The sequence below is a fragment of the Podarcis vaucheri genome (genome assembly GCF_965113315.1).
Source record: "Podarcis vaucheri genome assembly, chromosome: 13".
Lineage (NCBI taxonomy): Eukaryota > Metazoa > Chordata > Lepidosauria > Squamata > Lacertidae > Podarcis > Podarcis vaucheri.
This window is the reverse complement of record NC_138751.1, coordinates 26,619,142-26,689,996: the sequence shown is the minus strand read 5'-3', so window position 1 is coordinate 26,689,996 and position 70,855 is coordinate 26,619,142. Positions and strand designations below refer to the sequence as shown.

Below are 70,855 nucleotides of genomic sequence, written 5' to 3'. Positions count from 1 at the left end.
TTGCTCCCTCATCCTTCACCTCCATCTTTACCCCACACATGATATTTCATTTTCATTTTACTTTTACTTTTACTTTGAGTTTGTTTTCTTCTAAGGGTAGCAGTTTCACTGCAGACTTGAACACAAACAGATGACAAATGAAGAATACAAATGTGTTTTTATTGCTTTTGCCACTGTTGTTTTATTAAATAGCTGTAACCTACATTACAGTTCAGTGCCCAAGAACTACCAGCACATCCTGGCCTTGGCCTTTGCTGTAAAAGAGATAAATGAGAACCCCAACATCTTACCAAACATTTCTCTGGGATTCCACATTCTCAATAGCTACTACTCTGCTAGGATGACCTGTAAGGCCACTCTAAGCCTGCTTTCAAAACAGCAAAGATTTTCTCCTAACTTCAGTTGTCAAAATCAGAACAAACTGATAGCTATTGTTGGAGGATGCCTCTCTGGAATCTCTGCCAATGTGGCCACCATTTCAGCAATTTACAAGACTCCACAGGTAATCTATGTGCATAGGGGTATGAAAATTAGATATATGTGAGCTTTGTGATGTGCCTGTAAACAGATAAATTAAAGTTTAGGCTGAATTGAAAGAACCAAGGAGCCTGATTTAATACTAATATTCTTAAAATGCATTCAGTCAAATTATTCAACACAAATAACTGGATGTACATTTAACTGGATACAACCCATTGTTTTCAAATCTCCAAAAATTTCACTTATGCTTCCTTTTGCACTAGTAAGGCCACATGTTGAATACTGTTTCCCGTCCCAATTGGCACACTTAAATAAGAATGCATTAATTTCAAAATGGGTTAATAGGAGGCCAGTAAATATGGCCAGAATATGGAAAGCATATCATATAGGAAAGGGTGAAAGAAATGTGTCTCTTGAAAATGAGTTCAAGGTGAAACATTGCAAAACACTTCAAAGACTTAAACAGTTGCCACACAGAAGAGGTCAAAGATTCATTTTGTGCTGCCCCAAATGTGGTACTTGTTTAAGATTCAACAACTGAAGTAAAATTACTTCAATGATAGGACAAATCAAACAGCCATTTGTTGCAGAAACTGTGATTCTGGCTTTCAAAAGGATATTGAACTAGATTGCTTACAGGACCAACTGAAACATATTGATTTACTATTCTCTTGTAATCCACCAGAGAAATATTCATGGATTTTATTACAGCTCACTTATGGATCTTTTTTACCAGTACAAAGTACAAGAATGCTATTCCCATTCTTGTACCAGATGGTCCCCAATGAAGCCCAACAGCACAAAGGAATTGTCCAGTTACTTCAGCATTTCAGATGGACCTGGGTTGGGCTTTTTGCAGTGGATGATGACAAAGGGAATAGGTTTTTACAGACAATAGTGCCAATGCTTACCCAGAATGGCATCTGTTATGACTTCATAGTAAACATACCAAAATGGAGTTATATGGATGAGATGCTAGACTGGTTTTTAAAGAACATGGATACCTATCTCATTATGTTTGAAACAAAAGCCAATGTATTCTTTGTATATGGGGAACCTCCATCCTTTCAAGTTCTAAGAACACTAGTTTTTGTAATACCCTTGGTGAACTTGCCCCCTCTGGGTAAAGTGTGGATTATTACATCCCATTGGGATTTTGCATCACACTCTATTCAAAAGATTTGGGATTTACAAACCTTCCATGGTTCCATATCCTTCACACTTCACTCAGATCAGCCATTGGGATTCCAAAATTTCCTTCAGATGCTAAGACCTTCATGGGCCCAAGGAGATGGTTTTATCCAGGACTTTTGGGAACAGGCATTCAACTGTTCATTACAAATGGCTAATGGGCATCATCAGGAAAGGAAATACTGCTCTGGAGGAGAGAAGGTGGAGAGTCTTCCTGGTACCTTGTTTGAAATGGAAATGACTGGCCACAGCTACAATGTCTACAATGCTGTCTATGCTGTGGCTCATGCTTTGCAAGCCGTTTACAAATCCAGTTCCAAAGATAGGAAGCTGGGAGAATGACAGGAACAGTTTTTTCAGAATGTGCAATCATGGCAGGTAATTACAACCAAACATATATTTTTTTAAAAAAAACTATGTTTTCTTCAGGAAACACAATGAATTCTAAGTTTGCGTGATACCATTTGTGTGCCTGTGGTGATTTTCATTTCCTTTCAGGTTTTTCCCCCTTTTGGAAATCCATTATGATAAGTAGTAGTGATCCCATGATAAAATATTGTTATTTCAGTTCATAGTCACCCACCAACTTGGTGCATATGGAAAGTAATGATCGTTATAAATATCAAATAATCATTTAAGGTTTACAGTTCAATAATAAGACATGAGTGCCCAATAGATGAAGTGGCCACATACATTGTTGAAGTATTTTGAAACAATCGTTGCTTTGTTGATACTTTCTTTCTATCTAGGTCCATCATTTTTTAAGGACCATGTTGTTCAACAATAGTGCTGGGGCTTTAGTGTGTTTTGATTATAATGGAGAATTAGTTACAGGTTTTGATGTAACAAACTGGATTATTTCTCCGAATGGTTCGTTGTTTAGGATCAAAGTTGGAAAATTGGATCCTCGTGCACCTTTAGGAAAAGAGTTAAGCATAAATAATGATCAAATTGTGTGGCATAAAGTTTTTAATCAGGTGAGACACAGTTCTGTGGCATGTTTTCGCTTAAAAAATTCAAAGCATTTGAAGGCATCTAACTACATTCCAACTTTAATTTTTGTGAAATCCCACAGGATGTTTTATTATTTCATTAACCTTTGTGAAAAAATTATTATACTCTAGTTCAAATTTTCATGAATTCCTATTATATGCTCTTTTTACATCTCCCCTAATAAATAAATTGTTTATTTCATGAATAGATTTCGGGTTAAGGGGCTACATACAGTGGTACCTCAGGTTAAGTACTTAATTCATCCGTTTTTACCTGAAACTGTTCTTAACCTGAAACACCACTTTAGCTAACGGGGCCTCCTGCTGCTGCCATGCCGCCGGAGCCCTATTTCTGTTCTTATCCTGAAGCAAAGTTCTTAACCTGAAGCACTATTTCTGGGTTAGCGGAGTGTGTAACCTGAAGCGTATGTAACCTGAATCGTATGTAACCCGAGGTATCACTGTATTAACTTTAATGGACGCTTTTCATTTTAATAGATATTTCCATATTTTAGGGAGGTATATCCACCTATTTCAAAACTATAGGTTCTATGTACACTACCAAACATACATCTCTCTGTAGCTGCAGTGAGGTGGCAATATAAAAGTTCAAGGACACAATCTAGCCAATGAAAACAAAAACAAAAAACTGGAACGGAAAATGAAACATACAAAGTCCTCTCCACACGTAAATCTTAACTAGACAACACCAGAGAGGTGAACCCTCCCTGCTCTAAGTTGGGAGTTGTCCTTTCTTCTCCAAACCTGCTTTTGTGTGTGATCTCTTATGCTCTCATTACTAATCTCTCTTTAGTGTTTCCGTACAGGTGCTTCCGCTTTCTGTGTGCAATGACTACTGCTATCCTGGGTACAGTAGGAAAAAGAAGGAAGGAGAGAAATTTTGCTGCTATGATTGTACTCCATGTCCAGAAGGGATGATATCTAAGTATAAAGGTGGGAGTTACACCATTAAGTGTAACTTCTTGAATGCATATGGAGGTATCTTGCAATGCAAAATTTTAAACAAAAATTAAAAACATAACTATTAATTTTTAAGAGTTTCAAAGAGTGTGGGACGGAGTAAATTTGTGTTCATCACTATCTCTCAGTCTAAGCAACCTCAAAGGGTTGGTGTAAGGATGCCTGTGGCGATCACAAAGGGTCCCCAGACGTTTAACCATCTATTGATCCCTGTGCCACCACTGTGCTCACTTTCCTGCTGCCACCAATCCCTTACTATTGGGTAAAACACTGAGTCCAGACAGTTGTGAAAATGTGAACCAAAAAAACAAGTTTATTTTATAAACATTAACAAGTTTATGATTTCTCAGATAATATTCCTGTCAGTATCTTAACTCTAGTTTCTTTACCGGACTATACCTTTCTAATACCTTCTGACTGATTATCTCAACTGATTGACTGACGCCTCTTAACAAAATCTCTCACTCTCTCACATCAGACTAGCCCAACCCACAGACTTATCCTCTCTGTCTCTTCTAACTCCAGACTGTCTTCTCAACAACTCTAACTGTAACTCTTAACTCCAAACTTGGGTTCCCATTGGTTAGTCATTTTACAATTAGTTAACTCTTTCCTTATGAACCCAGTATGATGTCACACACCTAGGAGGGCAAACGCCACAATGCCTTTCCAGGTAGTTCTATAGTCACTGACCGTCATTCCAAGAACTTTCCATTTCCGATATCCAAAATAACCTTTTCCTAGTGCACCTTCTGGCATTTTAAAAAGATACTGTGCTTTTAATATTGTTTTATTTAATAGATTTTTATAATATTTCTGCATATCCAATATCAGATGTGAGCACTCATTGTGGAACATTTGTTCCTCAGAAACACTGAAAAGCCTGCACTCATGGAAACTTGGAGTTTATTTTACACAAACTGATGATAATATCACCTACATTTTGAGGATAATTTCACCAATATGTTTTCTCCAATTTGATAACCTGCAATACAGCTTCTATGATCCTTAAGGAGGTCTATAACCCTGAAAAGGTTAAGAACCAATGCTTTAGCTATATATTGATCAATGTCTGCAATATTTAAACAGCTCTTCCTTTATTTCAGATATGGATATCTGTGTGAAATGTCCAGAAGATGAGTATCCCAACCATGACCAAACCCAATGCATTCCCAAGGTCCCAAGCTACCTCTCTGATAAAGAAGATTTAGGACTCGTCTTAGTTTTCTTGACCATTATCTTCTCTCTGATCACAGCATTCGTGCTTGGGACTTTTATAAAGCACAATAACACTCCCATAGTCAAAGCCAACAATCGGACTCTCACCTACATCCTTCTCATCTCCCTCCTGCTTTGTTTCCTCTGTTCCTTTCTCTTCATTGGACAGCCTGGAAAGGTGACCTGCCTTCTCCGACAAATCACTTTTAGCATCATCTTTTCTGTGGCCCTTTCTAGTGTTTTGGCAAAAACCATTACTGTGCTCCTGGCATTCATGGCAACCAAACCGGGATCCAGGATGAGCAAATGGATAGGGAAAAGGCTGGCAAATTCTATTGTCCTTTTCTGCTCCTTTATTCAGGCTTGCATAGGTACTCTTTGGTTAAGTACATCCCCTCCATTCCCAGATACAGATATGCACTCGCTGCATGGGGAAATCATACTTGAATGTAATGAGGGTTCAGTGGCCATGTTTTATGGTGTCTTAGTCTACATGGGTTTGCTGGCCATTGTCAGCTTCATCTTAGCTTTCCTTGCCAGGAAGCTACCTGACAGTTTCAATGAGACCAAATTTATCACTTTCAGCCTGCTGGTGTTTTGTAGTGTTTGGTTGTCCTTTGTTTCCACTTATCTGAGCACCAAAGGAAAATATATGGTAGCTGTGGAGATCTTTTCCATCTTGTCCTCTGGTGCTGGATTACTGGGTTGCATCTTTTCCCCTAAATGCTACATTATTATATTCAGACCTGAGTTGAACACCAGGGAACAACTAATCAGCAGAAAAAAGTAAAAGAACATGAGTGCATATTTTGTTTTGTTTTTCTGCTTGTGTATGTGGTTCATTTGAAATGCTGGTGGGAGGGATTTTATAAGAAATTGGTGATGTCTACTTGCTTGAGCAAACATCTGTCCTTAAACTCTTATATGCATTCCATTTCAATTTGGTTCTCACTTTGGTCAGTTAAAACAATTCCTGTGGAATCCTAACTTGAATGAGGGCACAGTTATCAACTCTGATTATTCCTCCTTGTGCGGGTCCCAAGCATTTAAATGGTTTAGAACAAATATCTATAAAAATGTGTTTGTATGTGTATCCACATACACATGATCAGTGCTGGCATTATTCGCCCAAATGACTTAAGTACAAAACCAATGATACGATATAAAGGCAAAGGTAAAGGTACCCCTGCCCGTACGGGCCAGTCTTGACAGACTCTAGGGTTGTGCGCTCATCTCACTCTAGAGGCCGGGAGCCAGCGCTGTCCGCAGACACTTCCGGGTCATGTAGCCAGCGTGACAAAGCTACTCTGGCAAGCCAGAGCCGCACATGGAAACGCCGTTTAACTTAGAATCATAGAATCATAGAATCATAGAGTTGGAAGAGACCACAAGGGCCATCGAGTCCAACCCCCTGCCAAGCAGGAAACACCATCAGAGCACTCCTGACATATGGTTGTCAAGCCTCTGCTTAAAGACCTCCAAAGAAGGAGACTCCACCACACTCCTTGGCAGCAAATTCCACTGTCGAACAGCTCTTACTGTCAGGAAGTTCTTCCTAATGTTTAGGTGGAATCTTCTTTCTTGTAGTTTGGATCCATTGCTCCGTGTCCACTTCTCCGGAGCAGCAGAAAACAACCTTTCTCCCTCCTCTATGTGACATCCTTTTATATATTTGAACATGGCTATCATATCACCCCTTAACCTCCTCTTCTCCAGGCTAAACATGCCCAGCTCCCTTAGCCGTTCCTCACAAGGCATCGCTTCCAGGCCTTTGACCATTTTGGTTGCCCTCCTCTGGACACGTTCCAGTTTGTCAGTGTCCTTCTTGAATTGTGGTGCCCAGAACTGGACACAGTACTCCAGGTGTGGTCTGACCAGAGCAGAATACAGTGGCACTATTACTTCCCTTGATCTAGATGTTATACTCCTATTGATGCAGCCCAGAATTGCATTGGCTTTTTTAGCTGCCGCGTCACACTGTTGGCTCATGTCAAGTTTGTGGTCAACCAAGACTCCTAGATCCTTTTCACATGTACTGCTCTCAAGCCAGGTGTCACCCATCTTGTATTTGTGCCTCTCATTTTTTTTGCCCAAGTGCAATACTTTACATTTCTCCCTGTTAAAATTCATCTTGTTTATTTTTGCCCAGTTCTCTAATCTGTCAAGGTTGTTTTGAAGTGTGATCCTGTCCTCTGGGGTGTTAGCCACCCCTCCCAGTTTGGTGTCATCTGCAAATTTGATCAGGATGCCCTTGAGTCCATCATCCAAGTCGTTGATAAAGATGTTGAATAAGACCGGGCCCAAGACAGAACCCTGTGGCACCCCACTAGTCACTCTTCTCCAGGATGAAGAGGAACCATTGATGAGCACCCTTTGGGTTCGGTCAGTCAGCCAGTTACAAATCCACTGAGTGGTAGCATAGTCAAGACCGCATTTTACCAGCTTCTTTACAAGAATATCATGGGGCACCTTGTCAAATGCCTTGCTGAAATCAAGGTAGGCTACATCCACTGCGTTCCCTTCATCTACCAGGCTTGTAATTCTGTCAAAAAACGAGATCAGGTTAGTCTGACATGACTTATTTTTCAGAAATCCATGCTGACTATTGGTGATCACAGCATTCCTTTCTAGGTGCTCACAGACTGTTTGCTTAATGATCTGCTCCAGAATCTTCCCTGCTATTGATGTCAGACTGACTGGGCGGTAATTATTTGGGTCCTCTCTTTTCCCCTTTTTGAAAATAGGGACAACATTTGCCCTCCTCCAGTCTGCCGGGACTTCGCCTGTTCTCCAGGAATTCTCAAAGATGACTGCCAGTGGTTCTGAGATCACATCTGCCAGTTCTTTTAATACTCTTGGATGCAGTTCATCTGGCCCTGGAGACTTGAATACATCTAAACTAGCCAAATATTCTTGTACTATCTCCTTAGTTATTCTGGGCTGTGTTTCCTTTGCTGAATCATTTGCTCCAAATTCTTCAGGTCGGGCATTGTTTCCTTTATCGGAGAAGACTGAGGCAAAGAAGGCATTGAGTAGTTCAGCCCTTTCTGTGTCCCCTGTTTGCATTTCACCATCTTCTCCTCTGAGTGGCCCCATTGTTTCTTTGTTCTTCCTTTTGCTACGAACATACCCATAAAAGCCTTTTTTGTTGCTTTTAACCTCTCTAGCAAGCCTGAGTTCATTCTGTGCTTTAGCTTTTCTGACTTTGTGTCTACACGTGCTGGCTATTTGTTTGAATTCCTCTTTGGTGGTTTCCCCCCTTTTCCATTTTTTGTACACATCCTTTTTAAATCTTAATTCAGTTAAAAGTTCTTTAGATAGCCACCCTGGCTTCTTTAGGCACCTTCCATGTTTCCGTCTCATTGGTATTGCCTGACGTTGTGCTTTTAGTATCTCCCTCTTAACAAACTCCCAGCCATCATGAACTCCCTTTCCTTTTAGTATTGTTGTCCATGGGATCTCACCCAGCACTTCCCTAAGTTTTATGAAGTCGGCTTTCTTAAAGTCAAGAAATTGAGTCCTAGTATGCTTGGCTGCTCCTTTCCGCTGTATAGTAAACTTCAGAAGAGCATGATCACTCGTGCCTAATGATCCTTCCACTTCTACCCCACTAACCAGGTCATCAACATTGGTTAGGACCAGATCTAAAATGGCTGTTCCTCTTGTTGCTTCTCCCACTTTCTGGACAATGAAGTTGTCTGCAAGGCCAGTGAGGAATCTGTTTGACCTTATGCTCTTGGCTGAGTTTGACATCCAACAAATATCCGGGTAATTGAAGTCCCCCATTACTACTATCTCCCTTCCTTTTGCATGCTTGGCCATCTGTTCCAGGAAGGCATCATCTATGTCCTCCGTTTGGCTTGGGGATCTATAGTAAACTCCCACAATGAGGTCTCTGTTATTCTTCTCTCCCTTAATTTTGACCCAAATGCTCTCACTTTGGCTTTGAGGATCTAAATCTTGGATCTCTTCACAGGTATACACATCCCTGACATATAACGCCACTCCTCCTCCTTTCTTGTCTGGTCTGTTTCTCTGAAATAGATTGTATCCCCCCATTATTACATTCCAATCGTGGGACTTATCCCACCAGGTTTCAGTGATGCCTATTATGTCATATTTAGTTTGCTGTACCAAGAGCTCAAGCTCATCTTGTTTATTTCCCATGCTTTGCGCATTAGTGTACAGACATTCCCGCTGGTAAGCGGTCCCTATTTATCTACTTGCACCCAGGGGTGCTTTCAAACTGCTAGGTTGGCAGGCGCTGGTTCCGAGCAGCGGGAGCGCACCCCACCACGGGGATTCGAACCGCCCACCAAGTCCTAGGCACTGAGGTTTTACCCACAGCACCACCCGCGTCCCCATGATACAATATAGCCGCATGTAATTACAATGCACAGTAAATCAATGTCATCTGAATACCAATCATTAAACTGTACAGTAAACATATTTTTAAAAAGAGCATATTAATCAAAATAGTTATACCAACATTTTATACTGGAGGAACTGGGAGAAGCAAAATATAGCAACTTTCAGAGATTCCTGTGTTTTCCTTTCAGAGATTCCTGTGTTTTCAGAGATTCCTGTGTTTTCCTTCTTACACATATTCTTAGCATAGCGTTAGCAACTTCATATCTACTGGAAAGGGCCATCCTCCAAAAAGCATAACAATAAAAAGGTGTTAAAGAGCTCCGGGAAGCCCCCATCCCATATTGGTTTTTAAATAAATAAAACTAAAAAAGTTAAATGAAGCTTTCAACTTCCAGCAAAATCACCCTGAATCATCTCCATTCACATTATAATTCACTGACCCCTTATATAATTTGAGTATTGAAGTCCCCTTTACAGTCCTGTAGGACAAAAGTGATTAACCCACTTGTGGGTCCTCTGTAGTACCTTGCGGGGCCTCTGTAGTACCCATAGTATTTTCTTCTACATTTGCCATTTAAGGGTGTGAGTGCTGTGGAATTTCAAGAGAGCGGTTTATATTCGCGTATTGCCTCCCCCCCCCCTTGAAATTATAAGGTGCTGCTTTTTCGTGGATGATTTAAAAGTACAAAACTAATTTAAAAGCTCTGGGAAGAGCTCTGGGAAATGCACAACCAAAAGTGAATTTTAAAATAATAAAAATCATGAAATGGAGATTTTATCTATCAGTAAAATAACCCCCACTTACTTCAATTCAGATAATAATTCAATGACCTTTCCTATAATATAAGCATTACTCAAAATTCACTTTGGGGGTTTCTAGAGCACAGTCCCATTTGTCTTTTAGGGACTGCCATATGAGGTGGAGGGGCTTTCTTTGAGTAGAGTTCTGAGGAGAGTTGTTTGAAGTAATTCAGAGAGGAAAGACCCCAAAGACTGCAAGGTATGTAAAAATAATGTACCAGAGCAGGACTCTATATCAAGTGGAATGGTTCTTGTTGGTTTCTTCCCTCTCCTCCCTGATATGTAAAGGGGGACAATAGCCATTGTGGATTCAAGAAGTTTCTAAAAAGGAGCAACACAAAAACACCAAGCCTGGCAATTTGGAGTTGCAGTGGTCGATTATGAGAACCAATTTTTTTTTAGTTGGGAGATAAAAATGCAGCTGAGAGATAAAGTGACACTCAAGGTTGAGGAATGCTGTCCAGAGACAGGAGGAATAGACCAGCCAGGAGAAGGCATAAGAGGATCTGACCTGGATATTGACCAAACAAAAAGAGGGAGAAAGGTGGGGGCAAAAGAGAGGGTAGGTAAAAGAAGTTACGCAAATGAGAGAGGAGAAGAGGGTTGCAGTGAAGTAACTGTAAGAGCACAAAAAGAGAGAGTTAGGCCTGCCTTGAAGGATAAACAAGTTGATCTGTGAGGAGAGAACTCAACAGGTCTGGGTTTTCACCTTCTCCCAGTGGTGAGGCAAGGGAACAGCAACAAACGCTGTTGTCATTCATATGTTGGCTATATGCTAGAGCACAGAACTGTAGTCTAAAATTCTGGGTGGGGGTGGGTGGTTACACGAATACTTTACAAATATCCAGTGCCAGTTTTGTAAGCGTCCACCAATTAGGGGGTGTTTTATGTACTGAGTTCAATAGGATCCAAACTGCAGCAGGCTGATTGGTCCTACAACAATAGGATCCAAAAGGCAGCAGTCTGATTGGTCCTACAACAATAGGATTCAGAATGCAGCAGTCTGATTGGTCCTAGAACAATGCAGCAGTTTGATTGGTTGGCAGGAACCACCCAATCCTGCTCCAGATAGAAGTGAATCCACAACCTGATTGGCTTACAGTAGAATTCCGGAATTAGCCAATCATGGGCAGCCTATTGTGTAAATAATGTATATAAAGCAGATACTGTGAGGGGACTTTCATTCATTCCTCCTCACCACTATGAGCTGAATAAAGAGCATGAAATCACTTTGCGACTCTGAGTATATTTCAGGGTGCTATGTAAGGTTGAGAGGGAGAAGGCATATGTGGAAAGGCGTCATCACTGTGTTGCTGGAACTCAGCGCTATTCCACTGTTACATCAGAGTCAGCAGATGCCAGTCAGACCCCAAAAAGGTATCTGGCTGCAGTGGTGGGCTGACTGAAGGCCAAATATCAGAAGTTAAATCCTGATAGGGCAGAGGCACAGTGGTTTATCAGTTCCCAAGTTTAGAGATTGGGAGATTTACCTGTTCTGAGGGGGTTGTACTCCTTCTGAAGGAACAAGTACAAAGTCTGTGGGTGTTGTGGATCCATCTCTGTAATGGAAAGCCCAAGTGATGTAAGCAGCAAGGAGCACCTTAAACCTTCTTCATCAGGCAAACTGGATATAACTATTCCAGTAGCCTAGATACTGTGATCTATGCATTGGCAACCTCAAAATTAAATTCCTGTAATATAACTTCTGTGGACCTTCCCTGCCCGCAGGGAGCAGAACAAAGGATCATAGGCAGCAAAGATGATAAACGAGCTTGGCTTAAAATGTAGCAGAGCCTCTGCTCGTCACTAGCCTGAGTCAAAAGACATGAAACATATTTTTGCAGGGCCATGAAATTCATATTGCGCAACCTACACCCAGCCACTTCGGCCAGGAAACAGATACCACCAACCAGCATTATGCTAAAATTATGAACATTTTAAGTACTGCATTGATAAAGAATCTTACTAATTAAATTAACTATCAGTAAAATTAAATGGAGCAAACAATATTTGGGAATGATCTGTTGAGAGAACTATATCCATCAAGACAAGTTGTGACTCTCCCTTTCCCCAGACATGGCTTTCCAGTTATCCCAAATATAAATGACCCATGTATGAAGCTGAACCTAGTACTGCTCAGATATGGATCTACCAGCTGTACAAGACTAGCTACTTATTATCCCTACTTATTATCCCTCTAGCAAAATAATAATAATAATAATAATAATAATAATAATAATAATAATAATAAGTATGATGCAAAAAAGAAGAATGGGGAGGAAATATTCTATCAGTTTTGTTATGCATGATAGAACATCACGTCAATAACACACTGGGGAATGATAATCATACCTGTCAAAATTACTGGTTTATGCAATTGACATTCAGTGCATGATAGCAAGTGTCTGAAGAAAAGCTATAAAACACTTGTATTCTTCAGAATTAGATCTAGGTAGAGGCAGGGCTCTGTCACTCTTCTGTTAAAAAATCTCTCACTTATATGGATATAAGTGGATATATTTCCACAAGCTGATTTATTCTTTTTTTCTAAAAAACAAACAAAAAAAACCCCATACAAAATAAAGTGAGAAGATAAAGACTTGGATCTAGACTATATGAGACCCACTGATATCAGTGGGAGTCACATTCCACTAATTTATCCAGCTCACACAGAGAACATATAAACAATATTAAATAGGACAGTGGTCCTGCCATGGAGAACATAAAAATTGTTGAGGTTCTTTGCTGACCACTTTGCAGGCTGTGTAATTTTAAATGGTATGCTATTGCTTCTTTTATTTTGAATCCTGTATTTTATTGCATTACAGCATGAATTCTATAGGATTCTAATTGCTCTTTACAGACATGCTGTGGACAGCCTGAACTAAGCAAGCAGACCACTGGTGGTCCACAAACAACAATTTGAGAAGCCCTGAACTAGAACACAAGGGTATTGGCACCCAAATTCCATAACGAGCCAAGTTGTAAATCAGTGCAACCAGAGGATTATCTACGATTTGACTGATGCTGTAGCAAATGCAATGCAACATATAGAGGGTGCCATGGGAACTGAGATTTGGTGGGGTCATTTTGCCAACAGGATCATGACAGTGATGGCGTTGCTGCTTATACTGTTGTGTCATACTATATGCAAGTCACATTTCATTAATTGCACCATACGCGATGATCCTCTTCCTATTCCTCATGAATTCTACCAGGCAGGGGACCTTGTGATTGGTGGGATTGTTTCTCAAGTTTTCTTCTTGTATAATGTACTTTCTTTCCTGGAACAGCCTACAAAGAATATGATTGGAGAACCTATGTAAGACACCATGTTCTTTCCCCCTTTTCCTCAGTTTATTAATAAAAAGCATGACCCCAAAACATTTTGAGCATTTAGTTCTTCACTTGAGATATTCCCCCACCCCCATTATACTTTGAGGTATGTTTTCTTCACTGTAGTCTTGAACAGATACAGATGACAAATGGATAATTCAAATGTGCTTTTATTGCTTCTGTCACTGTTGATTTATGAAATAGCTGTAACTTACATTACAGTTCAGTGCCCAAGAACTACCAGCACATCCTGGCCTTAGCCTTTGCTGTAAAAGAGATAAATGAAAACCCCAACATCTTACCAAACATTTCTCTGGGAATCCACATTCTTAATAGCTACTACACTGCTAGGATGACGTATAAGGCCACTCTAAGTCTGCTTTCTAAACAGCAAAGATTTTATCCTAACTTCAAGTGTCAGAATCAGAACAATTTGGTAGCTTTTGTTGGAGGATGCATCTCTGAAATCTCTGCCAACGTGGCCATCATTTCAGCAATCCACAAGACACCACAGGTAAACTGTGTGCATAGGGGTATGGATTTATTTTTACAATAGTGGTACACCATCATGATTAAAGGAAAATGTGTCTGCAGTCTTTTGGATTATGGGCAGGGGGTGGGCAGGAACACTTTTTCACTTTATGGAAACTTCTAGGGGTTAATGTCAGGGGTGCGGGAACAGAGGCAAAAGATTGCAGGGATCAAGAGATGTGACTCTTACCTTTGGACATTCCATTATATTCCAGAAACGCAAGAGCAAGTAGTTTTTACACCCAGAGAACACACAACTATTTCCACCTCTAGCAGGCTTAGGCATCATCATGGTACAAATACACTATTTAGACAGGCAGCTTGAACAGGGTCAGTATGGGACGTGGTTTTCATAGAGACATTGGGGTATGGAAAACATATCATATAAGGAAAGGTTGAAAGGAATTTGTATGTTCAGTCTCTTGAAAATGAGTCCAAGGTGTAACATTACAACACACTTCAAAGACTTAAGCAGTTGCCACATCGAAGAGGACAAAGCTTCTATTGCTGCAAACGTACTACTTGTTTAGGGTTCAAAATTCGGACCAAACGTTCTTCAATTATAAAACAAATGAAACAGCCATTTGTTGCAGAAACTGTGATTCGTGTTTTCAAAAGGATATTGAACTAGATGACCTACAGGACCAATTCCAAAGTAATGATTTACTATTCTCTTGTAATCTGTCTGAGAAATATTCATGGATTTTATTACAGCTCACTTATGGATCATTTTTACCCCTACAAAGTGCAAAAATGCTATTCCCATTCTTGTACCAGATGGTGCCCAATGAAGCCCAGCAGCACAAAGGAATTGTGCAGTTACTTCAGCATTTCAGATGGACTTGGGTTGGGCTTTTTGCCGTGGATGATGACAAAGGGAATAGGTTTTTACAGACAATAGTGTCAATGCTATCCCAGAACGGCATCTGTTATGACTTTATAGTAAACATACCAAAATGGAGTTATATGGATGAGATGCTAGACTGGTTTTTAAAACACTTGGATGCCTATCTCATTGTGTTTGAAAAAAAAGCCAATGTATTCTATGCATATGGGGAACCTTCATCCTTTCAAGTTCTAATAATGATGTTGTTTCTAGCACCCTTGGTGGACTTGCCCCCTCTAGGTAAAGTGTGGATTATTACATCCCACTGGGATTTTGCATCACACTCTATTCAAAAGATTTGGGATCTACAAGCCTTCCATGGTTCCATATCCATCACGGTTCACTCAAATCAGCCATTGGGATTCCAAAATTTCCTTCAGATGCTAAGACCTTCATGGTCCCAAGGAGATGGTTTTCTCCAGGACTTTTGGGAACAGGCCTTCAGTTGTTCATTAGAAATGTCTAATGGGCAGCATCAGGAAAGGAAATACTGCTCTGGAGAAGAGAAGCTAGAGAGTCTTCCTGGGACCTTGTTTGAAATGGAAATGACTGGCCACAGCTACAATGTCTACAATGCTGTCTATGCTGTGGCTCATGCTTTGCAAGCTGTTTACAAATCCAGTTCCAAAGGTAGGAAGTTGGGAGAACAACAGGAACTGTTTTTTCAGAATGTGCAACCATGGCAGGTAATTACAACTGAACATTTTAAAAAGTCTATGTTTTCATCAAGAAACATAGGGAAATCTAAGTCTGCATGATACAATTCTTCTTTCTGTGGTGGTTTTCATTTCCTTTCAGTGTTTTTCCCCTTTTGGAAATCCATTTTGATAAATATTAGTGGTCCCATGATAAAATATTGTTATTTCAATTCAAAATCACCCACCACCTTAGAGCTTATGGAAAGTAATGATCATTTGAAATATCAAATAATCATATAAGGTTTCCAATTCAAGAGCAAAACAAGATTGTCCCATGGATGAAGTCACCACATACATTGTTGAAGTGTTTTGAAACAGTCCTCTCTTTGCTGATACTTTCGTTCCATCTAGGTCCATCATTTTCTAAGAACCATGATGTTCAACAATAGTGTTGGGGATTCAGTGTGTTTTGATTATAATGGAGAGTTAGTTACAGGTTTTGATGTAACAAACTGGATTATTTCCCCGAATGGATCATTGTTTAGGGTCAAAGTTGGAAGACTGGACCCCCAGGCACCTTTAGGAAAAGAGTTAAGCTTAAATGATGATAAAATTGTGTGGCATAAAGTATTTAATCAGGTGAGAAACAGCACTGTGACATTTGATATTTTGACTCAAAATTTTCAAATGCTTTGAAGGAATCTAACTACATTCCAACTTTAACATTCCTAAAATCCCACAGGATCTTTTATTATCTCCTGAAGCTTTTTGAAAACTACATTATATTCCAGTTCTAAGTTTGTTGGATTCCTATTATATGCTTTATCTTTCCTCTCCTCCAATAAATAAATAAATTACTTATTTTAAGAATTGGTTTGGGATAGGGAGCTAGGTATTATCTTTAATGGACCCTTTACATTTTAATAGATATTTCCATATTTAAGGGATATTTATCCACCTATTTAAAAAGTATCGGCTTCTACGTACACTATGTACACTACCAAACATACATCTCTTTGCAGAGGCAGTGATGAGTTCAAGACACACTCTAGAAAATAAAACAAAAGCAAGAAATAGGAAGAGAGAGAGAAAACCATAAAAAGCTTAAATCTTAACTAGAGAAAACAGACAGGAGTGAACCCTTCCTGCTCTAACTTGGGAGCTCTTCTTTCTTTCTTTCTGTTTCAAATCTGTTTCAATGTGATTGAGCAGGTGGTTTTTGAACAACTCCAGGCATGCCTGGAGGATGCAGACCATTTGGATCCCTTCCAATCATGATTCAGGCCTCATCATTGGGCTGAAACTGTCTTGGTTATGCTGGTCAATGATCCGGCGGACTAGGGACAAAGGTGAAAGCTGTTTCCTAGTTTTGATGGCTCTCTCAGCAGCTTTTGATACCATCAACCATAGCATCCTTCTGGACCATCTAGAGGGGCTGGGAGCTGTGGGCACTGTTATACAGTGGTTCCGCTCCTTCCTCCTGGGCTGTGTCCAGAATGTGGTGTTGGGGGATGAGTGTTCAGACCCCTGGGCTCTCACTTGTGGGGTGCCTTAGGGTTCCTTCCTCTCCCCCATGCTTTTTAACATCTATATGAAGCTGCTGGGAGAAATCATCAAGGGGTTTGGGCTGGGTGTCCATCAGTATGCGGATGATACCCAGCTCTACCTCTCTTTTAAACCAGAACCAGTGAAGGCAGTGAATGTCTTCTGTGAGTGTCTGGAGGTCGTTGGAGGATGGATGGCTAACAGATTGAGACTGAATCCTAACAAGACAGAAGAACTGTTTTTAGGGGACAGGGGGAGGACTCCCTGGTCCTGAATGGGGTGAATGTGACCCTGAAGGAGCAGTTGCAGAGCCTGGGAGTCATTTTGGACTCACAGCTGTCCATGGAGGTGCAGGTCAATTCTGTGTCCAGGGCAGCTGTCTACCAGCTCCATCTGGTATGCAGGCTGAGACCCTACCTGCCTGTGGACTGTCTAGCCAGATTGGTGCATGCTCTAATTATCTCCCGCTTGGACTACTGCAACACGCTCTACGTGGGGCTACCTTTGAAGGTGACCTGGAAACTGCAATTAATCCAGAATGCGGCAGCTAGACTGGTGACTGGGAGTGGCCACCTGGACCACATAACACTGGTCATGAAAGACCTACACTGGCTCCCAGTACATTTCCAAGCACAATTCAAAGAGTTGGTGCTGACCTTTAAAGCCCTAAACGGTCTCGGCCTCAGTATACCTGAAGGAGCATCTCCACCCCCATTGTTCGGCCTGGAAAGTGATGTCCAGCGCCAAAGGGCTTCTGGTGGTTCCCTCACTGTGAGAAGCAAAGTTACAGGGAACCAGGCAGAGGGCCATCTTGGTAGTGGTGCCCGCCCTGTGGAACACCCTCCCAACAAATGTCAAGGAAATAAACTTTTAGAAGACATCTGAAAGCAGTCCTGTTTAGGGAAGTTTTTAAACTCTGATATTTTATTGTATTTTAAATATTTTGTTGGAAGCCGACCAGAGTGGCGGGGGAAAATCCAGTCAGATAGGCGGGGTATAAATAAGAAATTATTATTATTATTATTCCAACCTGCTTTTGTTTGTGCTCTCTTTAGCTCTCATTACTAATCTCTCTATAATGATTCTCTATAAGGTGCTTCCCCTTTCTGTGTGCAATGACTACTGCTATCCTGGATACAGCAGGAAAAAGAAGGAAGGAGAGAAATTTTGCTGCTATGATTGTGCTTCATGTCCAGAAGGGATGATCTCTAAGTATAAAGGTGGGAGGAATAACTGACACAATCATCTTATTCACATTTCCATAACACAGCATAAAGTGTACCCCTTGAATGCATATGGAGGTAGTTTGCAATGCAAAATTGTAAACAAAAAACACACCAAAAACTTAATAATTAATTTTTAAGAGTTTCAAAGAGTGTGGGACTGAGTGAATTTGTGTCCATCACTATCTCTCAGTCCACGCAACCTCACAGGGTTGGTGTGAAGATCCCTTGTCAGGTTCCACGGTCACTGAAAGTCTTTCCTTGATTTTTCCAGTCCCAATAGGGTAGCCAAAGGAACCTTTTCCCAGTGGACCATCTGGCATTTCATCAATATACTCTGCTTTTAATATTGTTTAATTTAATTGATATTTATAATCTTATTTCAATAAAGAACAGGTTATTAACTATTTAAATAAATACATAATATAGGACATTTCTGCTTTCAATATACAATACTGAATGTGAGAACTTATTGTGGAACATTTGTTCCACGGCAGCATAGAAAAGCCTGCACTTGTGGAATCCCAGCCTTGACGTTTATTTTCTCCACTTTGATAATACCGCTTATAGGATTAATACTTCAAACAAAGAACAGAATACAGTGATGCCTTGGGTTAAGTACTTAATTCGTTCCGGAGGTCCATTCTTAACCTGAAACTGTTCTTAACCTGAAGCACCACTTTAACTAATGGGGCCTCCCACAGCTGCCGCGCCGCTGGAGCACGATTTCTGTTCTCATCTTGAAACATAGTTCTTAACCCGAGGTACTATTTCTGCGTTAGCGGAGTCTGTAACCTAAAGCGTACGTAACCTGAAGCGTATGTAACTCAAGGTACCCACTATAAATTGACAGCATAGTAGAACAACTTAATGTTTAACTATAGCATGAAACAACATGTAACGTTGTGAAGATGGTTTTTAGATTCTGTCCATGTGGGGAAAAATAAATTTCTGAACCAATTAAATAAATTGAATACAAACTTTTCTGTTTATGTATTTATGTGATTTTTTTCTCTGAGGATGGTGACCCTGAAAAAGTTAAGATGATGATGATGATATACCCCGTCAATCAACTGATCGTCTGCTCAGCCATTCTGGATGGCTCCAAACAGAATATTAAAAACACAATAAAACATCAAACCTAAACAGGGGTGCCTTCAGAACAATGTTTTAGCTATATATTGATCAATGTCAGAATCTTTTTAACAGCTCTTCCTTTATTTTAGATATGGATGCCTGTGTGAAATGTCCAGAAGATGAGTATCCCAACCATGACCAAACCCAATGCATTCCCAAGGTCCCAAGCTACCTCTCTTATAAAGAAGATTTAGGACTCGTCTTAGTTTTCTTGACCATTATCTTCTCTCTGATCACAGCATTCGTGCTTGGGACTTTTATGAAGCACAATAACACTCCCATAGTCAAAGCCAACAATCGGACTCTCACCTACATCCTTCTCATCTCCATCCTGCTTTGTTTCCTCTGCTCCTTTCTCTTCATTGGACAGCCTGGAAAGGTGACCTGCCTTCTCCGACAAATCACTTTTAGCATCATCTTTTCTGTGGCCCTTTCTAGTGTTTTGGCAAAAACCATTACTGTGCTTCTGGCATTCATGGCAAACAAACCAGGATCCAGGATGAGGAAATGGATAGGGAAAAGGCTGGCAAATTTTATTGTCCTTTCCTGCTCCTTTATTCAGGTTTCCCTTGGCACTCTTTGGTTAAGTACATCCCCTCCATTCCCAGATACGGATATGCACTCGCTGCATGGGGAAATCATACTTGAATGTAATGAGGGTTCAGTTGCCATGTTTTATGGTGTCTTAGTCTATATGGGTTTGCTGGCCATTGTCAGCTTCATCTTGGCTTTCCTTGCCAGGAAGTTACCTGATAGTTTCAATGAGGCCAAATTTATCACTTTCAGCCTGCTGGTGTTTTGTAGTGTTTGGTTGTCCTTTGTTCCCACCTATCTGAGCACCAAAGGAAAATACATGGTAGCTGTGGAGATCTTTTCCATCTTGTCTTCTGGTGCTGGATTACTGGCTTGCATCTTTTCCCCAAAATGCTACATTATTATATTCAGACCTGAGCTGAACACCAGGGAAATGCTAATCAGCAGAAAAAAGTAAAAGAACATGCTTACATATGGCTTCCTTCTGCTTGTGTATGTAGTTCATTGGAAATTCTGGTGGTAGGGATGTCATAAGAATTCAGTTATGGGTTCTTGCTTAAGCAAACGTCTTTCCTTAAATTCTTGTATGCATTGTTTGGCCAGAAATATTTCATATCAAATTGGTTCTCACTTTAGTTTGCTGACATCTCCTGCATTTGAATGGTGAATTTCCTATTTAACTGTTCACTGCAATCCTACCTTGAATTAGACACAATTATCAACTCATAGGATTCCTCATTCTGAGGGTCCCAAGCATTTAAATTGCTTGTGGCTCAAAAAAACTTTTGAGGGACGCGGGTGGCGCTGTGGGCTAAAGCCTCAGCGCCTAGGGCTTGCCGATCGAAAGGTCGGCGGTTCGAATCCCCGTGGCGGGGTGCGCTCCCGCTGCTCGGTCCCAGCGCCTGCCCACCTAGCAGTTCGAAAGCACCCCCGGGGGCAAGTAGATAAATAGGTACCGCTTACCAGCGGGAAGGTAAACGGCGTTCCGTGTGCGGCTCTGGCTCGCCAGAGCAGCGTTGTCACGCTGGCCACGTGACCCGGAAGTGTCTTCGGACAGCGCTGGCCCCCGGCCAATAGATGTGAGATGGGCGCACAAACCCCACAGTCTGTCAAGACTGGCCCGTTCGGGCAGGGGTACCTTTACCTTTACCTTTACCAAAAAACTTTTAAGTGGTTTACCAGTGCAAAGCCTATTATAAAATATAGCCACATGTAATTAAAATACAAGGTAAATCAATTTCATCTGAACACCAATGATTGAAATATACCATAGCAATCAATATATTTAAAATAGTGATTTATACTGAAGGTACTGGGAGAAGCTAAATATAGTAACTTCCAAAGTTTCCTGAGTCATGTGTTTTCCCCCCCTACATTTTCTTAGCGTAGTATAATCAACTTCATATTTCTGGAAAGATTTCTCTTGCCTTTTTTGGAAATGACAATCCTCCAAAAGGCATTTTTTTTAAAAAAAAAGACTGCTAAAGAGCTCTGGGAAATCCTGACCCTAAAAGGGATGTGTGTGTGTGCTAAATTCAGTTTCTAACATTCAGCAATATCATCCTCAGTGAAGGTTTATATAATTTGCGTGGTAAAGTCCCCTTTAGGGTGCCCAGAATAGCACAACCCTGTTTTTCCTTTAGTGACTGCCAGAGGGCATGGAAAGGCTTATTTCAGTAGTGTTCCGAGGATTTTCTAGGGAGAATTGTTTGAAGTAATTGGGAGAGGAAAGAGATTCTAAAGACTATAAGGGATGTAGAAATAATGAGCCAGAGCAGGACTCTATATCAATTGAAATGGTTCACCTTGGTTCCTTCCCTCTCCTCCCTGCCATGTGAAGGGGAAGAGTAGCCACGGAGGGTTCAGGGAGTTGATAGAAAAGAGGACCACACAAAAATACCAAGCCTGGCAACCTAGAAGTGGTGTGGTGGATTATGAAAACCAAGACCTTTTTTAGTTGGGAGATTTAAAGAAGTAGCTGGGAGATACAATGATACTCAGGATTGAGGAATGCTGTGCAGGCAAGAGGGGAAGAGACCAGCCAGGAGAAGGCATGAGAGGATCTGAAGTAGATATTGACAAAACAAAAAGAGGGATAAAGGTGGGGGCACCGAGCGGATGAGTAATGGAAATTATGCTGAGGAAATGAAGGCTGCAGTGGAAAGAGAGCAACCTGAAGCGCCGTATCTGTGCAGGTGTGCGGCGAAATTTGGCACTTGTGAACATGCGAGAAGTGCAATTAGCGCTTCTGTGCATGCGCGAGTGGCGAAACCCAGAAGTAACCCTTTCCGGTACTTCCGCGTCACCACGGGACACAACCTGAAAAGACGTAACCTGAAGTGTCCGTGACATGAGGTATGACTGTAACTGTAAGAGCACTTAAGGAGAGAGTTAGGCCTGGCTAGAAGGAAACTCACAGGTCTGGGGTTGCACCATCTCCCAGTGGTGAAGCAAGTGAACAACAGCCACCTATCCCTCACACATGAAAACAAAGCTTACCATAACCAATCACAAATGAAAAACCACACCCTAGGCCAAGCCCAACCTCTCTCACCACCAAAGGAACACAAGGGAATAGCAGAGAACCTGCACAAGTGACGCTGACACAAAACCCCACACATATATTAAATAAAATAGAAACCTTGCCACCTGACCCCACACCCACTCGCCTCCCCCCCCCCACCTCTTTCCCCCTTTTCTTCCTAATGTAACACTAAGGTCTCAACAAACAAAACTGATCTGTAAAAATGTTACTTGGAAAAGAAAAAAAGAGAGAGACACTGCTCATACTTTTGTAAACCAAGAAATTTTAAAAAACTAAAAATATATTAAATAAATAATTTATTAAATAAACACTGTAGTCACTACAATGTTGACTATATGCTGGAGCACAGAGTGATAGTAGCCATACTCTTAAATGTGGAGCTGGGGCAAGGGGGTCAGAGGGATGCTTTACAATTCTCCAGTGCCAGTTTTGCATTCTTCCCCCAATCAGGGAATGCTAAGTAAGGTTGGGAGGGAGAAGGGTCATCAGTGTGTTGCCGGAACTCAGCTCTATTCCACTGTTACATAAGTGTCAGCAGTTGCCAGTCACAACACAAAAGGGTATCTGGCTGCAGTGGTGGGCTGACTGAGGGCCACATATCAGAAGTTAAATGCTGGTAGGGCAATTGCATGGTGGTTGGTCAGTTCCCAAGTTTAGAGATTGGGAGATTTACCTGTTTTGGATGGAGTTGTACTCCCTTTGAAGGAACAGGTACAAAGTCTAGGGATGTTGTGGATCCTTCTCTTTAATGGAAAGCCCAAGTGATGTAAGCAGCAAGGAGCACCTTAAACTTTCTTCATCTGGCAAACTGGATATGACTATTCCAGTAGCCTAGATACTGTGATCTATGCATTGGCAACCTCAAAATTAAATTCCTGTAATATAACTTCTGTGGACCTTCCCTGCCCACAGGGAGCAGAACAAAGGATCACTGGCAGCAAAGCTGATAAATGAGCTTGGCTTAAAATGTAGCAGATCCTTTGCTAGTCACTGGACTGAGTTAAAAGACATGAAAAATATATTTCCAGGGTCCTTAAATTCATATTATGGAACCTACTCCCAGATACATACAATGCACAACATTTAGAGTATCAGCCTCTTTGGCCAGAAAACATACACCTGCCTTATGTTAAAATCATGAACATTATAAGTACTGCAATGATAAAGAATCTTACTAAGTAAATTAACTATCAGTAAAAATATGTGGGACAAACAATATTGGGGAATAATCTGTAACCATCAACATGACAAGTTATGACTCTCACTTCCCCTAGACTGGGCTTTCAATTTATGCCAAATATGAATGACCATGGATGAACTGGACAGATCTGGATCTACATAAAACTAGCTACTTTTTATCCCATAAGGGGAAAGAAGTGTCTGACAAAGGTGGGGGAAGGGGGGAACTTCTACCAATTTTGTTATTCATGATACAACGTCGAAAGTCGATGACACATTGGGGAAATGAGAATCATAACAGTCATAATTGCTGGTTTATGCAGTTGACAATCAGCACATGCTAGCAAGATCAAAAACAAGTGTCTGAAGAAGAACTATAAAACACTTGTATTCTTCAGAATTAGATCTAGGTAGAGGCAGGGCTCTGTCATTCTTCTGTTAGATAATCTCTCATTTATATGTTAGGATATATTTCCACAAGCTGATTATTCTTCTTTAGAACAAAAACAAAAGAAAACAAAAGAAAAAAAATCACTCAAAGTAAAGTGAGGGGATAAAGATCTGGATCTAGACTGTGTGACTCCCACTTATATCAGTGGGGGTCACATTCAACTAACTTATTTTTGATCCAGCTCAAAGAGAAAAAGCAGAGGAACAATATACCTAGAACAGTAGTCATTCCCCCACCATGGGCCACTTCTTTTAATTTGAATCGTATATTTTATTGTATTGCAGCTTGAATTCTATAGAATTCAAATTATAATTGTTTGTTACAGACATGCTGTGGACAGCCTGAACGAAGCATGCACACCACTGGTGGTCCACAAACAGCAATTTTAGAAACCCTGAACTAGAAAAAAAAGGGTACTGGCACCCACATTCCATAACAGACCAAGTTGTAGATCCATGTAGCCAGAGCATTATCATTTAAGGCTGTAGCAACTGAGGCTTTCAAAACTGCCATTTAGATGGGTGGTTTTGCCAAAAGGATCATGACGGTGATGGTGTTGCTGCTTCTCCTGTTGTGTCATACTGTATGCAAGTCACATTTTATTAATTGCAGCATTCGTGATGATCTGCTCTCTATTCCTCATGAATTTTTCCAGCCAGGGGACCTTGTTATTGGTGGGATTGTTTCTCAAGTCTTCTACCTCTATGATTTACTTTCTCTCTTGGAGCAGCCTACACATATTGTGACTCATGAACCTATGTAAGACACCATCTCCCTGCTCCTCTCCCCTCACTTTTTTGTAATATGTTCAGGCCTTAATTACAAGGAACACATATTTTAGGAATACTGCATTTATTTATTGTGGGTGTGAACAAATGATAAGCTGGCCATGCTTGGAGTTGTTAATATGTACTTTATCTTCTAGATAACATTGTTAAACACAAGGAAATAATAAGCTTTCCCTAACAAGTGTAAGTGAAATGAATGGATCTGTTTTCCTCTATGGAATTACCTCATCAAGGAATATGTCCTTCTCTATTTTTGGCCACATTGATTCTTATTTTTCAAGACTTTTGATCCCTTATTCTTCACCCCATCTCTGTCCCACATATGACTTATTTAATCATATTGTGCTTTCATCTCACATTATTATATTTTAGAAACAGATGCTGTTTAATTGTTCCTGCTGATTTCAATCTGTAATTTATCCAGCCGACTCCCAGATAACATAGGGAAAAATCAGTTTAATGTCCCTAGGCCCACATCATACCTCACTGCCTAAGGAGACTTTTTGTGTGATAGGTTCATTGCAGCTCTTTGAAATAAATTGAAATGTGAACAGGTAAAATATTATAGGGGTTTGTGGGTTTTTAAAGGGGTTTTTTAATTGGCCCTAAGTAACTGTAGTATGGTTTTCAAATGTATATAGAATGTATATAGAATATTTTAAGACTTGTGATTGTACACTCTACTTGTAATCTTCCCTTTTCCTCGCCTAATCATAGATGATCTCGAGTAGCACTAATATATTCAGATAATAAATGAGCCAATATTAATTACTAGATCTAACATCAACTTATGGGGTATTTCACATATAATATAAGTAATAAAATCTTTTTGATTAAAATATGTTGTTCTTTACATGCTAATAAGCATTATATATATATAAAAATTGTTGATAATTAAGCAAAATATACAGCCACCAAACATATATATATATATATATATATATATATATGAAATCCTTTATGTATATGGAAAATATGATAAGGGAGATAATAAATATGATTACTAAGGAATTTGATACCTGTTGTGAATGTCCTCAAATTTGGTGGTGGATGTTTAATATTTACTTTCTTCTTTTATGCTTTTTTAAGGTATGAGATGTGCAGGAACATTTTGAGTATTTATCTCTTTTTTAAAAATATATTTAATTTTCATTTTATTTTGAGTTTATTTTCTTCTAAGGGTAGCAGTTTCACTATAGTCTTGAACAGATGCAGATGACAAATGAAGAATACAAATTTGTTTTATTGCTTCTGTCACTGTTGTTTTATTAAATAGCTGTAACCTACATTACAGTTCAATGCCTAAGAACTACCAGCACATCCTGGCCTTAGCCTTTGCTGTAAAAGAGATAAATGAGAACCCCAACATCTTACCAAACATTTCTCTGGGATTCCACATTCTCAATAGCTACTACAGTGCTAGGATGACATATAAGGCCACCCTCAGCCTACTTTCTAAACAAAAAAGATTTTCTCCTAACTTCAAGTGTCAAAATCGGAATAAATTGATAGCTATTGTTGGAGGATGCCTCTCTGGAATCTCTGCCAATGTGGCCACTATTTCAGCAATTCACAAGACTCCACAGGTAACCTGTGTGCATAGGGGTATGAACATTAGATATACGTGAGCTTTGTGATGTGCCTGTAAACAGATAAATTCAGGTTTAGGCTGAATTAATTTTTTTTTTTTTAAAAAAAATGTTTATTAAAGTTTCACAAACAATAAAGTTTCGAGATTTAAACTATAAAAATGAAAAAGAAGAAAAAAAATGCAAAAACAAAAAACATAAAAAACACAATAAAAAACAGTTAACAAAAAAGGGAAAGAAAAAAAGAAAGAGAAAAAGCAAAAAGCAAAACAGAAAATAGATTGATATTTTCATACCTTATACTTCATTCACTAGTTTCTTGACCTCCTCACACCTCCCATTTTGTATTCCAGTTCAGATATTAAATTCAGCAAATCCTTACCCTCTAGCATTTATCCTTTATCAATCCCTATTTACATTTTCTTAGACCTCTTTTAACCAATACCACTTATTTTCAATCAAACATCATTTTAACATTCCTTAACAAGTTTAGGCTGAATTAAAAGAATCAAGGAATTGGATCCAATGCTAATCATATTTAGAGCAGAAACACTGAAATTATTTTACATGACTACTTTTAACCCATTCATTTGGGTTTAACTGCATAAAACCCACAGTTTCCAAGGCTCCAATAATTTCAATTACACTTCGTTTTGCACTAGGAAGACCTCATGTTGACTACTGTGTCCAGTTCTAATTGGCAGATTTAAATAATAATGCACTCATTTCAGAATGGGTTAAGAGGAGGTGAGTGAATAAGGCCAGAAGTATGGAAAACACATCATATAGGAAAGGATGAAAGAAATGTGTCTGTTTAAAATGAGTTCAAGGTGAAACATTACACTTTTCAAAGACGTAAACAACTCCCAAACAGAAGAGTCCAAAGATTTCTTTTGGACTGCTGCAAAGGTAGTACTTGTTTAAGGGTCAACACTTTAAATACTTCAATGATAGGACAAATGAAACTTCCATTTTTTTGAACTAGATGACCTACAGGACCAACTCCAAAATATTGATTTACTATTCTCTTGTAATCCGTCTGAGAAATATTCATATATATTTTTACAGCTCACTTATGGATCATTTTTACCAGTACAAAGTGCAAGAATGCTATTCCCATTCTTGTACCAGATGGTCCCCAATGAAGCCCACCAGCACAAAGGACTTGTCCAGTTACTTCAGCATTTCAGATGGACCTGGGTTGGGCTTTTTGCCGTGGATGATGACAAAGGGAACAGGTTTTTACAGACAATAGTGCCAATGCTTACACAGAATGGCATCTGTTATGACTTCATAGTAAACATACCAAAATGGAGTTATATGGATGATATGCTAGAATGGATTTTTCAGCACTTGGATGCCTATCTCATTATGTTTGAAAGAAAAGCCAATGTATTCTTTGTATATGGAGAACCTCCATCCTTTCAAGTTCTAAGAGTGATATTTTTTTTTGCACCCTTTGCGGATTTACGACCTCTGGGTAAAGTGTGGATTATTACATCCCACTGGGATTTTGCATCACACTCCATTCAGAAGATTTGGGATTTACAAACCTTCCATGGTTCCATATCCTTCACGGTTCACTCAAATCAGCCATTGGGATTCCAAAATTTCCTTCAGATGCTAAGACCTTCATGGGCCCACGGAGATGGTTTTATCCAGGACTTTTGGGAACAGGCATTCAGCTGTTCATTAGAAATGTCAAAAGGGCAGCATCAGGAAATTAAATACTGCTCTGGAGAAGAGAAGGTGGAGAGTCTTCCTGGTACCTTGTTTGAAATGGAAATGACTGGCCACAGCTACAATGTCTACAATGCTGTCTATGCTGTGGCTCATGCTTTGCAAGCCATTTACAAATCCAGTTCCAAATATAGAAAGTTGGGAGAAAGACAGGATCTGTTTTTTCAGAATGTGCAACCATGGCAGGTAATTACAACTGAACATTTTAAAAACACTATGTTTTCTTCTGGAAACACAATGAATTCTAAGTGTGCATGATACATTTCTTATTACTGTGGGGGTTTTCATTTCCTTTGAGGGGATTTTCCCCTTTTGGAAATCCATTATGATAAATATTAGTGGTCCCCTGACAAAATATTGTTATTTCAACTCATAGTCACCCACCAACTTGGAACTTATGGAGAGCAATGATCATTAGAAATATCAGATAATCATATATGCTTTCCAATTCAAGAGCAAGAATGACTGCCCAATGAATGAAATCACCACATACATTGTTGAAGAGTTTTGAAACAGTCCTCTCTTTGCTGATACTTTCTTTCTATCTAGGTCCATCACTTTCTAAGGACCATGTTGTTCAACAATAGTGCTGGGGATTCAGTGTGTTTTGATGGTTATGGAGAATTAATTATAGGTTTTGATGTAACAAACTGGATTATTTACCCGAATGGTTCATTGTTTAGGGTCAAAGTTGGAAGACTGGACTCTCAGGCACCTTTAGGAAAACAGTTAAGCATCAATGATGATCAAATTGTGTGGCATAAAGTTTTTAATCAGGTGAGACACTGCTCTGAGGCACTTGATGTTTTGACTCAAAATTTTCAAAGGCTTTCAAGCATTTTTTTTTACTTTTCATGAACCTTCTTGAAAACAACATTATATTGCAGTTCTAATTTTGGTGGATTCCTGTTATATGCTTTATCTTTCCTCTCCTCCAGTAAATAAATAAATTTCTTATTTCATGAATTGGTTTCGGGTTAAAGGGCTAGGTCTTTAATAGACCCTTTACATTTTAATAGATATTTCCATATTTAAGGAGCTAAATAAGTTTCTAAATACACTACCAAACATACATCTCTCTGTAGACACACTGATGAGGCAATATAAAAGTTCAAGGACACAGTCTAGCCAATATAAACAAAAGCAAAAAGCGGAACAGAAATAGAAACATACAAAGTAAATCTTAACTAGGCAACACAGATAAAGGTGAACCCTCCCTGCTCTCACTTGAGGATTTCCTTTTTTCCCCAACCTGCTTTTTTGTGTGATCTATTAGGTACTCATTACTATTCTCTCTTTAATGTTTCTGTACAGGTGCTTCCACTTTCTGTGTGCAATGACTACTGCTATCCTGGCTACAGCAGGGAAAAAAAGGAAGGAGAGAAATTTTGCTGCTATGATTGTGCTCCCTGTCCAGAAGGAATGATTTCTCAGTATAAAGGTGGGAGAAATAGTGGGCATGACTATATTATTTGTATTTGCATAACACAACATAAAGTGTAATCTCTTGAATGCACATGGAGGCAGTTTGCAATGCAAAATTTTAAACAAACAAGAGAGGAACTTACTATTAAGAGCCAGTGTGGTGTAGTGGTTAAGAAAGGTAGTCTCGTAATCTGGTGAACCGGATTCGCGTCTCCGCTCCTCCACACCCAGCTGCTGGGTGACCTTGGGCTAGTCAAACTTCTCTGAAGTCTCTCAGCCCCACTCACCTCACAGAGTGTTTGTTGTGGGGGAGGAAGGGAAAAGAGAATGTTAGCCACTTTGAGACTCCTTAAAGGGAGTGAAAGGTGGTATATCAAATCCAAACTCCTCCTCTTCTTCTTCTTCTTCTTCTTCTTATTATTATTATTATTATTATTATTATTATTATTAATTGTTAAGAGTTTCAAAGAGTTTGGGACCAAGTGAATTTGTGTCCATCACTACCTTTCAGTCTAAGCAACCTCTCAGAATAAATACAAAATAAATAAATATTTCCTAGTGGACCTAGTTCAAATATATACTTTGCTATTAATATTATTTCATTTAATTGATTTTTATAATCTCATTTTGATGAAGAGCGGGTTATATATTATTTTAGTAAATGCATAATATAGGACATTTCTGCTTTCTGCATATCCAATATTGGATGTGAGAACTCATTGTGGAACATTTGTTCCTCAGCAGCACTGAAAAGCCTGCACTTGTGGAATCCCAGCCTTGAAGTATATTTTACGTAGCCAGATGATAATATCACCTACATTTTCAGAATAATCTCACCATTATTTTTTCACCACTTTGATAATCCTGCAATACAGCTTCTAGGATTAAGACTTCAAAGAAAGAACAGAATAAATTGTCGGTATAGCAGAACCACCCAATGTTTTACTGTTACATGAAGAACATCAAACATTCTTATGGGGTTGGGGGATTCCCAAGCAATTGAATAAATTGAATGCAAACTTTTCTATTTATCTCTTTATATTAGCATTTATTTCAGAGGAGGGTGTGCATGATACGAATCTAAAAGAGCTCTGTGACCCTAAAAAGGTTAAGAACCAATGCTTTAGCTATATATTGATCAATGTCTGCAATATTTAAACAGCTCTTCCTTTATTTCAGATATGGATATCTGTGTGAAATGTCCAGAAGATGAGTATCCCAACCATGACCAAACCCAATGCATTCCCAAGGTCCCAAGCTACCTCTCTGATAAAGAAGATTTAGGACTCGTCTTAGTTTTCTTGACCATTATCTTCTCTCTGATCACAGCATTCGTGCTTGGGACTTTTATGAAGCACAATAACACTCCAATAGTCAAAGCCAACAATCGGACTCTCACCTACATCCTTCTCATCTCCCTCCTGCTTTGTTTCCTCTGCTCCTTTCTCTTCATTGGACAGCCTGGAAAGGTGACCTGCCTTCTCCGACAAATCACTTTTAGCATCATCTTTTCTGTGGCCCTTTCCAGTGTTTTGGCAAAAACCATTACTGTGCTTCTGGCATTCATGGCAACCAAACCAGGATCCAGGATGAGGAAATGGATAGGGAAAAGGCTGGCAAATTCTATTGTCCTTTCCTGCTCCTTTATTCAGGTTTCCCTTGGCACTCTTTGGTTAAGTACATCCCCTCCATTCCCAGATACCGATATGCACTCCCTGCATGGGGAAATCATACTTGAATGTAATGAGGGTTCAGTTGCCATGTTTTATGCTGTCTTAGTCTATATGGGTTTGCTGGCCATTGTCAGCTTCATCTTGGCTTTCCTGGCCAGGAAGTTACCTGACAGCTTCAATGAGGCCAAATTTATCACTTTCAGCATGTTGGGGTTTTGCAGTGTTTGGTTGTCCTTTGTTCCCACCTATCTGAGCACCAAAGGAAAATACATGGTAGCTGTGGAGATCTTTTCCATCTTGTCCTCTGGTGCTGGATTACTAGGTTGCATCTTTTCCCCAAAATGCTACATTATTATATTCAGACCTGAGCTGAACACGAGGGAACAACTAATCAGCAGAAAAAAGTAACATGAACATGAGTGCATATGTTTCTTTCTGCTTGTGTATGTAGTTCATTGGAAATGCTGGTGGGAGGGGTGTCATAAGAATTCAGCCATGGGTACCTGCTTAAGCAAACGTCTGTCCTTCAGTTTTTGGATGCAGGGTTTGGCCAGAAACATTTCATTTCAATTTAGTTCTCACTTTAGTTTGCTAAAATAATTCCTGTTTAATTGTGCAGTGGAATCCTAACTTGAATGAGGATACAATTATCAAGTCAGATGATTCCTCCTTGTGTGGTTCCCAAACCTTTAAATGACTTGGGACAAATTTCTTCACATAAACACGATCAGTGGTGGCATTACTCGCCCAAATGACTTAAGTACAAAACCAATTTTGAGATATCGCCGCATGTAATTAAAAGACACAGTAAATCAATTTCATCTGAACACCAATCATTAACATGTACAGTAAGTTTATCTATTAAAACAGCATCTCAATTAAAATAGTTAAACCAGCAATTTATACTGGAGGAACGGGGGGAAGCAAAATATAGCATCTTTCAGAGATTCCTGGGTCATGTGTTTTCTTGCTTCTACATATTCTTAGCATAGCATTAGCAACTTTATATCTACTGGAAAGAGCCATCATCCAAAAAGCATAAGAATAAAAAGGTGTCAAAGAGCTCTGGGAAGCCCCCATCCCATGTCGGGTTTTTTAAAATAATAATAATAATAACAAAGTGAAATAAAGCTTTTAACTTTCAGCAAAACCATCTGAATGACTTCCATTCTTATCATAATTCACTGACCATTTATATCATTTGAGTAGTGAATTTCCCCTTGGTGTGCCCAGATCACAGTCCCTTTTGCCCTTTACGGACCACCATAGGAGGTAGAATGACAGTCTTTGAATAGAGTTCTGGGGATTGTCTGAGTCCATTCCCCTACAATGCAGGAATCGTTTGCCCAACATGGGGCTCAAACCAAGAACCCTGAGATTAAGTCTCATGCTTTGTGTGCCAAAGCCCTGTGCCCCACAGTTTTCTGTTGATTTATAAACACACAGACACAAGTATGTATGTTAATGGGTTAAAACAGGCCATAACTTTATCGGTTACAGATGTGGTCAGCTTGGCATAGGCATTGGCTGAAGCCCGGCTATATCTTGACTCCTGCCTATTTGCAGGGAGTTGAACTAAGGGCAAACTACCAGAAGGCGGAGCCCAATGACTTACATCAGATGGGGCACCCCGAGAGGTCCCCATTAGGTCATGGCATGGCCCTAGCCCACCTATGGGCTTCAGACAGGATCCAGACACCCCGGTCCCTTTAATAGGATACCCTTACCAAGGAGCGGCAGGGGAGGCTGCAAACTCATCTCCAATAAACTAATTGCCTAATTGCCGAGAGAGGGAAGCCCTGTTGTTTAAAACACCTGTGGCCACAACCTGCCAGCATTGATTGGCTGGGCAGGCATGATGTGGCTGGGGCTTGGGTTTGGGGGAGGCATCAATCTCTTGCCCCCTACTTGGATCAACATGAGGACCCAGATGCCCGTACGCAACACTGCTGACAGTGAAAGGTGAACGGTCTTACCAACTGAGCTATCCAAGCTTCTTTAGGAGAGTTCTTTTAAGTAACTTTCAGTATGGTTCTCACTTTAGTTTGCTAACATCCTCTGCATTTAAATCCAAGATTGAATGAGGATGCAATTATCAGCTCATATGATTCATTCTTGTGCGGGTCCCAAAAATTAAAATTACTTGGAACAAATCTCTCTCTCTCTCTCTCTCTCTCTCTCTCTGTGTGTGTGTGTGTAAATATCCAAATACATATATTAGTGGCTCAAATGCCTTTCAAGTGATTTTTAAAAAACACACAAACCTTTAAAAAGGTCAGTGAAGAGCTCTTGGAAACCCACAACCAAAAGTGACTTTAAAAATAAGAACAATCATGAAATGGAGCTTTTATCTTTCAGTAAAATAACCCTCAGTCACTTCCATTCACATCATAATTCAGTGACAGTTCCTATAATATGAGCGCTACTCAAAATTCATTTTGGGGGTTTCCAGAGCACAGTCCCATTTGTCCTTTAGGGACTGCCATATAAAGGTGGAGGGGCTTTCTTTGAGTAGAATTCTAGGATTTTCTAATGAGAGTTATTTGAAGTAATTCAGAGAGGAAAGAGACCCCAAAGACTGCAAGGTATGTAAAAATAATGAACCAGGGCAGGACTCTATATCAACTGGAATGGTTCATCTTGGTTCCTTCCCTCTCCTCCCTGACATGTGAAATTGGAGAGCAGCCATGGCTGGTGCAAGGATTTGCTAGAGAGGAGGAACACACAAACACCAAGCCTGGCAACCTGGAGTTGCAGTGGTCGATTATGAGAACCAAATATTTTTTTAGTTGGGAGATAGAAATGCAGCTGGGAGATAAAATCACCCTTAAGGTTGAAGAATGCTGTCCAGAGACAGCCAGGAATAGACCAGCCAGGAGAAGGCATAAGAGGATCTGACTTGGATATTGACCAAACAAAAAGGGAGAAAGGTGGGGACAGAAGAGAGGATAGGTAATTGAAATTATGCAGATGAGAGAGGAGAAGAGGGTTGCAATGAGGTAACTGCAAGAGCATATAAAGAGAGAGTTAGGCCTGCCCAGAAGGCCAAACAAGGAAATCAATGTGGAGAGAACTCACAGGTCTGGAGTTGCACCTTGTCCCAGTGGTGAGCCAAGGGAACAACAAAGACTCTCCTCCTGAAGAGAGGGGAGTGGTTGTGGGCAGGAGCCCAAGCCCCGCCTCTAGGAGGGGGCGTTAGCCCCCTGCCTCCCACTCACCTGGCTGGCGCCCACGCCCATCGGCAGGCACCCAACCAGGTACCTCCAAGGGGCGTGTACAGCAGCCTTAATACTGTGGCACCAGCCCCTCCTCAGCCTCACTCTTTGTCGACCCGTCGCGATTCACCCACCCTCCACTCCCTTTGAGCTCAGGGTCTTAGTTTTCCTTGGCCTTGCTATGGACCTTAGGTTGGTCGCCCTGGTTGTCCGGGGGGGTCTGGTAGGAATTTTTCCATTTGGCTTTTTGGTTTTTTTGCCTACCTCGTAGCAATCGTCACAACTTTCGTGGTATTGGTGGGTAGGTTAGGCACTGGAATAATGTGTCGTGGTGTTGAAGGGCTAGGTGTGGCCATCGCCTATGCCTTCAATTTTTGGGTATTCCGTTAAAGGAATCTGGCAGTCGTGTATTCCGTTCGATGCCTGCTTGGTGGGAGGCCATGGCACGACCCTCGGTGACATCAGGTGAGAGCTTATAGTTGGATTAGCATCAACAGGCTCCACCTACTGGTGAATAAACCCCCCTTGTTTCAGACTCACCCCTCTCTGAGGGGGTGGAGTCAGCTGACGTAATCCAATACCTTTTCACTTGCTGTAATCAATAAAGTTGTGGCCTTCTCTTGCCCATTAACCTTATATCACGTGTCCTTGTGTATTCATTCCACTGGGGGGGGATCGGGTCCTCGAACCACAATTAACAGTGCCACTATGATGTTTCCTATATGCTGGAGCACAGAGTGACAGTAACTGTACTCTAAAATTCCGGGGTTGGGGTGGGTGGTTACAGGGATACTTCACATTTATCCAGTGCCAGTTTTGCATTCTTCCCCCAATCAGGGAATGCTAAGTAAGGTTGGGAAGGAGAAGGTGTACGTGGAAAGGAGTCATGAGTATGTTGCTGGAACTCAGCTCTATTCCACTGTTACATGAGAGTCAGCAGCTGCCAGTCACAACCCAAAAAAGTATCTGGCTGCAGTGGTGGGCTGACTGAAGGCCAAATATAAGAAGTTAAATCCTGGTAGAGCAGAGGCACAGTGGTTTGTCAGTTCCCAAGTTTAGAGATTGGGAGATTTACCTGTTCTGAGGGGGTTGTACTCCTTCTGAAGGAACAAGTACAAAGTCTGGGGGTGTTGTGGATCCATCTTTGTAATGGAAAGCCTAAATGATGTAAGCAGCAAGGAGCGCATTTTACTTTCTTCATCTGGCAAACTGGATATGACTATTCCAGTTGCCTAGATACTGTGATCTATGCATTGGCAACCTCAAAATTAAATTCCTGTAATATAACTTCTGTGGACCTTCCCTGGCCACAAGGAGCAGAACAAAGGATCATAGGCAGCAAGGCTGATAAACGAGCTTGGCTTAAAATGAAGCAGAGCCTTTGCAAGTCACTAAACAGAGTTAAAAGGCATGAAACATATATTTGCAGGACCCTGAAATTCATATTATGCAACCTACTCTCAGATACAGTACACAACATTTAGCGTATCAGCCACTTCAGCCAGCAAACACACACCACCAACCTGGCTTATATTACTATCATGAACATTTTAAGTACTGCATTGATAAAGAATCTTAGAAATGAATTAACTATCAGTAAAAATAAATGGGGCCAACAATTTTTGTGAAAGATCTGTTGAGAGAATAGTATCCATCAACAGAACATGTTGTGACTCTCATTTTCCCCAGACTAGGCTTCCCAGTTAAGCCAAATATTAATGACCCATGGATGAAGTTGACCCTAGCACTGGTCAGAACTAGATCTACCAGCTGTACAAGACTAACCACTTACTATCCCTCAGAGGAAAAGCAATAATAATAATAAATGTATAATTTTAAAAAGGGGGAAACTTTTAGCAGTTTTGTTATGCATGATAGAACATCTCAAGTCAACAACACACTGGGGAATAATAATAATACCTGTCAAAATTGCTGGTTTATGCAACTGACATTTAGCACCTGCTAGCAAGTATCTGAAGAAGAGCTTTAAAACACATGTACTCTTCAGAATAAGATCTAACTAGAGGCAGGGCTTTGTCATTCTTTTGTTGAATAATTTCTCATTTATATGATAGGATATATTTCCACAAACCGATTTATTATTTTTCCTTAAAGAAAAATACATACAAAGTAAAGTGAGCAGATACAGACTTGGATCTAGACAGTATGAGACCCACTGATATCAGCGGGAGTCACATTCCACTAATTTATCCAGCTCAAAGAGAGAAACAGATGAACAATATTAAGTAGGAACAGTGGTGTTGCCATGGAGAACATAAAAATTGTTGAGGTTCTTTGCAGACCACTTAATGGTCTGCCTATTGTAGCAATTTTAAGGTGCTGAGGCTGTATACGGTAATTTTAAATAGCATACTATTGCTTCTTCGATTTTGATTCCTGTATTTGATTGTATTACAGCTTGAATTCTATAGAATTCTAATTGCTCTTTACAGACATGCTGTGGACAGCCTGAACTAAGCAAGCAGACCACTGGTGGTCCACAAACAACAAATTGAGAAGCCCTGAACTAGAACACAAGGCTACTGGCACCCAAATTCCATACAAGCAAAGCTGTAAATCAGTGCAATCATAGTACTAGCTACCATTTGATTGACACTGTAGCAACTGCAATGCTACATCAAGAGGGTACCATGGGAAGTGACAACTGGAGGGGACGTTTTGTGAACAGGATCATGATGATGATGCTTTTGCTGCTTATACTGTTGTGTCATACTGTATGCAAGTCACATTTCATTAATTGCAGCATACGTGATGACCCTCTTCCTATTCCTCATGAATTCTACCAGGCAGGGGACCTTGTGATTGGTGGGATTGTTTCTCAAGTCTTCTTCTTGTATAATGTACTTTCTCTCCTGGAACAGCCTACACAGAATGTGATTGGTGAATCTATGTAAGAGACCATGTCATTTTTACCTTTTCCTTGGTTTATTAACCAAACATATGATCCCAAAACATTTTGAGCATTTAGTTCTTCAGCTGAGATATTTTATTTTCATTATACTTTGACAGATGCAGATGACAAATGAATAATACAACTGTGTTTTATTGCTTCTGTCACTGTTGTTTTATTAAATAGCTGTAACTTACCTTGCAGTTCAGTGCCTAAGGACTACCAGCACATTCTGGCCCTAGCCTTTTCTGTAAAAGAGATAAATGAAAACACCAACATCTTACCAAACATTTCTCTAGGATTCCACATTCTTAATAGCTACACTGCTAGCATGACCTATAAGGCCACCCTGAGCCTGCTTTCTAAGCAAAAAAGGTTTTCTCCTAACTTCAAATGTCAAAATCAGAACTATTTGGTAGCTGTTGTTGGAGGATGCATCTCTGAAATCTCTGCCAATGTGGCCATCATTTCAGCAATCCACAAGACACCACAGGTAACCTGTGTGCATAGGGGTATGAATTTATTTTTACTATAGTGGTACACCATCATAATTAGAGAGAAAGTTTCTGCAATCTTTTGGATCATGGGCGGCTGATGGGCAGGAACACTTTTTCACTTTATGGTTAACGCCAGGGGTGCAAAGACAGAGGCAAAAAATTCCAGGGACCAAGAGATGTGACTCTTACCTTTGAACATTCCATTATATTCCAGAAACACAAGAGCAAGCAATTTTTACACCCACAGAACATACAACTATTTCCACCTCTAGCAGGCTTAGGCATCATCACGGTACAAATACACTATTTAGACAGGCGACTTGAACAGTGTCAGTATGGGACATGGCCTGCATAGAGATGTTGTGTTCTATGCAATGGCATGCTTTGTGACAGAGCGGAGACAGAGAATCATTTTAAGATTTGATTATGTGAGGCATGGAGAAAGAAAATTCAGTCTACCCTTCCAATTTATAACAGTTGAGGAAACTGATGAGGTCAGTGAGGTCTGTATGTTAATACCCAGTGTGTTATTAAAACCTGATGGTGCAGATCAGGAGTAGGATGCCAGCAACTGAGGTTATTTGAGAAGGTGCCTAGGGAAAATATTCGCCTGTATTTGAGTATCTGAAATTGAATAAATTGTCCAAGCAGGCGGAAATACAACCAGAAGAGCTCTAAGTAAAATGGCAGGTCATCCCTAATGGCTGGACTTGGCTGTGGAATCCCAACATGACTAAGTCAGGCCCATTCATTTAGCTTTAATTATATACAACCCATAGTTTTCAAGTCTCCATAAATTTTAATTCTGCGTCCTTTTGCACTAGTAAGACTTCATGGTGACTATTGTTGCCACACTTAAATAAGAATGTACTTGTTTCAGGAGAGGTTCAGTGCAGGATACTGCCAAGGATATGGAAAACACATCATATAAGGAAAGGTCGAAAGAAATTGGTATGTTCAGTCTCTTGAAAATGAGTTTGAGGCAGAACATTACAAAATTCTTCAACGACTTAAAAAGTTGCTGCGTAGAAGAGGTCAAATGATTCGTTCTGTACTGTCACAAAGGTGGTACTTGTTTAAGGTTCAACACTTGAAGTAAAAATACTTCAATGATAGGACAAAGGAAACATCCATTTATTGCAGAAACTGTGATTCTGGTTTTTAAACCATGAACTACATGGCCTACAGGACCCACAGCAGCATTGATTTACTATTGTTTTGTAATCTGTCTGAGAAATATTCCTGGATTTTATTACAGCTCACTTATGGATCATTTTTAGCAGTACAAAGTGCAAAAATGCTATTCCCATTCTTGTACCAGATGGTGCCCAATGAAGCCCAGCAGCACAAAGGACTTGTCCAGTTACTTCAGCATTTCAGATGGACCTGGGTTGGGCTTTTTGCCGTGGATGATGACAAAGGGAATAGGTTTTTACAAACAATAGTGCCAATGCTTACCCAGAATGGCATCTGTTATGACTTCATAGTAAACATACCAAAATGGAGTTATATGGATGAGATGCTAGACTGGTTTTTTAAGCACATGGATGCTTATATCATTGTCTTTGAAAGAAAGGCCAATGTATTCTTTGTATACGGAGAACCTCCATCCTTTCAAGTTCTAAGAATGATGTTGTTTCTAGCACCCATGGCAGACTTGCCCCCTCTGGGTAAAGTGTGGATTATTACATCCCACTGGGATTTTGCATCACTCTCTATTCAAAAGATTTGGGATTTACAAACCTTCCATGGTTCCATATCCTTCACGGTTCACTCAAATCAACCATTGGGATTCCAAAATTTCCTTCAGATGCTAAGACCTTCATGGGCCCAAGGAGATGGTTTTATCCAGGACTTTTGGGAACAGGCATTCAGCTGTTCATTACAAATTTCAAATGGGCAGCATCAGGAAATGAAATACTGCTCTGGAGGAGAGAAGCTGGAGAGTCTTCCTGGGACCTTGTTTGAAATGGAAATGACTGGCCACAGCTACAATGTCTACAATGCTGTCTATGCAGTGGCTCATGCTTTGCAAGCCATTTACAAATCCAGTTCCAAAAGTAGAAGGTTGGGAGAACGACAGGAACTGTTTTTGCAGAATGTGCAACCATGGCAGGTAATTACAACTGAACATTTTGAAAAGACTATGTTTTCTTCCAGAAACCAAGAGAATTAATAGTCTGTATGATGCAATTCCTGTTCTGTGGTGCTTCTCATTTCCTTTCATGTCCCCCCCTTTTGGATATCTATTTGGATAAGTATTGGTTGCCCCATAATAAAATATTGTTATTTCAATTCATTAACTTGGAGCTTATGGAAATTAATGATCATTAGAAATATCAAATAATCATATAAGGTTTCCAATTCAATAATAAGACATGACTGCCCAATGGATGAAGTCACCACATACATTGTTGAAATGTTTTGAAACAGTTGTTGCTTTGTTGATACTTTCTATTTAGGTCCATCATTTTTTAAGGACCATGTTGTTCAACAATAGTGCTGGGGATTCAGTGTGTTTTGATGATAATGGAGAATTAGTTACAGGCTTTGATGTAACAAACTGGATTATTTCTCCGAATGGTTCGTTGTTTAGGATCAAAGTTGGAAAATTGGATCCTCATGCACCTTTAGGAAAAGAGTTAAGCATAAATAATGATCAAATTGTGTGGCATAAAGTTTTTAATCAGGTGAGATACAGTTCTGTGGCATTTAATGTTTTGACTCAAAATTTTCAAAGGTTTTGAGGACATCTAACTATATTTCAACTTTGATTTTTGTTAATCTCAATAGGAAGTATTATTATTTCATGAACCTTTTTGAAAACGATATTATATTCCAGTTCTAATTCTGATTAATTCCAATTTTATGTTTTATTTTTCCTCTCCCCCAATAAATAAATAACTTATTTCATGAATTGATTTCAGGATGGTGGGCTCAGTATTATCTTTAATGGACCCTTTTCATTTTAACAGATTTTTCCATATTTAAGGAAGCTATATCCACCCATCTAAAAAGTATACGTTTCTACATACACTATTAAACATACATCTCTCCATAGAGGCAGTGAGTAAGCAATCTCAAAGTTCAAGGACACATTCTAGCCAATGAAAACAAAAACAAGAAACTGGGAAAGAAAATGAAACATACAAAGTCCCTCCACAAGTAAATCTTAACTAGGCAACACAGAGAAAGGTGAACCAGCCCTTCACTCATTTGGGAGTTTTCCTTTCTTCTCCCAACCTGCTTTTTTGTGTGATCTCTTGTGCTCTCATTACTAATCTCTCTTTAGTGTTTCTGTACAGGTGCTTCCCCTTTCTGTGTGCAATGACTACTGCTATCCTGGATATAGCAGGAAAAAGAAGGAAGGAGAGAAATTTTGCTGCTATGATTGTGCTCCTTGTCCAGAAGGGAGGATCTCTAAGTATAAAGGTGGGAGGAATAGCGGGCACAATTATCATATTTGCATTTCCATAACTCAAAATAAAATGTAACCCCTTGAATGTATATGGAAATATTTTGCAACACATAATTTTAAACAAATCATAAAATACCTTTCTAATAATATTTAAGAGTTTCAAAGAGTATGGGATTGAGTGAATTTGTGTCCATCCCCATCTCTCAGTCTAAGAAACTTTACAGGGATGGAGTGAAGATCCCTTGCCAGGTAGTTCCACAGTCACCAACAGACTTTCCAAGATTTTTCCAGTCACAATAGGTAAAGGTAAAGGGACCCCTGACCATTAGGTCCAGCAGCGGACAACTCAGGGGTTGTGGTGCTCATCTCGCTTTACTGGCTGAGGGAGCTGGAGTACAGCTTCTGGGTCATGTGGCCAGCATGACTAAGCCACTTCTGGAGAACCAGAGCAGCACACGGAAAATGCTGTTTACCTTCCCGCTGGTGCGGTACCTATTTATCTACTTGCACTTTGACGTGCTTTCGAACTGCTAGGTTGGCAGGAGCAGGAACTGAGCAACGGGAGCTCACCCCATCATTGAGATTCGAATCACCAACCTTCTGATCAGCAAGCCCTAGGCTCTGTGGTTTAACCCACAGCGCCACCCACATCCCAGTCACAATAGGGTATACAAGATAAACGTTTCCTAATGGACCACCTGGCATTTCAAGTATATACTCTTCTTTTAATATTTTTTCATTTAATTGATTTTTATAATCTTACTTTGATGAACAGCAAGCTATAAATTATTTAAATAAATACATAATAAAGGACATTTCTGCTTTCTGCATATCCAATATCAGATGTGAGAACTCATTGTGGAAAATTTGTTCCTTAGTGCAACAACCTAATGTTTTACTGTTTCATGAGACAACATGAAACATTGTGAAGATTGTTTTTAGATTCTGTCTATGTGAGAAAAACATAAAAATTCCAAAGAAATTAAATAAATTGAATCCAAACTTTTCTGTTTATGTTTTCATGTGCATTTTTAATCCTGATGAAGGTGTCCATCATTAGATTCTTAGAGGTCTGTAACACCGAAAAAGTTAAGAACCAATGCTTTAGCTATATATTGATCAATGTCTGAAATATTTAAACAGCTCTTCCTTTATTTAAGATATGGATGCCTGCGTGAAATGTCCAGAAGATGAGTATCCCAACCATGGCCAAACCCAATGCATTCCCAAGGTCCTAAGTTACCTCTCTTATGAAGAAGATTTAGGGCTCATCTTAGTTATCTTGACTATTTCTTTCTCTTTGATCATAACATTCGTACTTGGGACTTTTATGAAGCACAATAACACTCCCATAGTCAAAGCCAACAATCGGACTCTCACCTACATCCTCCTCATCTCCCCCCTGCTTTGTTTCCTCTGCTCCTTTCTCTTCATTGGACAGCCTCAAAAGGTGACCTGCCTTCTCCGACAAATCACTTTTAGCATCATCTTTTCTGTGGCCCTTTCCAGTGTTTTGGCAAAAACCATTACTGTGCTTCTGGCATTCATGGCAACCAAACCAGGATCCAGAATGAGGAAATGGATAGGGAAAAGGCTCGCAAATTCTATTGTCCTTTTCTGCTCCTGTATTCAGGCTTGCATAGGTACTCTTTGGTTAAGTACATCCCCTCCATTCCCAGATACGGATATGCACTCCCTGCATGGGGAAATCATACTAGAGTGTAATGAGGGTTCAGTGGCCATGTTTTATAGTGTGTTAGTCTATATGGGTTTGCTGGCCATTGTCACCTTCATCTTGGTTTTCCTGGCCAGGAAGCTACCTGACAGTTTCAATGAGGCCAAATTTATCACTTTCAGCCTGCTGGTGTTTTGTAGTGTTTGGTTGTCCTTTGTTCCCACCTATCTGAGCACCAAAGGAAAATACATGGTAGCTGTGGAGATCTTTTCCATCTTGTCCTCTGGTGCTGGATTACTGGGTGGTATGTTTTCCCCAAAATGCTACATTATTATATTCAGACCTGAGCTGAACACCAGAGAACAACTAATTGGCAAAAAAAGAACATGAGTGCATATTTTGGGGTTTTTTCTGCTTGCGTATGTAGTTCATTTGAAATTCTGGTGGGAGGGATTTTATAAGAAATTGGTGATGTTTACCCACTTGAGCAAACATCTGTCCTTAAATTATTATATGCATTCCATTTCAACTAGGTTCTCACTTTGGTCAGCTAAAACTATTACTGTTTAACTGGTCAATGGAATCCCAACTCGAATGAGGGCAGAATTATCAACTCTGATGATTTCTCCTTGTGCAGGTACCAAGCATTTAAATGGTTTGGAACATTTTTTTAAAAAAATGTGTTTGTGTGTGTATCCACATACACATGATCAGTGCTGGCATCATTCACCTAAATGACTTACTGTAATTACAAAACCAATGCTACGATATAGCCGCATGTAATTACAATGCACAGTAAATCAATGTCCTCTGAACACCAATCATTAAAATGTACTGTAAACAGCATATTAATCAAAATAGTTATAACAACAGACTTTCGGGGTGGCGCCATCGGTAATGGCGGACTCCCTCTGATCTGGAGGGACTAGCTCCACGCGAAACGGGTCTTTTCCGCTACGACGAAGCGGGGACCCTTTCAAAAATCACAGGCGGATGAAGCCTGTGACCATGGGACTCGGCGGGCACCTTTAGCGCCCCCCCCCAGACTGCAAAAGAACCCACTAACGGGCTCCGGAGCGAAGAGGGGGAAATGGCGCGGTGCTGAGAGTCAACTGCTTCTTCTGTGGAGCGAAGCTGCACAGCCATTGCCGGAGAGTGCTGCCTTTTTCCTGGGACAATTTGGCTTCTAAAATAATCACCCGTGAGTACTTAAACTCAGACAATTGGACTTTAAATAAGGACTTTTGAGCAGAAAGGAAAATTGGACTTAAAAGTTTACCTCAATTTGGCACTGAAACGGGAAGGTCTAAACAGGAAGTCAGCCTTCCGTTTCTTTGTAGATAGATTAAAGCAAAGACATGGCAAACTAGAGCTCAGAAAATCGCTTGTAAAAGATTAACTTTCATCATTTAAAATTGTTGAACCCCCGGAAGCAGGGGAAGAGGGGGGATTTTTTCGGACTGTTTAAACCTGCAGAAGTGAGTCTAAAGTAAAGTAACTTTCCACCGTCCTGATCCTGGAGCGGGGTGTCAGGACTGACTTTTTTTTTTTGAAGCTCATTGACCAGAGACAAACGTTTTTGACAGATAGCTATAAGAAGAGAAACATTGATTCCATTGTTCCCCTTTGCTTTTTAAAGGAACAAATATTGACAAAATATCTGAAAAAGGAAACTTTGTTGTTAGACTTGTTTTTAAAAGAAAGAACAAATAGAAGTTTTCCCCCTAGAGGGAGACTGTGAAACTGTAACCAACTCCGTGGAGCTTGCAGCTGTTACAGATTACATTTGTGGGAATAGACTTCTGACCTTGCAGGACAATGTATTCAGAAGCTCTGTTGTGTGCTTTCTCTAAAACAAATGCCCTACTGGAACAGCTACATGAGAAGACGGATTTGATGACTGATGCGATCAGAAATTTTGAACAGGCAGTGGGAAATTTTATGGAGCCCACCCAGGAATTAAATCAGGAGTGTGCCCTGATGGAACAGATGAGGGAAGAGGATGTTGCTGAATCTTGGGCGCCAGAGACGGAGGGAGCTGTGGCCCAGCAGGAACATGAGCTTTTGGATTTGACAAATGAACTTGGAAAAAGCCAGATTTGGAAAGATAAAGTTTGGTTTGGCTTGGAAATGGGGGGTTGGATAGACCCCCCTATGCAGGGATGTTTGGACTTTTCAAGTCTGGCAATGGGCCGTGAGATGTTTGGGGTTGTGGGGGCTCTTAATTTTGGAGGGACTTTGAAACATGTTCTTAAATACCACATGGAGTTTAGTGTGGACTATGGAAAAGGGGCTGATTTGTTGAGAAGGGTTAAAAACATTGTTAAGCTGGAGTTCCCACGAGTGAAAGGAGCAGGAGACAAAGGAAAATACAGTTGTAAATATGAAGAAGAGCCACGGAAGGGACATGGAAGAGACTTAAGGGCCTCGGATACAAGGTTACCAGGTTAATGCGCTAGATCGATGGGATAATAAGTACTGACAAAACCCAGGACCAGGAGGAAGGGACACTGGATGAAGACTGGATTGTTTTTATTTCTTTTTTTTTTACTACTAGGATTGTTTTATAAAATTGATGAATGTTAGAAAAATGTTGGAACGAAATTACTTGGCTTTAGCAAAAATGTTTAAAGAATTATGTAAGAATATTATGGTTATGAGAAGTTGGTAAAAATAAGATTTAAGTTTTAAGTTTTAAGGCTTTTTATAGTAAAATAAGATTAAAATAGATTAAGGTAATGTAATGACAGAATATTATGAAATATGGAAAGGATTTGCTGCGACAATTAACAACTAGGATACAAAAAAAGGGAGGAGGAGGAGGTCAAAGAAAGAAGGTAATGACAGTTGAGGATTTGAGAATGATGGATTTGTTTTTAGGTGTTTGTGGTGTATTTTTGTTTTTTGAATTTGTATTATTTGATGTGGTTTGTTTTTTCTTTGTTTTTTCTTTCTCTTTTTCTGCTTTGTTCTTTTTTGTAATTCTATAAAACTTTCAATAAATATCATTTTTTTAAAAAAAACACAAAATAGTTATAACAACAATTTATACTGGAGGAACTGAGAGAAGCAAAATATAGCAACTTTCAGAGATTCCTGTGTTTTCTTGCTTCCACATATTCTTAGCATAGCATTAGCAACTTCATATCTACTGTAAAGGGCCATCCTCCAAAAAGCATAACAATAAAAAGGTGTTAAAGAGCTCCGGGAAGCCCCCATCCCATATTGGTTTTTTAATAAATAAAACTAAAAAAGTTAAATGAAGCTTTTAACTTCCAGCAAAATCACCCAGAATAACTTCCATTCACATTATAATTCACTGACCCTGTATATAATTTGAGTATGGAAGTCCCCTTTAGAGTGCCCAGATCACAGTCTCTTTTGTCCTTTACGGACTACCATAGGAGGTGGAATGGCAGTCTTTGAGTAGAGTTCTGGGGAATGTCTGAGGAATCTTAGAATTGTAGAGCTGGAAGGGACCACACCACAAGGGTTATCTAGTCCAATCCTCTACAATGCAGGAATCGTTTGCCCTACATGGGGCTCAAACCAAGAACCCTGAGATTAATTCTCATGCTTTGTGTGCCAAAGCCCCGTGCCCCACAGTTACCTATTGATTAATAAACACACAGACACGAGTATGTAGGTTAATGGGCTAAAACAGGCCATAACTTTATTGGTTACAGATGTGAGTGGTTTGTCTTAGGCATTGGATGAAGCCCAACTATATCTTGACTCCCGCCTGTCTGCAGAGAGTCAAACTAATGGTAAAACACCAGAAGGGGAAGCCCTATGACTGACATCAAATAGAGGCACCCCGAGCGGCATGGCCCTAGCGCCCCAACTGTGCTGCAGTTTAAAACACCCATGGCCATACACCCTGCCTGCATTGATTGGCCGGGCAGGTGTGACATGGCCAGGAGTTGGCTTGAGGGGCGCCGCAATCCCCTGCCCCCTAGCCAGGCCACCAAACAAAGTGTAATGTGATGCACATTGCAGGGTGGAGAGAATCCTAACTTCACATATGCACACATTTATGCTGAATGCTGGCTGAATGCTGGCTGAATGCTGGCTGGAACTGACCAGAAGTGAAATCTTGGGGTCATAGTCTATAATCCATAGCCACTCTGTTCAGGTAGGATTCTCTCTCAGCCCTACCTGAAGATGCTGGTGATTGAATCTGAGACCCCCTGCATCCAAAGAAGATGCTATATCACTGAAGTACAGCCTCACATTTGAACTATTGCTCTCACATTTCACCTATCGGCCTCTGCAAACAGGAAGACATGTCATCTCACCTTTTGACAGCAACAAGCTACCAGTATTTTCCTTATGGCTAATTTCATTTCCTTGTTTCTCAGGGTATAAATAAGGGGATTTAATACTGAGACACCTACATTGTACATGAGGGTGGATATCATGTCCGACAGTGGTATATCTCCTGAGGAAGGCAAATAGTTGAATAAAACAGGCACATAGAGCAAATGCACAACTGTGAGGTGGGATGTGCATGTGGAGAAAGCTTTCCATCTTGCTTTGTTTGACTTGACCTTCAGAAGGAGAAAAGATATTATATAGAGGTAGGAGAAGAGTGTGAGGATGAATGGGATCATGACAATTAAGCCAGTGACTGTATTGAGAAGGCTGATGTTGAGCTGGATGCTACTGCAAGCTAACTTCAGCAGTGGCTTGATGTCACAAAAGAAGTGCTCGACAAGGTTTGGGCCACAGAAGTGCAGCCGGGAGGTCATCACAGTGTGCATGAGTGCATGGCAGAATCCAGTGCCCCAAGAAGCTGCTGCAAGCAATAGGCATGTGCATTTGTTCATAATAACAATGTAACGCAGAGGATTGCATATAGCCACATAACGGTCATAGGCCATAACTGCCAGAAGGACACCTTCACTGCTTCCAGTGAAGTGGAAGAAATGGAGTTGAGTTAGGCATCCGCTGAAGGAAATGTACTGAGGTCCTGATATAAAGCCTGCCAGCATCTTGGGCACAGTGACTGTAGCATAGCAAATGTCCAGGCACGAAAGATTGCTGAGGAAGAAGTACATGGGTGTGTGGAGGTGAGCTTCAGTCAGCACTGCAAACAAAATGATACTGTTTCCTAGCAGACTGATGAGGTACAACATCAAAAAGAGTAGAAAGAGAAAAGGTTGCAGTCCTTGGAGATCTGTCAAGCCTAGTAAGATAAACTGGCTCACTTCTGTTTGGTTCTTCATCTGTTTTCACAGAAGTGGTAGCCTGTTAAAACCTGTAGATTTTAGTAAGGACACAACATAAATAACTGAAATGTCTTGTCAGCGCTTATCCACATTTAACTTTTACCCCACTGTTTCCAGACACAAGTCTGTGCCTAAAAACTCTTGTGTCTAAGTTTTATTGTTTTGCCCCAGAGCTTTCCCTGAAAAAAAATCATGCTCTTTAGTGCTCAATCAATTTGAGTTTTCCATGGATTGCTATTTGCTCTGATTGAGCTTTAAGAGCAGGTTTTCGTGGGGAAAGGTCCAGAGCAAAAAGAAGAGCTACTCAGACATGGAGCTTTAAAGTGTGGTCCATGCCTAGAAAGAGTCAAGGAAAAGCAAGTGTGAATAAGCCCTCCAGTGCAGCCTCTAGTAGGGATATGCATGATGCCTTTTTCCATGTAGTACTGCTAAATACCTCAAATCCCATTTATTTCAATGGATCTCCACTAAGCAAGATTAATTCTGGATCTAACCCACTAAACAAAATGGACCAATTTAATCACATCCTTACAGGTTTTGCATTCACAGTAATCAATTTGGATTTTTACCCCTTTCTCATTTTTAAAATTCTTATTTTTGATGCATTTTTGACTCTCTCTTTTTGGAGATATTTTCTGAATGTTTGATCTCAACATTTGTCCATACTTGAAACTTACCGATCTGTTTGAATTTCTATTGAAGATGCATTGAAGGACAGTGTACCTCCTATCCAAGTGCTTATGCTGCTGAAATGTAGCTAACAATACAGTGCTATAAATAAAAGTAGTTATATCTCTATAGCTGTAATGGCCAGGGGCACATTAGCCCCTTGAGGCAAAATGTATATAAGAACTGGCTTCATGAGTCCCACACCATATTATTATATGCACTGGAGACCAATTACTCAGTCCATTTCAACTGGTAGTAGTAGTGATGTGGAATACATTAATTAAGAAAGGGCTTCTAAAAGTGACAAAGGAATTAGTTGCACAACTTCCATAATATTCTTGCAGCAATGGAATCACCATCCATTCCCACCTTGGTGGCTTGCAGAACCAAAATTCTCATGAACATCAGTAGGCACTGCAGACTGCAATATACAGAATGAGAAAGAAGTAAGGCAAGCGAACCAGCAAAACCACTCGCTCCTTCTTAACTACTTAACTATTGCCAGGAAATTGTTTTTATTTTTATTCTTTATCTCTGTCTTCACTAAACAGCCTTTTAACCTTCTGGACTTTAAGTGACCCAACTTACTCTAAATACTGGGTAGAGCAGTATAGAACTTAACCATCCCACACCAGGGCCCCATAGCCCAGAGAGCAAACCGTCAGGCCAGCTCTTCACCTTTAAAGGTGTCAATAATAGGTTATTACCTGAAACTTAACTGTTTCCCTTCCTGTATCTAACCTTCAAAAGTGACTCAATGAAGTGCCAAATTAACTTATTAATAAACATGACAGCTTGGCTCTGAAACTGGCACGCCCCAAAGACATGTACCAAGCATGCATCCAGATGGTATATGATGCTAGAGAACAATAGACTGTGGGGTTTCCAATCACTGGTCAATCAGTCAGGGCTGCCAGTTTATATCTGTGATTGTCCACAAATCTAGGTAACAGGCACTGTGCAGCAGGCTGAAAAGGAAACAACAAAACACTATTCACAATGCAATTCTTTTTTCTGAATTCAAAGGGGGGAGGGGTGAAATTATTGCTTTGGTGCTCCAGAATAAGAACATTGGAAAAAATATTTCTCTTCCAAAAATAATATTTTTCTTGCAAACAATTCCAGTAAAAGTTCCTAGATGTTATTTGATTAAATTATTCAGAAGAAGAATAAAAACAGAGGAGAAACTTGTTGTGGTTCACAGGCAACTTTATTAGAGGGTCTGTTGATCAAGCAATAGTTCAGACTAGAAAATAAAGCCTGGAAATTAAGGGATATGCACGTGTGTGTGTGTGTGTGAGAGAGAGAGAGAGAGAGAGAGAGAGAGAGAGAGAGAGAGAGAGAGAGAATGTATATTCCACCTTTCCATTGTTATCATAATGCTGAGAGAAGCTTCCCAACAAGGTAAATTTGGATGATTTGGGGGCATTCTCCCCAGTTGAAACATGATCTTAATAAACTCCACAAGTCAAATCAAGGGCCCCAGAAAAAAAATTCTATTTCTTTGTCACTGAATTTTCTGACTATCTAACTATGTTTCCCTATATTTCTGTTTCCTTAAGTCCACATGTTTTGCAAGAAGTGAGGCTATCCAAATGTTGAATGTTGCCTCTGTAACACTAAACATGTCTGGATTTATTTTTATTATCATTATCATTATTTTAAAAGAACACTTTTCCAATTGCTGCTGCTGGAAAAAGAAATCAGGTTTCTCTGCCTTAACAACAACAAAACCACAGCCAGGCAGTGCTATATACCCAAAGAAAAAAACATCTGCGCTTATTTGTGTGCAGTTTGGCAGGCTTAAGCCACTTTGCAGGAGCTCCTGTCTCTACAAATTTCCAAAATTTGGAATTTTATAGCCGTTTTTGGATCCCCTGTTATAGAGAATATGGGACAGAGACTCAATATATACAGAGCAGCTTGGGGCCCAAATTATGGAGGGTCCACATAACTCAAAGGTAGGTCAGATTGTTTTATAAACAAAGAAATAAAATACATAAAATAAAATATGTGGAGTATGGTGGTTAATGGGTTAACCTCTGGTATGCCCTGTGCCTGGGAGGGACTTCTACGGAAGTCAGGCATGTCTGTGTATTTTAGTTTATGTGTTCTAGCTCTGATGGAGTTTGCTGCTTTGCTTGTAAATAAACGCTGTAGAATAGAAGTACAGTGTTTGGACTCTCTTTTCCTTCTTCTTACACATGAAGGCAACCGCTGCTACCCTGCTACTCTGCCTTAGGTGAAGTTTTTCCCAGAAGATTGCGCAGAGGGAAAAGCAGTGTTTTCCGCACAGGGAAATGCACTGGACAGGCAGAACTCCCAAGAAAATACATGGTGGATTAGGTTGCCAGATATGTCCTCATCATCTAATGTAATAAGGGCAAATGTAAAGTGGAATGCCCTAGATAATGCGAGCAGGGTCTGGGCTTGTATTTCTCTTTATCTCTTTCCTCCACCATGCACTTCTCAATACCAGAAACAAAACCCTATTTTCTCATTACATGCCTGCATCATTTATCAGATTGTTCAATCTTATTCACATCAATATCTGTATCCTCACTGTGATCAGTAATCTCCCCAGGCTTTTCCTCAGAGCTGACTTCATATCCTGGTTCCTCAGGGTATAGATCAAAGGGTTTAAGAAAGATGTAACTACACTGTACATGAGGGTGGCTATCATGTCTCTCTGAGGTAAGTCTCCTGATGTTGGAGGGAGGTAATTGAACAAAACTGGCACATAGAGCAAACCTACAACTGTGAGGTGAGTGCTGCAGGTGGAAAAGGCCTTCCATCTCCCTCTGTGTGACTTGACCTTCAGTAAAAGGAAGATGATGATATAGAGGTAGGAAAGGAGTGTCAAGAAGAAAGGGATCATGACAATTGAGCCCGTGACTACATTGAGGAGACTAAGATTGAGTTGTGTGCTACTGCATGCCAGTCTCAGTAGTGGCTTGATATCACAAAAGAAATGCTTGATGATATTGGGGCCACAGAAATGAAGTTGGGATGTCATTACTGTGTGCATCAGGGCATGAAAGAACCCCATAGTCCAAGTTGTGGCAGCCAGTAGAATACACACACGTCTGCACATAATGACTGGATAGTGCAATGGATTGCATATGGCCACATAGCGATCATAAGCCATGACAGCTAGAAGAAGAGCCTCACTGCTTCCTAGGAAATGGAAGAAATGAAGCTGGGTGATGCATCCAACAAAGGAGATTCTTCGATGAGCCAACAGGAATCCAGATAGCATCTTGGGAAGGATGACTGTAGAGTAGCAAATGTCCAAGCAAGAAAGGTTACCGAGGAAGAAATACATAGGTGTGTGGAGTTTGGTCTCAGTCACCACCACGCACACAATAGTACTGTTGCCCAACACAGTTACTAGATAGAGGAGGAAGAAGAAAACAAACAAGACCATTTGAACTTCCTGTTGGTCTGTTAAGCCCATGAGTATGAAGTGAGTGCTCTGTGTCTGATTCTCCATTGTTGCTGGGATTTTTAGAAAAAGCAGATAAAAGAATTATTTTAGAATGTCATGATTATATATGGAAAAGAAATTTCATATAAAGAAGACTAATAAATATGTGATTCCTTACATTTCAAAGAGAATTGCAACACCTATGCTCATACTAACAATCCTCTTGGGAGTCCACACTCTCCACTATGAAATATTGCTGAAAACACTTCAACAGGTGTCTGCATCCTGCCAAGTAGATGATTATAATTTTGGTTAAAGAGTTGGCAGAAAAACTCCAGAAAAAATCAAATAGTTTTGGTGCTCTGAATTTCTTCCCCATCCCAATTTCCTGAAAATATGCCCTTCAATCATAATGGGGGGGGGGGGGTTGGATTTTCTGTTGCTTTCTTGGGGAAAATAAATTTTCCCATAAATTTCAGGAGGGGGGTGGCCCTTACCTTACAAAGGCTTGGCAGGAAGGGTGGCTTGTAGGAAGCTGCATAAACCATCTGCATCCGAAACCTTTGACCAATGATTGGTCAAAAAAGAACTTCCTATAAATGTTGTCCCAGCAAACATATAACTCAGTAGGTTAGAGTGTGGTGCTGATAATCGCAAGGTTGCAGGTTTAATCCCCATATGGGAGAGCTGCATATTCCTGCATTGCAGAGGATGGGACTAGATGATACTCAGAGTCTCTATGATTCTATATTTGTTCTATAAACACATACACACACACACACACACACACACACACACACACCCTGTGGCAAAACAGCTGATTTGTGTTAAGGGGTTGGAAACAAATTCTCAGAATGTTTCAGACAGCCCTAGTAAAAAATGTTGGTCTCAGATACTAGAAGGCCAGACATGTTCCCTACTGTGATAGTTATGAAGTTGACACAATAGCCTTTGGGCAAGCCTAGCCTATTTCATAGAGTTGGTGTGGGAGAAAATGGAGCACATAAATCTAACAACCCTCCCTTTCATTTGTGGCCAACAATCCAAATACGTTTACCATATTTGGATTATGCAAGAAATCTTCACAGGCCAGAGAATAGATGCTGTAAATATGTGATTGCCAAAATGAAAGCACTGAGGCAGAATTTTCTGTTATCGTATTTATGGATAAAGGAAGCAATGAACTAAGGCAGAATGGGAGAAGTAGGCGGTGGTAAAGGCTTTGACTTGTGTAACGATATTAAAATATTCATAACATAAAATGGGAAGGGCAACTATTTTGCCCATTATTCTCCAGGGGAGGACTGAAACAGCACTAGAGGTGCTCAACAGCAACAACAAAAATTCAAGTGATTTTTAGGGGGGCAGGAATCTTTAATAAGAATTGTTAGCTCACCTCTGCAGGCTTGAATGCTAGATTGTGGTGTTGGTGGTCATCCTTAACAGAAAGTCTATTAAGAACATAAGATCAGACCAAAGGCCCATCAAGGATTCTGGATCAGATGGATGGAGTGGGAGACTACCCTACCTATTCCAGATTTCCTGAATCTCCTTCCTGGATCCCCATCTCCTCCCTGGACCATAAGGATGTGACAGGAGAATACTTCATCTAATCCAACATCCTGGATCAGACAAAAGGTCATCTAGTTTAGCAGCTTTTTCTAATAGAGGCCAACCAGATGCATACAGAAAGCCCACAAGAAGGAACAAATAACAGCTCTCTCCTCACTTGTGATTCAAAACAACTGGCATTTAGAGACATACCACCTCCAGCAGTGGAGGTAGAACATAGGCATTGTGGCTAGTAGCCATTATTCACCATGAATTTTTCTTATCCTCTATTAAAGCCATCCAAGTTGGTGACCACCACCACAACTTGTGCAAGTGAACTTAACTGCAAGAGAACTTCTTCTCTTTCCCATACAAAGTTATTCCCCATTATGTACCTGTGAGGCTCAGTTTCTCCTCTCTTTGATGGTGAAAAACTGGGAAGTAAAGAAAGGGATAAAGACTTGCTAAGTGCAAAATTAGAAGAGCAAGAGAAATTCCCAAATACTGCAGTGTAGCATCAAGATTCACCTGAAGAATAAACACCCTCCTGTAATCATATTGACTCTATATATCACCGTGGAAGTAAATACTTTATCCAGTCACTGATTACAATGAAACCACGAACCACTTGAGACAGCAAGGATGATACAATAACACAACAAATATTCCCGTGGTGGGAAGGCAAAATGGAGTGTAATTTTGAAGACTGAAGCTAGCAGGTGAATAAGCAATCAACAATCCCATAGGGGATATGATATTCAGATTTCATTGTATTTATTTGAAATCTCAAAGGTTTTGGAGATAACGCTATAGGATTTTGGTTTCCTTCAGTTGGGGGACCACTAGACCACAAAAGACTCAAAAAATATATCTCACTCATTCTTCCACACTATGCTCTCCTCTCTCTCTCTCTCTCTCTCTCTCTCTCACACACACACACACACACACACACCTGTAGCCCAACTCCCTGTAATAGCAAACTTAGCTGGTGAGTTCAACAAGGATTGTTGCTAAACCGGACCACTGTAAACTTCCTGCCACAGTTTTTAGATAACCCTTCTCCTCTTTCACCCATTTCTTAAAATCTCACAAGAGCTTGGTTTAATGAGGTTTGCCTGACAGACACCAGGACTGGAGAAATAAGAATCACTTATTCTGATCTTCATCTTCATATGGCTAGAAATCCAGGGAATCATATGCAGAAATGGTTAGGGAAAAGACTGGCAAACTCAATTGTTGTCTTCTGTTCCCTTGTTCAGGTTGGCATTAGTTGCGTCTGGCTTGGAATATATCCTTCATTTCCAGATGTGGACAAGACATCCATGCATGGTCAAATCATGCTTGTATGTAATGAAGGATCTGTTTCCATGTTCTACATTGTACTAGGCTACATGGGTTTTCTGGCCATTGTCAGCTTCACAGTTGCTTTCCTGGCCAGGAAATTGCCTGATGGTTTTAACGACACCAAATTCATAATCTTCAGCATGCTGATATTTTGCTGTGTTTGGATGTCTTTTGTGCCTACATATTTGAGCAGCAAGGGGAAGTTTATAGTAGCTGTGGAAATTTTTGCCATTTTGGCTTCTAGCTCTGCTTTGCTGGTTTTTATCTTTCCCCCAAAATGCTACATTATTGTACTCAGACCTGAGAGGAACAAAAAAGTGTATATACTTCAATAATCAAATTCTTCTGTCAAACAATTTTGATGTGAATCTTGCACTCCCTGAGATAGTTTATGGTTGCGGCAGAGGAAGAATTGATAAATAAACTGTACATTATTATTATTATTATTATTATTATTATTATTATTATTACACAGACAGGCGGAGACCTCCCAACCCCAGGCGACACCCGAGTGGAATAATCACTCAAGAAAACGTGTTATGGGATTAAAATTTGGCCAAAAGTTTATTAAAGCTTCAGATGTAGGGAGACCTTGGCTTAGGCATTGGACGCTTATCACTCCCAGTCCCCGGCAGGGGATCTGGGGAACATCAGGGTTATCCAGAATGTGTGGGGATTGGGCTGGCTCTGGAGAATGTCTGTTCAAGCAGAGAGCCCGCCCCCCCCCCATTTCACTGCCATCGCAGGGGAGAGAAATGACAACCTATTAACATATGGCCAATTCCTCCCCTCAAAACAACCCCTTTAATGGGGAACCCTGGGATCACCGCTGCAGGGGGGGCGTGGGTCACTGCTTCACACACAAACACACACACACATTTAGGGAAGATAGACTACAAGATTCCGCCCAAGGCCTGAAACTGCCAAAGTTGTGACATTTTGCTACGGGGAAGGCAAAACCTGCCAATGCAGGAAAATTCCTTTCCGGCCCTTCAACAGTGCCCATAACCTAGCAGTGCCCGTGTACCTGTGAAGAAGAGGTTAACCTGCAAAAGAAGGCTTAACTGAGGGAGGGCAGGGTGGGAGAAGCTCTGAAGCCAATTGAGAATTCCCGGGTAAGTTCCACCCAATGTTGGGTGGGCAGGTTGATCCCTCCCCTTACCTGGCCAACTCTCTCCTGGCAACACTTCCCCAGCTGGGATTCGGTAACTGGCAGAGGTAGGCAGCTACCTCCAGGTGCCCAGTCGGGGAGGGGGAGCCAGGCTGCACTGCCAGGACCGCATGGGACCGGGAGGGGGGCTGTGTGTGACCACACAAAAGGCTCCCCCCATTTGATGTGGAGAGCGGTTATTATTATTATTATTTCAACTTTTACACTGCCCTATACCTGGAGGTCTCAGAGCGATTCGCAAGATCACAACATATAAAATCAAACCAAAAGCAGTAACCCAATAACCCTCCCCCCCAAAAAAAAGCCACATTCTAAAAGGGTGTTGGGTGTCAATAAGATCAACCAAAGGCCTGGTTAAAAAGGAATGCTCTTGCCTGGTGCCTAAAGGTGTGTGATGAAGGTGTATAATATATTTTATTTTTTAAAATACAACACTTTAAATGTATTTCCATTAAACATCCACATTGACTCAGTTGGGAGTCATGGGCTTCCTCCAAACAACTTTTGGCCTGGCCTTTGGCTTAGACTCACTCTGACCTCTTATATGGGATTTGGTATACAAATTTTCCCTTGGCTTTTTTGCTGGCCCATGTGGATAGCAGGCTCGGGTGAATATCTGGTGTTTCCTCTCTTTATGGTCTTGATTTATGGGCTACTACTAAAATGAGGAGGGGACGCAGGTGGCGCTGTGGGTTAAACCACAGAGCCTAGGACTTACCGATCAGAAGGTCGGCAGTTCGAATCCCCGCGACGGGGTAAACTCCCGTTGCTCGGTCCCAGCTCCTGCCTACCTAGCAGTTTGAAAGCACATCAAAGTGCAAGTAGATAAATAGGAACCGCTCCGGTGGGAAGGTAAACGGCGTTTCCGTGCGCTGCTCTGGTTCTCCAGAAGCAGCTTAGTCATGCTGACCACATGACCCGGAAGCTGTCTGCGGACAAACGCTGGTTCCCTCAGCCCATAGAGTGAGATGAGCGCCGCAACCCCAGAGTCGGTCACGACTGGACCTAATGGTCAGGGGTCCCTTTACCTTTTACTAAAATGAGGCTGCATTTTAATCTGTATTTTAAGCCGTATTTTACTTACTTGTTGTTGTTGTTGTTTTCTATTACGTTTTATTGTAATTTATATTTGGTGTTAGCCGCCCTGAGCAGCTAAAATTAATAATAATAATAATAATAATAATAATAATAATAATAATAATAATGATGATGATGAAGAATAAGGAGAATAAGGAGCAATATACTTCAGGTAAGATTTCCATGGCACAGTGTAGCTTTGGCCAAGTGTTATATTATGAAAGTGCTGTGGATGTTGTTTCCTTTGGCTCTCCCTTTGGTTCTTGTTCCATGGGTTCTCCTTGTAGCATTTGGGGGATGAGTAATAAAAATAAGGCCATATACCCATGAGAACTAACTTTTGGATGAACTAACTTTTTTTTTTTTTTAAAAAAAAGATTCTGATAGTCTGTCATGATGGGCAGTGGCTGACTCATCATCACATCTTGAACTTTATTCTCTCTGTTTTGGATGCATATTCATACATAGTGACACTATAGGCAATGCGAAGACCTTTCCTGTGATGCCTCATTAGTATCATGCCACAAACTCAGTGATCCAAAATGATCCCCAAGGAGATGCCATCCAGAATTGCAAAGTTGAAATAGGCAGGTAGCAGCGCCGGCCCAAGACATGTTGGTAACTGAGGTCAACCACAGAATGTGTGCCCCTGCCATGAAGCCTTACTATGACATTTTCAGCATTTGTACAGCACCAAACACTCACCAGCAATTATGATAATGCTAATGTTGATAATAATGATAATATTTTGGAGAATTGGAGAACTGGCCCCAAACTAACAAAATGAATGTCAACAGGAACAAATGTAAGGTTCTACACTTAGGCAGGAAAAACTAGCTTCACAAATATAAGATGTGGGACACCTGGATTGCCAGGACCTAGGAGTCTAGGGGTCTTAGTAGACCACAAGCTTAACATGAGTCAATAGTATAATGTAGCAGCAACAAACCCTAATGCTATTCTAGGCTGAATCAACAGGAGTATAGTGTCCCAATCAAGGGAAGTAGTAGTACCACTCTCTTCTGCTTGGTCAGACCACATCTGGAGAACTGTATCCAGTTCTGGGTGCCACAATTTAAGAAGCACAGAGAAGATGGAAGATGGAGCAAGCTTGTTTTCTTCTGCTTCAGAGGTTAGGACCCAAACCAATGGCTTCTAGTTACAAGAAAGGAGATTCCAACTAAACATCAGGAAGAACTTTCTGGTGGTAAGAGCTGTTTGACAGTGGAACAAACTCCCTAAGAAGGTGGTGGACTGTCTTTCATTGGAGATTTTTAAGCAGAGGTGGGTGGCCATCTGCGAAGAATGATTTAGCTGAGATTCCTACATTGCAGTGGGTTGCAGTAGATGACCCTTGAAGTCTCTTCCAACTCTACAATCCTACAATTCTTCTGATTCAAAGAGCATGGAGAAATAGAACTGGGTGCCATCAGGTCACACCCCTTGGATCAATGTTCGGATCAGGACTTCCCACCCCAACACACATGTTTTATAATAATATGAAGGCCTGATTAAGGAGATCAAATGAAACCACATGACTTTTTTTGCATTATTAATTGCTATAGAGTTATGCTAGGAACAAATGGAGCTATGTCATTTTCATCTGAAACATTCCTGATCAGTTGGCTGTATCTTTCCCCCAAAATGTTATATTTTATAATGTTAAGGCCTGAATATAACTCTAAAGGGCAATTTTTATGCAAACTGGTGTGATCTAAATTTAGGATATTTTCTTCATAAATTTACTCTCTAATCATGGTTGAAGGTGAAACTAATATATTTTACATTCTGTATGAAATACATTTTGAACCCTCTTATTTAGTTTCCAGCCTGTCAGTACCACACCAGTCAAGTGCTTTGTCCTGGGCCTGTGGCCAGCTGATGTCACTCATGAGATGAGACAGAGGGAGTCTATCCCTCCTCTTCCACCAAGTTAGAAAGGACTGCTGGGAGCAGAAAAAGGTTAAAGTTGCACTGGTTGCAAATGGCTTGATGTCTTGAATTAATAAAAATTCCACCTCTGTCCTGGTTTCATGCCTTCCTTCCTGGGCAAATGCCTTTTATCTACAGTCCTGTTGACTCTTTGTTAAGTATAATTGTTTAATTGGCACTGAAATGAAGAACGGTGATGTGTATTACTGAAAGGATTTCACTGGAAGATTCCATTGAAGCTATAAGAACAGCAAAAAGAGCTCTCTGAGCTCCTTGATAGGTTCATAATTAACTGTTGTTCTCCAGCAGCAATCATGTGAGTGACTAACCCTAGATTGCAAATTAGTTGCAAATTCATCACCTTGGTAGGGTGGCAGCTGAGACATTGTTCTCAGGCTCTGTGAAAGTGAGGTGTCTTCCAGGAACTCAACAGACTTAGGGGCTAATGTAGCCTGTATAAGAGAGAGCTATGCTTGTCAGCTCTAATGTTATTATTTTATTTTATTTTATTTTATTTTATTTTATTTTATTTTATTTTATTTTATTTTATTTTCTAAGAAGATGCTGAGCCTATGTCTTATGGAACTGTTTGGATGTATCATTTACTGGTTTTTGTTCTGCTTTGAGGAAAGTTCTGCAAGTAAAGTTTAGAATTATTTTTTTTAATGAGTCTAGATACCTTTCACCCTGCCACCTCTCCACTTCCTCTCCTGCCTGCTAACTCTCCCCTTTCAGGGTCTGGAAAGTTTCATATGGAGAGAGGTGGTCCCTAATGTATTGTGGTCATGAAGGGCTTAAAAGGGAATGTGGCCCATGGACCGGAAAAAGGTTCCCCACCTCTATACTAGATGGCATCTTTGAGGATGTGGTCAGTTTCCTTCAAGTGTTTTCTTTATAACATGAGTTGAAGAACCTCCAGCCCCAAATACCTCTTCATTTGGCCCACCATTCCAACTTCCATGGCTTGGCAAATATGATATCATGATGCCAGATCTGGGGAAATAAAGAAACCATTGGGCCAAAAATGTGTTTGCAGGTACCTCCAATCAGCAGATTGGCAGTGAGGTGCTGCAAGGCACTATTCTTCCCTCAATGCTCTTCAACATTTCTATGAAGTCATTGAAATGTTATGGCATGCCCTTCCTGCTGAAATATGGGATACTCCATGTCTATTGGCATTTTGCCAGCTTTTTGATCTCTCTGCCTGAGCTGCCTATCTCAACTGTTTTGTAGTTTGATGTTATGTTATATTTATGGATGTTTGCATTTTACTATTTGAGTTACTGGTTTTAGAACTCTAAAATTGCACAATTTATATACTTTAAATGAGGATGGGGATGAGGATTCCCCTTGGCTGACTGTGATAGACTTCTTACAAACCACAGACTCCAACTTGGCCACAGTGCTGTCCAATAGATGTTCCATGCCATCACTTGACACCAAATATTCATCAAACTATGATGGATCTAATTTGGTTTAGCCCTCCATGCACATAAAGTTATGAGGATTTATGATTCCTGTCTCATTGCCACACTTCCACAGCACCCACTGGCACAGTCATAATTAGAGTTGCATCATCTGTTTACAAAGGGTATGTGTACTTTCCCCCCAGAAGAGCAATTTAAGCACAGTTCTTGAAAACTCAAGAGGTTGTTTTTCATTTAAATCCCTTGTGACCATTCCCCACCTTTTAATCCCTCTTCATGCAAAACATGTTAGCATGCGATGCAGTCATGTAAGACATGCAAGAAAAGCATAATGTGGTCATCACAGCTGAGGAAATGAATCATTAAATTATTCTGCCTTCGTTCCATCTGATGGTCAAGAGGAAAGGTAGCTTTTTTATTCTCAGATCCTATCTCTGTTTTTCACTAGATGACTTAAGATTTGACATTCCTTACAGAACAATGCTAGAAAAGCAAATGACTCAAAGGGGAGATCTTCTATATCTCTCTGTGTCTTTCGGTCAGTGTTCCAATTGTCTTTCCTCTGTGATGCAAAAACCTAGTCATTGTTTCCATTATTTGCTAAAGATTTACAATAGAGACCTATACATGCCTACTCAGAACTAAGTCTCATTATGTTGAATGACACTCTCAAGAAAGTTGGTGTATGGTTTCTACCTTTGACAACACGGAGATGAACACTATGGGTGTAGCCCATAGAACATTAGTACACCAGTTGTATTTTCTTAATGACACTCTCATGGATCTCACATTTTCACATTACATGTCATAGAGATTTTGTTTCTGGGTTGTTGTTTCTTAGATTTTGCTTGAAATTCTTCAGACATTTCTCCTTTAGAGAAACACCCAAATTGGTCTCAAATGTCACATTGCACAATATTTTCATGAGAACTATATTGGACATTCATAAATGAACTAGAAATGTTTTGGAGGACCAGTGATCATTCAGGGATCCACTGCAGAAGGCCAATTTTATTTAGTTTAATTCAATATGCTATAATTTGAGACTTCTTACATTTGTTCTCCATGCAATTACTTATCTATCACTTCTAAATGATAGATTGCTCAGCTCAAAACATCTGCAGGATCTGATGTTCTTCTGCTTCCATGTAGGGTGCAAAGTGGTTGAAAGAACTGTAAGAACATGCACATCAGGTCCATAACATACACCTTCCCTGCAGATTTCTAAATCTGTTGAGATCGAGGGTGCCAGTTAGGAGGAAAGACCCTTGTAATCAGTACTTTCCACAAAGGGTGGGCAGATGCCAGGCTTTTAAGATCTACTGATTGTTTTCAATAGAGCCCCAAAATTTACCAGCTACCATGCACATAAAGTAGAATAGCGATTCTAAGCTATTTTCAGTACCAGCAATGAAATGAATTCATGCAAAAGTCAGGTTGACTGAAATTTTCTACTGCTTGGCAGGTGAATTTAATATTGATGAATTACTAAATAATGTGGAAACAGAAACCATTACTATTTGCTCACCCATGTTCTGCAACCTAGGAGCATATCACATAGAAGCTCCTCCATATGGTTAAAAGTGTATGTGAATGAAGCCTCAGGGAGATACAAGTTATTTTGGTTGAATTTTGGCCCGACTAAAATTAATGGAACATGCTAGCTTTGACTGAAATCTCTCCTTTATGCCAAAGGGAGTCTAATGCAGCTAAATTACTCTGTATCCAATGCTATGAATATAATGGGTGGCACACTGACAACTGTTCTTTCAATTGCAGTGAATGCAGAAGAGTTCGTATGCTGCATAGTCCTGCTTGGAGTCAGAGAGCGAGATCACACATAAAAATTTGCAGCACAATATTTTTATGATATTGTTTCATCTTCTAAATATAAAGTATGTTGTTTATTTAGTATATATAGCCTGCCATCAAAAAATATTCTCTGATATGGGAAATGCTGCTAACAAGTTGTTAAAGGTGAAATAGGGAGCTTCACAACTAAGTCAAAATCTTCAGCTGATTCTCCGGTCCAAACTATATCCATGATTCATTGCTCATAATGATATACCACTGCATCAAGACTAACCATAGGAGAAATACTTGCATATCTGAAGTGATAAAAAAATTCTAGTAATACTTGAACGTTGGCAATTTACACTTAAAGATACTAGAAATTAAGCATTTTAATTTCAATTCCAAAGCTATGGAGAATTTTGACAAAGGCAATAGAACACCAATAACCACATTTACCCTTCTGGGATTTGGAAATGACCCTAAACTACAAATTCCATTCTTCATGGTGTTTGTATTCATCTACACTGTGACTGTGGTTGGAAACATCATAATCATCACTCTGGTAGTCTCTGATCATCACCTTCATACTCCTATGTACTACTTCCTTGGAAACTTGTCCTGCTTGGAGACCTGCTACACTTCAACTGTCCTCCCCAGGATGTTAGCCAGCTTCCTGACAGGGGATAGAACTATATCTATTGGTGGCTGCTTCACACAGTTTTTTTGGTTTGGGACCCTAGCAATTGCTGAATGCTACCTGTTGGCTGCCATGTCCTACGATCGCTATTTAGCCATATGTAAGCCCCTCCACTATGCCACTCTTATGGAAGGGAAACTCTGCTTTCTTTTGTCGGCTGGGTCCTGGCTATGTGGGATTACAGTTATGACAATAGTAGTAAGTTTAATGTCACAACTATATTACTGTGGTCCCAGTGAAATTGATCATTTCTTTTGTGAATTGGCACCAGTGATTAATCTCTCTTGCAGTGACACCACTATGGTGGCTCTGGTGGGTCTCATTGTCTCAGTCATAGATGCTATTCCGTCTTGTCTCCTAACGCTGATGTCTTATGTGTGTATAATTGCCACCATCTTACGGATCCCATCTTCAACAGGGAGGAAAAAGGCCTTTTCAACCTGTTCTTCCCACCTTATTGTGGTTTCTATATTTTATGGATCATTAATATTTGTATATGTGCTCCCAAAAAAGGAAGCTCTGTGGGAAGTGGACAAAATCTTTTCAGTCTTCTACACAGTCTTAACCCCTCTAATCAATCCCCTTATCTACAGCCTGAGGAACAAAGAGGTGAAAGAAGCTTTAAGGAGAGTCATAAGCAAATGCAGGGTTTTAACATAATTTGCACTATTAGCCAAAATATGCCTTAAAATGACCCTGTGAATGGGCAGGCTCCCACAGAGAAGCTCATGCTTGCTCTGCTCCTAGCCAAGAGAAAAGGAGTGGGTGCAAGACGGGTGGTTGTATTTTAAGACATCTGATCTACCTACTATGCTGTTTCCGACATTCTGAGTATTCTAGGGGGCATGGAGAGGATCTTCTCTGCGATGGGGAACGGTTGTGCTGATATTCAGAACTGGTGCTTTGAGGAACTGATAAAAAGTGATGATCTGATTTTAGTTAACCTCCATCTGTCCTGTGTCAATTTCCACTCAATTATTTTGAAGAACTGTTTAATGTGGCAAGGATTGACAAAATATCCTCATGGAGGGTCAAGGAGAGAGAGGGAGAGATTATTGACTCAACACAGGGGAGGTACAGGGGACCTGTCATTGTGCCATGGGTGTGGTTGAGTCCACTGAACACATTCTCTTGACTTGCCCTTCTTATGCAGAGCTTAGACAAAATTTTATAGACCCACTTCTATGTCAATTTAGCTCCCTACCCGGAGAAAACCAGGTTTTACACTTGCTGCATAATATCGCTAGAGCTATACCTTCCTTGGTGGCCAAATTTCTTTTTTTAGCTTTTAAGCGCCGCAAGACTATAATTGACTGTATTGATATGGGGCTATCTGTTTAGCCCATTTTAGTGTTGGCTAAGCTCTAAAATCTTCTTGGATGTTTTAACTGTGTATTGACAAATGTACTTTTGTCTGACTGACGGTCGAATAAAAGGTTGATGATGATGATGATGACTCAACACAGAGTGACTTTCTGACTATGACTTTCAGCCAAAACAAATAGGTTTTTTGCTTTTGTTTCCTTCCAATATCATTGTTGGAACATTTCCTGATAGTTTTCACTGAATTGGGATATACATCGTCATTGTGATGTTTCATCCTGGTTTGTGTCAAACCAGCTAGCATTACAAGCCAAGCTATACATGTAATATGCAATATTTTTCTTATACTTGTAAACAGTGCTTTTGCTATGTTTTTCCATTGAATAAAACACTGTAAACCATGTATGTTGTTGTAAGGGATTGCTTTAAGTCATTCCAGCACTGGGTGGGTGGGTGGGTGGGGAAATCACTACCCAATCCTGGTCTGTATTTTGCCAGAACAAAGGTGGCAACTCTACTCATGGTGTTATTTCCAGCCCTTGCAAAATTCTTGTATTTATGAGTTTGCTCAAATTTACTGAATCTATTGATTTGGCAGGCCTCCGCTTCCTTTTTTAGTACACATTGCTTGCCATCAATAAATATTCTCTGTTCTAGGAGCTATTGAGTTGCCAAAGGTGACACAAGCAGTTTCAGAACTGCGTTGTAATATTCAGTGGATTCTCCAGTCAAAACTATATCCATTCTTCATAAAGAGGTATCACTCCATCATCCACAAGAGGTCCAGAAGGTGACAACACAAGAATGGGCCTTTTCTGTGGTTGTTCCCTCTTTTTGGAATACTCTCACCAAGAAGACTTGCCTAGTGCCTCTACTATATAGCTTTAAGCATCAGGCAAAAGACTTCTCTATAACTAGGTCTTTGACTAATAGTCTATGGCCTTTTAAATGTGTTTGTGGGAGTGGGGTTATTAGTTTGTTTTCATTTGTTTTATTATGTATTTTGTGCTCACATTTTGTATTTTTATGTTCTGAACTACCCTGTGATCTTTGCATAAAGACTGGTATATAAATTTAATCAATCAACTGAATCAGATGACGCTTTGCAAGTGGTGAACCTTTGAGTCACGTTTGTCCTTATATGATGTTTTGGGAAACCAGCACTATGTAATCATCTTCTGTGAAGCCTGGCTTGCAAGTGGGTCAAACTGTAAGATCTCTCATTGGGTTTCGTGGCTGAACCCCCACGGCAAAAGATCATTTGTGAAGCTTAGAAGGGAATGTGTTTCTTGAGCTGAAAAGGGTTCTGCATCGCTATAATAGTATCAGTATGTATCAGTTCCTTCCAGTGTTTTCTTTATAACATGATTTCAGCCTAAAAAGTGTCTTCATTTGGCCTACCACTTCCACTTCCATGGCATGGGAAGCATGACACTGTGATGCCAGATGTGGGGAAGCTAAAGTTACCACAAAAATGTGTTTGCACATACTGTTGATCAGCAAATCAGCATTGGGGTCTGCAAGGTACTATACCCCCCCCCAATGTTCTTCAACATTTCTTTGAACTCATCAAGATTTTTCAGTTGGTTATTGAATGCACTTCCTGTTGAAATATGAGAGGCTCCATCTCTATGGGCATTCTGCCAACTTTTTCATTTCTCTACCTGCCATGGACTGGTTGGACACAGAGAAGGGAGGAACCAGCTGGAGAACCACCAAGGGAAGAAGGCTCAAAGCCCGGGAAGTGCAGCAGGGGAGGACAGAGGCCAAGAGGCAGAGATGAATCAGGCTTGTGCATGGTCATGGGTGTCTCCCCCTCCTGCTGTGACAAGCTCCTCTCCCTGCTAGTCTCCCAGAATGAGTAAAGGTATGAATAGGGTGTAGAAGATGTTGGCTTCACACAGGCTCAGTCTCTGATTGCTTGGGAAAATCCCTGGAGAGGAGGGAACTTAGATGGCTGTGGGAAGACAATGACCTTCAGTCTTGGCAACTGATTCATGGGACAAGACCTGTAGGGATGAGCTGCTGTGCTTATTAGGCGTGACACTATGGCAAGTCTAGCAGTTAATGGATCAAAATTGAATCACAACAAGACAGGGATACTGTTTCTGGGGGATAGGAGGCATGCAGGTGTGAGGGACTCCCTGTCAGGAGCTCGTCCTACACTCAGGTAGGACCCTGGCAGAGACACATGCCCAACTAGCATGTTATCTCTGTCCTGGTCAATCGTTCAAGAGTTTCAAAAGCTTTCTTCAGCCCGAACATGACAGTGACCGATGCCAACAGATATTGGAACACTTAGGGAATCCGTAGAGTCTTTGCAGCTTGCGTAACAGACCTCAGGAACTCAGCATTTTGGCTAATCTACTTTATTTACATATAAACACACACGGAGCACTGCAAAATGGCTCCCTCTCTCTCTAGCATCAGACAGCAAAGAGAAAGAACAAAGGATAATAGTCCCACTTCACGGAACAGAGTAACACAAACATCCTGTCTATGTCACTTCCCACTTTGTGGAGTCAAAACTCCACAGTTTGTGACAGACAAAAATCCCATGACCCCTAAAGGACCAGGTGCACAGCCTGGATATCATTTTGGACTCACAGCTATCTATGGAGGTGCAGGTCAACTCTGTGCCCAGGACAGCTATCTACCAACTTCATCTGGTATGCTGGCTGAGACCCTACCTTCCTGCCCACTGCCTCTTCAGAGTGGTGCATGCTCTTATTATCTCCCAATTGCACTTTATGTGGGGCTACCTTTGATGGTGACTCAGAAACTGCAATTAATCCAGAATGTGGTTGCTAGACTACTGACTGGGAGTGGCCACCACAACCATATAACACTGGTCCTAAAAGATCTACATTGCCTCCCAGTATGTTTCCAAGCACAATTCAAGGTGTTGACTGTTAAAGCCCTAAACAGCTTTGACCCTGCATACTTGAAGGAACAGCTCCACCCCATTGTTCAAAGCAGGCAGATCCAAGGTCCAGCTCCAAGGGCCTCCTTGCTAGAATTGAAATTACAGGGAACAAGGCAGAAGGCCTGTGGAATGCTCTCCTGTCAGATGTCAGAGTTAAAGCTACTATATAACTTTTCATAGACATCTGAAGACAGCTCTGTTTCGGGAAGCTTTTACTGTTTGATTCCGCCCTCCCCCCCCCCTGTATTTTTGCTGAAAGCTGCCCAGGGTGTCTGGGATAACCCAGTCAGAGGGGTGGGAGTATAAGAAATAAATAATTATATCATCATCACCATCATCATCATATACAGGTTGTGCTAACTCCAACTTGCACAATCTGATTTACTACCAGCTTGCTCCTGTCCCTACCTAAACAGCCTATCTTAACTGTAGTACGCCCTTGCCTGACTCTTACAAACCATAGAATCCAACCTGGCCACAGTGCCATCCAATCAATGTTCCATCCCACCACTTGGTACCATATATCCATCAAATTATGATGGCTCAAACTAAGTTTAGCCATCTAAGTACATAAAGTTCTGAAGATTCCTATCTCGTTGCCATGCATTCACAGCACCCATCAGCACAGGCATAATTAGAGTAGAACTTTCCCCACAGAAGAACAATTTAAGCATAGTCCTTAGAAAACTCAAGAGGTTTTTCTTCATACTAATCCCTTGTGGCTATTCACCACCTTTTAAACCCTCTTCATGTAAAACATATTAGCATGAGTTACAGTTATGTTGAAGTGGCAACACAGCATAATGTGGCCATCACTGCTGAGGAAATAAATCACTAAGCTATTCTGCCTGGTGGTAAAGAGGAAAGGTAAATTTTTATTATTTTTCTCAGACCTTATCACTGTTATTGAGAGGGAGGATGTCATTCAGGAGAAAATACCCTTGTAAACAGCCCTTCCCCTGTGGCTATGACTGTTACCTTTACACAAAGAGTGGGCAGACTTCAGGCTTTTAAGATCTACGTCTATTCTTAATAGAACCCCAGAATTTATCAAACACAGCCAGCTGTAAATGCCATACAAACAGAATGGAGCAACAAGTCTAAGCTGTTTTCAGTACCAGAAATAAAATGAGTTTACAGTCCATTAATGCAATAGCCAAGGTTATATTAAATTTTCTACTTCTGAGCAGGTGAGTTTAATGTTGATGTCATTACTAAACAATTGGGAATCAGAAACCATTAGCTTCACCTCACTCCTGCTTTGCAATGCAGGAGCATATGACATTGAACTTCTTCCATATTGTGGAAAGTATATGTGAATGAAGCTTCAGTGGGTAATAATTTTTGAGATAGATTCAAGCTAAGTTAGATGAACTTTGGTCCCAGTAAAATAAATGGGACATGCTAGTCTTTAGTGAAATCTTTCATATTTCAAAGGGTGTTTAATGCAGCTAAAATACTCTGTATCCAGCCCTGTGACTATAGTGAGTAGCTCAATGGGAACTGTCCTTGCATTGTAGTGAATGAAACATAAGATTCATTAGAGCTCCTATGTTTCATAGTCCTACTGTATTGTAGCCAGAGAATCAGACCCACAATCCACAACTTGTTGCACAATATTATTATTTTATTGTTTATCTTCTAACTGTAAAGTTTGTTATTTATTTAGTATATATAGCCTAACACGAATAAATATTCTCTGATCTAGGGAATATTGAAAATGAGTTGCTCAAAGTGAAACAAGAAGTTTCACAACGGAGATGCAATCTTCAGCTGATTCTCCAGTCCAACCTATGGTATACCCATGCTTCATGCTTGATAAAGATGTATCACTCCATTAAGATTATGTTTCCAATTTCTGTTTGAAGTGATTTTCTAAAATAACAGCAATTCATGAAAGTTGGAACATTACACCTAATGACCTAAAGACACTATAATTTTGGCAATTTAATTTCAGCGACCATTGCTATGGAGAATTTTTACAAAGGCAATGGGACATCAGTAACCACATTTACCCTTCTGGGATTTGGAAATGACCCCAAATTACAAATTCCATTCTTCATGGTGTTCGTAATCATCTACACTATGACTGTGGTTGGAAACATCATAATAATCACTCTGGTAGTCTCTGATCATCACCTTCATACTCCTATGTACTACTTCCTTGGAAACTTGTCCTGCTTGGAGACCTGTTACTCTTCAACTGTCCTCCCCAGAATGTTAACCAGCTTCCTGACAGGGGATAGAACTATATCTATTGGTGGCTGCTTCACACAGTTTTTTTGGTTTGGGACCCTAGCAATTGCTGAATGCTACTTGTTGGCTGACATGTCCTATGACCGCTATTTAGCCATATGTAAGCCCCTCCACTATGCCACTCTTATGAATGGGGAACTCTGCTTTCTCTTGTCGGCTGGGTCCTGGCTATGTGGGATTATAGTTATGGCAATAGTAGTAAGTTTAATGTCACAACTATATTACTGTGGTCCCAGTGAAATTGATCATTTCTTATGCGAATTAACACCGGTGATAATTCTTTCTTGCAGTGACACCACTTTGGTGACACTGGTGGTTCATATACTGTCAATCATAAATGCTGTTTCTTTTTTCCTGACACTGTCGTCTTATGTGTATATAATTTCTACCATCTTACGGATCCCATCTTCAACAGGGAGGAAAAAGGCCTTTTCAACCTGTTCTTCCCACCTTATTGTGGTTTCTATATTTTATGGATCATTAATATTTGTATATGTGCTTCCAAAAAAGGACGCATTGTGGGAAGTGGACAAAATCTTTTCAGTCTTCTACTCAGTCTTAACCCCTCTAATCAATCCCCTTATCTACAGCCTGAGGAACAAAGAAGTGAAAGAAGCCTTAAAGAGAGCTATTAAAAAATGCAAGGTTTTAGAATAATTTGCAGAGGCCTTGTCCACACATCAACATTTGCCCAAGTATGCCTTACCATGACCTTGTAGATGTGTAGGCTCCCAGGAAGAAGTTCACATATTCTCTGTTCCTTCTGAGTATTTTAACCACAAGACAGCATGGCAATTAAGCTAAGGTTTCACCTTAGTGATTTATATGAAATGTGGATCATGGTTCAAATTTTAGATTAACTGTTGTGCCTTCTGTAGTTAGTAAATAAGGAAGAGTAAAGCTGATGTGACCTGCTTCTGCGATCCAACATGTTTATTCAATTTGCTGCATGCCACACTTTAATTTGCCATGTCATGTGAAGCAGCCCAGAATACATATATTACAAGACTGTACAGTAATCATAGATGTAGAGCTATTTTTTTTCCAGATTGCCAGAATG

General features: G+C 40.4%; 6 protein-coding genes and 1 pseudogene across 7 annotated transcripts; 5 read left to right on the top strand and 2 right to left on the bottom strand.

Annotated features, from left to right (window-relative positions):
* The first annotated feature begins 340 nt into the window (after window positions 1-340).
* On the top strand, window positions 341-5,662 carry LOC309516596 (vomeronasal type-2 receptor 26-like; annotated as a pseudogene). The gene is made up of 5 exons: window positions 341-502; window positions 1,192-2,049; window positions 2,421-2,648; window positions 3,491-3,617; window positions 4,751-5,662. The product of its transcript is annotated as a vomeronasal type-2 receptor 26-like (transcript).
* Window positions 5,663-15,245: 9,583 nt separating this feature from the next.
* On the top strand, window positions 15,246-31,662 carry LOC309516595 (vomeronasal type-2 receptor 26-like; the record flags this gene model as incomplete). Its single annotated transcript, XM_082195357.1, has 9 exons — window positions 15,246-15,473; window positions 15,837-15,910; window positions 18,064-18,123; window positions 24,652-24,798; window positions 26,104-26,413; window positions 27,485-28,342; window positions 28,706-28,933; window positions 29,471-29,597; window positions 30,761-31,662. 9 exons carry the CDS (start codon window positions 15,246-15,248, stop codon window positions 31,660-31,662), a joined length of 2,934 nt encoding a protein of 977 aa, XP_082051483.1.
* Window positions 31,663-39,045: 7,383 nt separating this feature from the next.
* LOC309516594 (vomeronasal type-2 receptor 26-like) lies at window positions 39,046-43,585 on the top strand (the record flags this gene model as incomplete). Its single annotated transcript, XM_082195356.1, has 4 exons — window positions 39,046-39,993; window positions 40,340-40,567; window positions 41,183-41,309; window positions 42,456-43,585. The coding sequence occupies 4 exons, from the start codon at window positions 39,046-39,048 to the stop codon at window positions 43,358-43,360; spliced, it is 2,208 nt and encodes a 735-aa protein (XP_082051482.1). The 3' UTR covers window positions 43,361-43,585.
* Window positions 43,586-47,259: 3,674 nt separating this feature from the next.
* On the bottom strand, window positions 47,260-48,324 carry LOC309516593 (olfactory receptor 12D1-like; the record flags this gene model as incomplete). The annotated part of the gene is made up of 1 exon (XM_082195355.1): window positions 47,260-48,324. Exon 1 carries the CDS (start codon window positions 48,196-48,198, stop codon window positions 47,260-47,262), a length of 939 nt encoding a protein of 312 aa, XP_082051481.1. The 5' UTR covers window positions 48,199-48,324.
* A 3,085-nt stretch (window positions 48,325-51,409) lies between these two features.
* On the bottom strand, window positions 51,410-52,363 carry LOC309516592 (olfactory receptor 12D1-like; the record flags this gene model as incomplete). The annotated part of the gene is made up of 1 exon (XM_082195354.1): window positions 51,410-52,363. One exon carries the CDS (start codon window positions 52,361-52,363, stop codon window positions 51,410-51,412), a length of 954 nt encoding a protein of 317 aa, XP_082051480.1.
* Window positions 52,364-63,002: 10,639 nt separating this feature from the next.
* LOC309517260 (olfactory receptor 5B21-like) lies at window positions 63,003-63,950 on the top strand (the record flags this gene model as incomplete). The annotated part of the gene is made up of 1 exon (XM_082196402.1): window positions 63,003-63,950. The coding sequence occupies one exon, from the start codon at window positions 63,003-63,005 to the stop codon at window positions 63,948-63,950; it is 948 nt and encodes a 315-aa protein (XP_082052528.1).
* A 5,557-nt stretch (window positions 63,951-69,507) lies between these two features.
* On the top strand, window positions 69,508-70,452 carry LOC309516591 (olfactory receptor 5B21-like; the record flags this gene model as incomplete). The annotated part of the gene is made up of 1 exon (XM_082195353.1): window positions 69,508-70,452. One exon carries the CDS (start codon window positions 69,508-69,510, stop codon window positions 70,450-70,452), a length of 945 nt encoding a protein of 314 aa, XP_082051479.1.
* Window positions 70,453-70,855: the final 403 nt, after the last annotated feature.